General features: G+C 40.2%; 1 protein-coding gene and 1 pseudogene across 1 annotated transcript in view; both read right to left on the bottom strand.

Annotated features, from left to right (window-relative positions):
* Positions 1 to 2,418, bottom strand: part of LOC136377542 (putative N-acetyltransferase 8B) — a 7,065-nt gene extending 4,647 nt beyond the window's left edge. The window contains 1 exon segment of the mRNA XM_066344458.1: positions 2,008 to 2,418. Within this exon segment, the coding sequence (XP_066200555.1) occupies positions 2,008 to 2,078 (71 nt within the window). The 5' untranslated portion in view covers positions 2,079 to 2,418.
* Positions 2,419 to 11,696: 9,278 nt separating this feature from the next.
* Positions 11,697 to 63,430, bottom strand: LOC136377184 (RNA/RNP complex-1-interacting phosphatase-like; annotated as a pseudogene).
* Between the last annotated feature and the right edge of the window lie 8,659 nt (positions 63,431 to 72,089).

The following is a 72,089-nucleotide window of genomic DNA, read 5'->3' as shown; positions in this document are numbered from 1 at the left end:
TAGAAAATCACTAAGGCAAAAACCTAGCACCTTCTAGACATCCAAGCAATGTTGATAATTACTATCCAAATTATATAAAACCAAAAATTTTTGAATGGAAACAGAAGACAAGAACAAAATAAATGCTATTAACAGTGATAATCTTTTAAAATATTAACAGGTAGCCAACACAATAAATTAAAATTAAAAAAATAAAAATAGAATATTAACAGGTAGGATTGAAGGTTTTTTCACTTTTACACCGTTCTGAGTTTCAAAATTTTCTATGATAAAAATACATACATTTTTTATAACCAGAAAAGGAAAATAAACATTTTTTATAAATGCTAAGAATTTTTTTGTGCGTGTGTGTGTGACAGAGACAGAGACAGACAGAGGGCCAGACAGGCAGGAAAGGAGAAGTGAGAAGCATCAATTCTTCGTTGTGGCACCTTAGTTGTTCATTGATTGCTTTCTCATATGTGCCTGGACAGGGGTGGGGGTGGGGCTACAGCAGAGCTAGTAACTGCTTGCTCAAGCCAGCAACCTTATGCTCAAGCCAGAGACTTCAGGGTTTTGAACCTGGGTCCTCCACATTCCAGTCTGATGCTCTATCCACTGTGCCACTTCCTGGTCAGGTTAAATGCTAAACTTTTTTTTTATTTTTTTTTAAATGCTAAACTTTTTAATACTTATGTCATTTCATAAAATATCTTTTGTTGACATTCTACAAATGACAATATCCAATAATGTCCCAATACTTTCTTCTTGTGAAGATAGTTTATATATCTATAAATTAAAACACAAATTATAACATGATAATTATTCATGTAGTACTACTAACTTACACAAACACATATAAGTGAAATTTATTATCATTCAATTACTGGGAAATGGTATGAAATTACAAATGTGATTAAAATAATGCACAGTAGATGGCAATTTGTCACTTATGTTAAAAGTGTCCTTTAAATTTCAGTTATGATAGTAATTCTCTAAACACAGAAACCCAGTCTCTACCTGTTTTAAAAGCATGTCTAGACATTAACGTCATACTTCATTTATTTGTATTATATTACAAATGTACTATGCAAGCTTGATATTTAGTTATCGACTCTTTCTTAATTAGAGAATGCTTTTGTCAACTAAGTTTTTAATATTTTGCATTTAATTACACTTTAATTATATTTTGCATAAAAAGCATCTTCCAAGTTGTTGGAAAATAATGTTCCAAGATAATGTTGAGTTGTACACTTCAAGCCTGTATGGTTTTGTGAGCTAATGTCACCCCAATGAACTAAAAAATAAAAAGAAGGCAAAACACAACCACCTAAAGGGCTCAAGGATAGAGGCCATCGGGCCACCAGGAGAGATGGTAAAAGCCTGCGGGCAGGTGGAGACTGCAGGCAGCTCTGCTCAGGTATGTGTATCTTTTCCTTCTTTTTGGGGGGGGGGGGAAGGGGGAGAGATGAGACGCATCAACTCATAGGCACTTTTAGTTGTTCATTGATTGCTTCCCAGTGCCTTCCTTGATGGGGGTGGAGGGAGGGTGTTCCTGCCAAGCTAGCGATTCCTTGATCAAGCCAGCCATCTTGGGTTCAAGCCAGAGACCGTGGGATTACGGCCATGATCCCATGCTCAAATCTGCAAACCCGTCGTTCAAGCAGGTGACCCTGGGGTTTCAAACCTGGGATATCAGCGTCCCAGGTGGATGTTCTATCCACTGTGCCACCATAGGTCAGGCTCCTCTTTTTCTCTCTTTTTATCTTCTTCTCTAAACATGTACAGGGCGGAATCTCCCATCTGTTCTCCTCCCCAGCCAAAAAACAAAAAACAACATGGAACACATGTTGCAATGAAGCCTTGAGAATACTGGGTCCCTAAGTCACAGCAACGAGTCTTCCCACTGATTCACACCGGCACTGTAGAGCGAGCAAGACAAACTTTTGTCATGTGAACCCAGTAAGCATTAGAGACTGGAATTGTAGCCTAATCTACCCCAGAACTCCACAAATCGGATTCTATGACCTGGGCCTTCCTCCTCTTCTGCTCCCAAGCACACCTCTGCCTGACCCTGCTCTTCCGGCTGTGGCCGCCATGGGCTTCTCAGCTTCAAGTCACCGAATTTCTCCCACACTCTGCCCTCTCGGGCAGGTAGTTGTCCTGACTCGATTCTTGCCTCCCTCCAACTCGCTGCTATGAGTCCATTTACCAGAGCGCCCAGGGCCCCGGGGGCGGTCCCTATTACACGGGCTCCTTAGCCCCTGTCACAACGTGACATGAGCGTACAGTCCTAGGGGAGGCTTCCGTGCCGCCCTCCCAGGGCCTGGCCTCCGGAGGCGCTGGATAAACAAGAGCGGAGGGAACACCAGGCGTCATCCCTAACACCTCAATTACAGAAGCGCTACATTGCTCCTCCGCTCACCCACCTCCAGCACTCCTCCTTCAGGCCTGGCTCTACTGCGGCTCTGCTGCTCTGGCACTGGTAGGAGTCACCTTTTTCCACTCTCGCCAACCCAGATGACCTTCACCTAGGAAACAAAGAACTGAATTTCCGGAAGCCCTTGTTCCGTAGTGCGCACCTGCTTTCAGGATCACCGCAAAGGAAGGTTCCGGGCCTCAGTCCCACCGGCCCATCTTCCGCAGATCCCTCTTTCCCTGGTGGAGGCCTGTTAGCGGGCGCGAAGGAGAACCGAGGTTACCTCCGTCACTTCCGGCGAGCGAGGTTGAAAGATTCGTGGATTGGAAGCTGAGGTCTGGGTGCGAGTGTCAGCCTTGCCCCTAACCCTTGTTGGGATCAGACGAGACGTCCTCACTTTATTCCTTAGCAAATATTGGCCAAGATTACCTCTACACGTGTCTCTAGGTTGAAATTCAACAGTTCTTTTTTGGGGCAGGCGGAACTCAGTGTCCTTGCTCTCAGTGCTGTCATTTTAGGAGGATCTGCTAGAGGGGACCACACTCGGAGATTTGCTCTGGGTAAGAAGAGACTCGTGACTACATTAATGAAATCATCCTCTTCGTCTGCCAGGCTCAGAAATTTGGTTTGTCATCCTGAGTGTGTCAGCTCCAGGAGAAGAGTAATCCCCTAAATTTCCATGGTCTTTATGGTTGGGGCCATCTTGTTCAAGACTATTTTTTACATAGGAAGACAGGTAAACAGTAAAAATAGCTGTCCTATGGATATGTGCCATGGAGGGGGAGAGGGGGGAAATTCCTCTTTTAAATAGGATGTTTAAGAAATATCTCACCAAAAAGAGCAATTTGAACACTGACTGGAGGAAGCCTGGACACAAACTGTGTATCTGAGAGAGTGGCATTCCAGGCAACAAAGAGAATTCAGAGGCACTAAAGACACATAAGGCCTTAGCTTGTTAAGGAATAGCAAAGCGAAATGTGTGGCTTGAACACAATGGGAATATATATATTTAGAAAAAATATTCTGACAATAATCTGGTATGCAGATTATATAAAGAACTCCTACAACTCAAAAATAATAAGAAACAGCCTAATTAAGAATGAGTGACATTTGAACACACATGTCACAAAAGATATATGAAAGGTCAATAAGCACATGAAAAGACTCTCAGCATCATTAGCCATTAGGAAATGCAAATTAAAGACACAGTTGGATACTACTATACACCCATATTATGACTAAAATTTAAAAGACAAAGATCAACTTTTGTGTAACATGCAGAACAATTAGAACTCTCATATATTGCTGGTCTGAATATAGGCACTTTAGAAGAGTTTGGCAGTTACTTTAAAAATCACTTTTAATTGAATAATTAAAAGTTATTTATGAAATATACTTACCATACTCAGAAATTTTACTACTGTTATATAGCCAGAGGTGAATATGTGTTCACACAAAGGCTTACACATAAATGTTTATAACAAATTTACTCATGATAGCCATAAACAAAGCAACCCAACACCCAACAACACTTTAATGGATAAACAGATTGTCGTAAATTCATATAATGATGCTCAGTAATAAAAAAGAATAAACTACTGATACTTACATCATGGATAAATCTAAAAACCATGCTCAGCAAAAACATTTTTTTAAAAAGCAAGAATCTAAAATTATGTTACTGTATGATTTCATTTCTACAAAACACTATAAATTACAATTCGTTCTAGAATGACTAAAAGCAAAGTAATGGTTGCTAGGAATGGGGGAATGCGATACATTGACTGAAAAGGAGCCCAAGGCAACCTCTGCAGTGACATGGATGAATCTCAAAAGCATTATGCTAAACAAAAGACACAATCAAAAGGCTATGTGTACTGTCTGATTTCACTTACATGACATTCTAGAAAAGGCAAACACACTTGGGCTGAAAGCAGATCACTTGTTGCCAGGGTCTGAGGTTGGTGGGAGCAGTTGGTTACAAAGTGACGTGACGGAGTGATGAAACTGTTCTTAATTGTAGCTACAGAACTGAAAGCCTTTGACAAAACTAATAGAACTGTACACTAAAAAAGGATGAATTTTACTGTTTTTCAAAAAGTCATTCCAGAGGTAAATTTTTTTTTTTTACCTATAGCTGCAGAGGAATAGAGATCATTATGCATCATAAAATTAATTCAAAAACTGACCTGATGAAGGGTTAACAGAGATCTTTCATAAGAATATCAACCCTGTTTTTTCTTGGCTATACATAGACTGGCATAAATGTGTGCAGCGGCCTGTGCAGGGAAGCAAAGACCTGAGAGGGGCGACAGCGGCCTGTGCAGGGAAGCAAAGACCTGAGAGGGGCGACAGAGGATTAATGAAAACACAGAGACATAGAGAGTTTGGGCAGGTGGTACACTGTGCTTGGATAGAGACACAATGGACCTGAGCCTGGAAAACCCATTTTTTTATGCTTAAACAAAAGGGCATTGTGCTGGGGTGGAGGTAGTAATCTGAAATCTAAAACAACGTAACACTATCCTACAAGCCTATCAGAACACTCTGAGCCTGTGGCGCACTATGTACACCCCCCCTCCTGTTTCTGGCGTCAATACTATATGCAGCTTCCAAGTTGTTTTCATGACCCTGCCCTGCCAGGTCACCCTTGGACGAGCAGGGCCTGTCCTCTGCTCTCAGCTGCACGTAGGCCGGACACATTCAGACGCAGTGGCTCTCTATAAATGTGCATAACTGTTAAAGTGAATCTACCCTTGGGAGTGTTAAAAGAAATGGGCCATGAAAGACATCCAGACTCCAGAACCTACTGCTCTCATGTAAAAATAACTTGTAGTTCTTGAAAAACTATTACTTTGGATATAACTAACATTTCTGTATTCAAAAGGTATAAATATTTGTAGGATCTCAATGTCTAATCAGTGGAAGAGCTCTGGTACTTCCCACTCTCATAAACATGGTCGAATGATTAAAACTATGATGGCCATATTCAATAAGAAATGGGGGGCAGAGCCTGAAGCAGTTACTAAATTGCTGGGTTTTTATATGGGTGGTGAGGATGAGGAAAAAAGGGAAGGAAAGCAAGGGATGTAAAACATTATGGCATAATGGGTTATCTCATGGCAGACTTCACACAGCCAGAGCCAAGACACATGGCTTGTATGGTGTGTGTTCACTCAGCAGGTGGACTCACTCTGGAAAGAAAAACCATCCTGAGTGGTCCACAGAAGAGTGAAAAGGGTTAGGTGTGTGTGTGTGTGGTAGGGGAGAGAATTAGCCTGCTAGGCTCCTCCCATAGGCTTCTCCCATTATTGTATTCCATTAATAAAGTCTCCCCATCATGGGAACTGACTCCTCCACACTACTGATCATCTCTCTCTTCAGTAGCCGCTCAGAAAACCAGATTCTGTGGCCTGTAGTGTGACATTTACCTCTAAAGTGAAGGTGTGACTGAGAAGAGAGGGTTTGATGTGGGATTTCAAGGCAATGCAGGTCCAGTTTAACCTAGGCTCTAGTCAGCTCAGGGAGTGCTATATGCTCTGCTGCTAAGGCAAAAAAAAGAGTGTCATCCAGGTGGCAGAAGACACATTCAGGGAGGAGGAGGGGGTTGAAGGAATCTGAAACCACACTAAGAACCTGTTTCATGTAACAGGAGATAAATATGAGATAAATGCTAAGCAATGACACAGGTACTTTTTAGAAAAAGAAAGAAATATGTGGGGGAGTATTCCTGGGGAGTAATCTTAACTGGAAAGGTAGGGCTTCAAAAGCAAGCATGATTTGCTCAGAGACAGCACGGGGAGCCATTTCAGCAAAGCAAGCAACCTGAATGGTGAAGACACAGCAGCATAAATGCGCACAATACAATGGACTCAGGAAATGGCTGGCAGACTGAAGAATGTAGTGGAATATAGCAGAGGCTTAAAAAAATCAGCTGGAAAGCGTTCACAGAAGGCCTCGATGATTAGTTAGGGATAGATTCTTAAGGCCCTTAGCTATTCAAGATTTCCAAAAGGGAAATAACATGAAAGCTCGTTACTAGGACCTAATTCTGGGGCAGTTATTGGAAGTATATGAGAAAGGTGGTTCAACAGAATCCTGGATGGGTTTCGCCTCCACAGTAGGAGTGTGTGTGGTCGACATTGAAGGACCAAATCATGGCTCAGGGTATTCAATGGCTACATCCAGGAAACAACACATAAAAATTAAGCTTACCAGACTGAGGATAAACCTAAAACTCAATTTCATTTGGCTTATTTGCAGTCTCAAGACACTGACTGGATTGAACTCATGCCTATATCTCTACTCCCTACCCAAAATGATGGTAAAAGAATTTTTACAGATTAAAAATGCACAAGAGTGCACTGACCAGCTGGTGGCAAAGTGGATAGAGCGTTGGCCTGGGATGCTGAGGACCCAAGTTTGAAACCCTGAGGTTGCTGTCTTGAGTGCAGGCTCACCTGCTTGAATGTGGGGTCACTGACTTGAGCCCAAAGGTCGCTTCCTTGAAGCCCAAGGTTGCTGGCTTGAGTCCAAGGTTGCTGACTTGAACAAGGGGTCACTCACTCTGCTGGAGCCTCCCAGTCAAGGCACATATGAGAAAGTATCAAACAACAACTAAGGGCCCTGGCTGGTTGGCTCAGTGGTAGAGTGTCAGCCCAGCGTGTAGAAGTCCCAAGTTTGATTCCTGGCCAGGGCACACAGGAGAAGCACCCATCTGCATCTGCACCATTCCCCCTCTCCTTCCTCTCTGTCTCTCTTCTCCCCTCCCACAGCCAAGGCTCCATTGGAGCAAAGTTGGCCCAGGCGCTGAGGATGGCTCACGGCCTCCACCTCAGGCACTAGAATGGCTCCAGTTGCAACGGAATAACATCCCAGGTGGGCAAAGCATTGCACCCTAGTGGGCTTGCTGGGTGGATCTCGGTTGCGCATGCAGGAATCTGTCTCTCTGCCTCCCTGTTTCTCACTTCAGAAAAATACAAAACAAAAAATAAATAAACAAAGGAACCTCAATAAAGAATTGATGCTTCTCATCCTTCTCCCTTCCTGTCTGTCCCACTCTCTCTCTCACAAAAAACAAACAAAAAAACTCAAGAGAATGAGAGAACTGATAAATGGTAGATGAGACAACAATATAATTTATCAAAGATGGTAACAGATTAAAGAAAAATGAAACCTAAATGTGTAGAGCAAGGGGAAAGTAAACAACAAGCAAGCCGACCACTTTATTACAAATCTACCATGACACAAACAGGGCTCTCATCAGCTTTGAGTGGCTCACTCCTAAGTACAGAATGGTGAGCAGAGGTTACCAGATATTTCAATGACATCTCCCGCATGAGAGACAGGCATCAACAAACAAGACAGCCTGACAGGTGGTGGTGCATTGGATAGAGCATCGGACTGGGATGCGGAAGGACCCAGGTTCGAGACCCTGAGGTCGCCAGCTTGAGTGCGGGCTCATCTGGCTTGAGCAAAAGCTCACCAGCTTGGACCCAAGGTCATTGGCTCCAGCAAGGGGTTACTTGGTCTGCTGAAGGCCCACGGTCAAGGCACATATGAGAAAGCAATCAATGAACAACTAAGGTGTTGCAACGTGCAATGAAAAACTGATGATTAATGCTTCTCATCTCTCTCCATTCCTGTCTGTCTGTCCTTGTCTATCCCTCTCTCTGTCTCTGTAAAACAACGACGACAACAACAAAAAAAAACCAAACAGACATAAAAAGGGAAATAGCTGATGTAGGGAATGGAAGAAACCTGGAAATTGGTATCTTTAGAGAAAGAAAATACATTCATTAAATAAAGAGAATCAATTTACAGGTATGTGTTCCAATAGTATGTACACCATTAGCCTTATATATCTTTCCTCAAAAAAGAATTAGTCAGTTGAACTTCAAAGAATTTCTTAGAATACAGAAAAACTGGGATGAGGACTATGATAGGAATTAGGGGTATCAATGGGTACTTGTTACAGTTAGTGGTAATAATCACACCATGGGGTCATATCTATGATCCTAAGCTCAAGCCAGATGAGCCTGTGCTCAAGCTGGTAACTTAGGAGTTTTGAACCTGGGTCCTCAGTATCCCAGGCCAATGCTCTATCCACTGTGCTACCACCTGGTCAGGCTGAAAAAATAAATTTCTATTGTTTTAGCCTCCAGTCTGTTATGGCAGCCCTAGCAAACTAATATAGCCCCCAACCTGGAAAGCATCAAGAGGGTTCCAGGAAAGCTTTCAAACAAAAAAGAATCTAATGTGTTTCTCCTATCTACATAGGAGAAATGTTACAGTGGTGTTAGAGACTTGGGGATGAATTAGTGATTGGTCCCATAGGAAAAGTGGCAAACAAATGAGGCAAGAACGAGGGGAAAAAGTGATACAAGAAACAATCATGGTATACTATGGCTCAGAGGTAAGTGGTATTTACCTAGTAAATAACTTGCAATTAGCATATGGATTTAACCAAAAGGTGGAAATTAACTGTACTGAAAAATGGAGGTAACAGAAAGTGTATGTGGGTAGATGATGAAAAAAGGCTAAATCCTAATCTTCCACAGTAAGAAGTCAATAACATAATGTCATATTGAAAAATTAAGAAGTAGCAATATAAGCATAGTATTTAAGTAAGGAAGCAAATACTAGAAGATAATGCAAAAATACTTAGTGACTGCCTTTGGGGAGTGAGAATCGGGTATGGCAGAGGTGGTGGCTGAACTGTTTTATTTATTTTTTTAATAAATAGAAATTGTAAAAGCTGAAATAGAACACTGAAGACCTTTTTTAAAAAAGGTCCCTTTAGCACAAAACACAATGGTGTGGTGTGAGAAGACAGAAGTATAGTAGTGTGTTGAAGAATAAACAAGACACAAGATGGTAATGGAGCCTAGTGTTTAACAGGCTATGCTGGTAAGTGAAATAGAAGAGGAAGGGGACAGAGGGAACAATAGGGTAAAGAAAGGTTTTCTGAGGATGGCAGTGTTGATACAATAGCACTTCTACTGGCAATGTCCTCCTTAGAAACTGCTTACCTAAGAACTCTTTAGAACTACAAGAGGCCCTAGCCAGTGGGTCAGTGGGTAACTGGACTTCCCGGGTTTGATTCCTGGTCAGAGTACACAGGAGAAACAACTGTCTTCTCCTCCCTCCTATCCTCTCGCCCTTTTCTCCATCTCTCTCTTTTCCCCTCTCATGGCCAGTGGCTCGATTGGTTCTAGCATTGGCCCCGGGTGCTGAGGATAGCTCAGTTGATTCGAGCACTGGCCCCCCAATAGGGGTTGCTGGGTGGATCCTGGTCAGGGAGCATGAAAGAGTATGCCTGAATATCTCCCCTCCTCTCACCTAAAAAAAACACCACCACTATTAGAGTAGTTGGATTTCCATACCTACCCCTGCTTGTCCTTTTTTGCCTCATCAGTTGTCTTACTTCCATTTCTTTTTCTTCTTCTTTTCTTTAACCAATGAAAAGCAGGGAGGTAGAGAGACAGACTCCCGCATGCACCCCATCCGTGATACACCCAGCAACTCCTGTCTGGGGTTGATTCTCTGCCCATCTGGAGCCACTACTCTGTTGCTTGGCAACTGAGCTATTTTAGTACCAGAGGTGAGACCATGGAGCCAACCTCAGCACCCTGGGCCAACTTACTCATTTGAGCCATGGCTGCAGTAGGGGATGAGAGAGAGAGAGAGAGAGAGAGAGAGAGAGAGAGAGAGAGAGAAAATGGGAGGGGTGGAGAAGCAGATGGTCTCCTCTCCTGTATGTCCTGACCCAGGACTTCCTCACGGGTGGCCAACACTCTCCTGCTTAGTCAACTGGCCAGAGCCTCTCCTATTTCTTCCCAGGTGAGACAGCCTTTTAGCAACAACTCTTACATCTCTGTTAAATGTGGCAGGCAGAGAAAAACTTTACGAGGCATCACCTAGATGACTGAGCTAATCACACACAGCCCAGGGAGTAGCTGAGTTACAGTATTTCCTTAAGGTCAAGTTCAACATGTTGTTCATATAAAAAAAGAATGGAAAAAACAACTGTTACAGGTAGTGTAAGACATTCTGATACAAATTTTCAAAATAAGAGGCTTTAGAAAATGAAGCCAAGTTGCTTTAAGTATTCAGCAAATATCTACCGACACTTTTGATGTCATGGTGGTGACATTTTCTGTAGCAAAAGTTTCTGGCTTCCTCCGCAACTAAAAATAATTAACAGCTCCCAAGAGATCCATGTGTGTTCTAGAGGTAGAGGAGCAGAAGAGACAACTCAGAAAAAGTAAAGGTGAAGGGACAGCTCCACTGTGAGAGGCATGTGGAGAATGACCCCAGCAAGTTATGTTCATCAGAGAATCAAAAACACAAGGAGCCATGCAGGTCTTCCCAGAAAACCCAGACTTTAGATGTCATCTCCTATTCTGATCAACTTTTATAAACATTTTCAAGTTTTCTGAATAGTTCCACACAGTTGACAGCAATTAATTTTTCAGGTAAATTACCCAGCATTCTGATATATCATCCTCTTTCCCAACTGACAATAAATCCCTAAAAGCTCATCCACTCCTGTGTTAGATTGCATATCTGACAATTCAGAGAGAAAGCTGATCGAATCCCATAATAGAATGCCAAAGAAAAAAATGTCTAATCATGAAAATGCCACAACTAATAACAAATAATGATTAGGCTCTAAAGAGGCTGTAAACTAGGCAGATTTTAACAGAAATCTTAAACAGAGGTGAAACAAAAAATATCCTCAATGATTGGGTCAATAACAGGACATAGAAAATTAGAACATGACTAACATTTTTTCAACACACACCTTCATATCACAAATGTAGTCAGAAAAAAAATACATAGGTAAGATAAAATTTCCTTTTATATAAATTTAAAAAAATATTGAATTTACAGAGTGACAAAGGGGGGTGAAGCAAGAAGCATCAGCTCATAGTTGCTTCACTTGTGTTGTTCATGGATTACTTCTCATATGTGTCTGGACCAGGGTAAGCCCAGGGTTTTGAATTGGCGGCCTCAGCATTCCAGGTCGATGCTTTCTCCACTGCGCTACCATAGGCCAGGCAAAAAGATAAAAATTTTAAATTTCACATACAAGGGTATTCTTTATTACTCTATCAGTTCTAAAAATAACATCTTCCTTTAAAAATTTTAAGACTGGAACAAAGGATTATTTCCTTCACTACTGCACATACTGCAAATTTATCAGCAAAGAGTTTAATGTCTATGTAATTTTTCCTTAAGTTTGAACTTTAGGGAGAAAAAGAATAGATTATCAACTTCATTTGACCTGATCTTATAAAAAGTCATGCCAGCTGTCTTCAGTTCTGCTTTCTCCAGACAGATTTCCAGGGTGGTATGTGTCACTCGGTACATCCGTAATAGGTTGGATATGGCAGTCCACAGTAACTGCCAGGACTCCAGCTTGTGTTCTGGACTGCTTGACTGGCATTTGGCTGCACATTCCAAGAGTACCTCCTTTGTGAATAGTCCTCTCCAGGGGGACCCGGAGGTGGGTTATGGCTTCTCTGGTAAACGTTCTGATTCTTTGAAAATTTTCTTAAAACAAAAAGTAATAAACTACTATTAGTTTTACAAAATATATAAGATTTGTAAAATAAGACATAGATACTCTGGTTCTACCATTTTCTCCCTGTGTGCCCTTAGCAGATATATTGCTTAATCTTTGCATTTCTTAGTTCTTTATAATATGGACCTAATAACACCTTCCCTCTTCATCAGTGTTCTGGAGGTAAATTTAGACAATGCAGTTAAATTACGTACCATAATGTCTCAGCACACAGTAGATTCCCAGGAGCCTTTCCACCTTTCACTACGAAGGGAAATGCCTGCACTGTTCTAATCAGTAACTTTCTTTCCTGGTCTGGCAAATTGACATGAGGCAGAATAAGCTACTTATTTCTGAATAAATAACACTACTATCACTTTATAAATATATACACATATAAATAATTATAAATAATATAAATTAAAACCATGGTATGTGCAACAAATTTGGAAAATTTAAATTTGTCTCAAAAGCAAGATTTGTAAATCTAATATAATCATACAAAAAACCCCTGAAATCTGAGAAAATATACCCACCACCACTCCTATACCTCTCAATCTTACCTAATCTAATTTCCCTGGTTAATACATCCTTTTTTTTTATCTTTTCCCCCTAGCATCTTTTCTATTTTTTTTTTACTGTTAAATCATAACCAATTATTTTACTTACCATGAGTTATCACTTTTCATGGCTTTATAAAATGTCATAGTATGGACATAATTTGCATAGCTATTCTTCACTGTTAGAAATGTAAGCTATTTTTCAAGTGCTCATGGTACATTCTCTAGGATAGACCACATGTTAGGACACAAAACGAGTCTCAGTAAATTTAAGAAGATTGAAATCATATCAAGCATCTTCTCTGGTCACAATGGCATAAAACTATAAATCAACCAAAATAGAAAAACTGAATCATATTCAAACACGTGGACGCTAAATAACATGTTATTAAGTAACGAATGGGTTAACAACGAGATCAAGGAAGAAATAAAAAATTTCCTTGAAACAAATGAAAATGAACATACAACAATGTAAAATCTATGGGAAACAGCAAAAGCAGTCCTGAGAGAGAAGTTCATAGCATTACAGGCATACCTTAAGAAGCAAGAAAAGCTGAAATAAACAACTTAACCCTGCATCTAAAAGAACTAGAAACAGAACAAAAAATAAAGCCCAAAGGAAGTAGAAAGAAGGAAATGATAAAGATCAGAGCAGAAATAAATGACATAGAGGCTAAAAAAAATACAAAAGATCAATGAAACCAAGAGCTGGTTCTTTGAAAAGGTTAACAAGATTGATGAACCTTTAACCAGACTCATCAAAAAAATGAGAGAGGAGTCAATAAATAAAATTAGAAATAGAAGTGGAGAAGTAACAACGAACACCAAAGAAATACAAAGGATTGTAAGATCTGTATGCCAAAAAATTGGACCACCTAGGTGAAATGGATAAATTCCTAGAAACATACAATCTTCCAAAACCCAATCTGGAAGAATCAGAAAAAATAAACCAATTACAACAAATAAAATTAAAAGTTATCAAAAAACTCCCAGCAAACAAAAGTCCTAACCAGATGGCTTCACAGGAGAATTTTACCAAATATTCAAAGAAGAACTAACAATTATCCTTCTCAAGCAATTTCAAAAAATTTAAGAGGAAGACTTCCAAGCTCCTTTTATGAGGCAAGCATGATCCTCATTCCAAAACCAGGTAAAGACATTACAAAGAAAGAAAACTATAGGCCAATATCCCTGATGAACTCAAGATGCTAAAATTCTCAACAAAATATTAGCAAACCGGATCCAGCAATACATGAAAAAATCATACATCATGGTCAAGTGGAATTTATACTGGGGAGGCAAGGCTGGTACATTATTCTCAAATCAATAAATGTGATTCATTACATAAACAAAAGAAAGGATAAAAATCACATGGTAATTTTAATATCAATAGATTCAGAAAAAGCATTTGATAAAATCCAGCACCCATTTATGATCAAAACTCTCAGCAGAGTGAGAATACAGGGAACATACCTCAACATGATAAAGGCCATCTATGACAAACCCACAACCAACATCATACTCAATGGGAAAAAATTAAAATCAATCCCCTTCACCCCCCACTCCTCACTCCCTTTTAATCCCCCCTTTACTCAACCCCTTGCCCCTGCATGCTCCTTACGCCCCTCGCCCCTGCTGTGCTCCCTGCGTAGCCACTGCCCCTCACCCCCATGTGCTTCCCAAGACTTTTGCAACAGCACGAATAAACCTGGAGATTATTATGCTAAGTGAAATAAACCAGGCAGAGAAAGAAAAATATCATACAATCTCACTTATATGTAGAATCTAATGAACAAAGTGAACTGAGGATCAGAATAGAACACAGGCAGGGTCACAGGGACCAGAGGTACAGCTGTCAGAGAGAAGGGGGATGAGAGGATGGGATCAGAGAAGGTGAACGGATTACTGAAATTATATATACATAACACAGAGATACAGATAACAGGACAGCAAATCCGAGAGGGAAGGAGGGACAGAGTTTGGAGGAGGGAGGCATAGGGGATATATATACATAGAAATGTGTGTGTGTGTGTGTGTGTGTGTGTGTGTGTGTGTGTGTGTTATATTCAGTGAGACACTTGAATCCATGTAAACACAATACATTAAAATTAATAAAGCCTGACCAGGCGGTGGTGCAGTGAATAGAGCGTAGGACTGGGATGTGGAGGACCCAGGTTAAAGATCCCAAGGTCGCCAGCTTGAGCACGGGCTCATCTGGTTTGAGCAAAGCTCACCAGCTTGGATCCAAGGTCGCTGGCTTGAGCAAGGGATTACTTGGTCTGCTGAAGGCCCATGGTTAAGGCACATATGAGAAAGCAATCAATGAACAACTAAGGTGTCACAATGAAAAACTGATGATTGATGCTTCTCATCTCTCTCCATTCCTGTCTGTCCATCCCTATCTATGACTCTCTGTCTCTGTTAAAAAAATAATAATAAAGATTAAAAAAATAAAAGAAATGTAAGCTACTGCCTGAGCAGGTGGTGGCACAGTGGATTGGGCATTGGCCTGAGACATGGAAGACCCAGGTTTGAACCTCCAAGGTTGCCAGCTTGAGGGTGGGCTCATGGGGCTTGAGCATGGGTTCACCAGCTACAGTGAGGGGCTGCTGCTTCAGCATGGGATCATAGACATGACCTCATGGTCACTGGCTTGAAGAAGGGTTCACTGGCTTGGCTCTAGTCCCCAGGGTCAAGGCACATATGAGAAAGCAATCAATGAACTAAGGTGCCACTGTAAGGACTAAGAGAAGATCAGAAAATAAGCAGGGCACTAATGGAACAGGGAACTTAAGGGTTACAGGCAGGTCCTGCTCCTGTTCTGTTAGGAGTAACATGCCCAAGGTCGTTCAAGAAGCAGAGACAGATAGGGACTCTGGGAAGCTGAGAGAGAAGAAAAAAAAAAAGAAAAAGAGACAAACGTTTGCATTCTATTGGTTAAAAGACCCTTATCAGAAGTTTAGGTTTGGAATTCGCCAATGAGCTAGACCCCAGCCCCTGTTGCTATGCTATGTGCAGCCCCCTTAGCAAATAGGTTACCACCACATCTGCTTCTGTATTAGGCTTGCTTGCTTAGCTTATAAAAAGATTTAGCTGTGAGTGCTAGGTGCGATTCCCATCTGTAGCTCCTTGTGAGCACGGTGTCTCTGGACACCTCGGGAATTTGCCCCTGCGCAGGTAAAACTGGCCAATAAAGTTACATCTATACTCCTGAAAGTCTCTGACGTTTGTTCTTGTGCCCGGTGGATGCTACATCTCTGGGGGCTCACCCGGGATTTCCCTTGGTGGAGTTTTTGGTTGGAGACCAGAGGGACAGCTCGACTTGAGTAAGTACTCTTTGAGGATCCTCATTTGGTTTTGTTTTTGAGCTCCGGAGCATAACCTGAGGTAGTAGGTGGGATGCCGCTGGTAATCCACCCAGGGCTTTCAGAACGGGATGCCGTTTTCTGAAAGGAATTGTTAACTCTAGGAGTTAACTCTAGAATTGACCGGTCACATTAGGAATTTCTGCGCCGCGCTGTGCTGCATTTTGTCTGTGTGTGAATGCCTGAATTGAGTGTGAGACAATCTTTTACTCTAGCCTTTTTTTGCTTATTGGTTGGGGTATTTTGATAATTGTTTTGTTAATTCTTGAAAGTTTAATAGCAGACAAAGCGGCATACAGAAGAATGGGACAACAAGAGTCTGTACCCGGTTCTCCACTTGAGTGCCTGCTAAACAACTTTTCTGATTTTCAGAAAAGAGCCCAGGGGTATGGAGGGCCACCTCCAGACCGAGAGACCCTCCAGACCTTGAGTCAGTTAGAATGGCCCACTTTCAACGTAGGGTGGCCCACTGAGGGAACTTTTGATCTTCCTATTGTGTTTGCTGTCCGAGCTATTATCTACCAGGTGCCCCATCCAGACCAATATTTGTATATAGATGTGTGGGTTGATATTGCCACAGATAAGCCAGGGTATATAAGAAAGTACATAAAGAATGGCAAGAGAGAGAGAAGGGCAATATGTGTTACTGCAAGTAACAAGAGGGCAAGGAAAGGCAGTAGGAAGGAAAAGGAGAAGACCAATTCCCCAGTACAGTCCACTGTACCGTCATCTAGAATTTACCCTGTCTTGCCTGAACCACTGGAGGATCCCTTAGACCCAGTAAATTTCCCTCCTCCCTATCAGTGGCAGGGAGGACCTGATTCCACGCAGCAGGACGTAAGTAGATTTTTGAGTCCACCACACACCCGAGGAGGGGTGATATATTCGCCTTCTCCTTCGGTAGGAGATGCCGCCATCTTGCCTTTGTCTCCTGCAGGAGGCACAGCCATTTTGCCTCCTTCTGCAGGAGGCACCGCCATCTTGCTTTTGTCTTCTGCAGGAGGCACCGCCATCTTGCCTTTGTCTTCTGCAGGAGGCACCGCCATTTTGCCTCCTTCTGCAGGAGGTGCCAAGGGGAGCGCAGCCATTTTACCGCTCCGGGAAGCGCCGCCGGCACCAGATGCTGGTCCACGAGTGCCCCCTCACTTCATCTATGTGCCTTTTTCCACCAGTGATTTGTACAATTGGAAGTGGGAAAATCCTCCTTTTTATGAGAAACCGCAGGGACTAATATCCTTGCTTGAGACAGTTTTTAGGACCCACCAGCCAACGTGGGATGACTGCCAACAGGTCTTACAAACTCTTTTTACTACAGAAGAAAGAAATAGAATAATGAGAGAAGCAGCAAAAGCTGTTTTAGAGGACGGGGGAACGGATGGGGAAGCCAAGAATGTCCTTCCCAAGCAGCCCCCGGCCTGGGACCCAAATACCTCAGGGGGAAGGGAAGCACTCTTCCAGTATCGCCGGGCTCTGTTGCGGGGTTTAAAAGCAGCAGCCAGGAGACCCACTAATTTCAGTAAGGTAAGTGAGGTTATCCAGGGAAGGGAGCTGCAGGAACAGAGAGCTGCAGCATTAGAAGACAACGCCCAGAGGTTGTCGCCACCAGACCCTGGACAGTGGGTTTGGGTTCTCAACCACCATCGAGGGAACCTAGAGTCGCGGTGGCAAGGACCATTCCAGGTGTTGCTCAGTACCCCTTCTGCAGTCCGGATAGCAGAAAAGCCCTATTGGATCCATCTCTCCCACATGAAATCATCCCAACCACCTGACGAAGGATCCCGGAGATGGCAAGTCAAACAGACCCCTGGAGAGCCTCTAAAGCTCACCTTCTCCTCCACTTAGGACTGATGACTTTTTATTATTTACCCAGCAAGGGACTAGAGTTGCAGGAATGGGTTTTAATCAGGACAGCAGATGGCGCAGTTATAGCACAGAATAACACCTGGGATAGTAACACCTCCATAACACTCCAAGCTGATTTATCAAAGTTTTTTGAAGAAAAATTCTGTGATTCACCAGCAGCTTGGAGACATTCTGATTCAGCCAGGAGCTCGCTCTTAGATAACTGGCCTAGCTCATACACTGCAGGTAGTAAGTGTGCACCTCATGTTAAAAATAGGGCTTTATAGTATACTCCACACTATGCCTGCCCTGAACCCCCTTCCGGACAGCTCCGAATTTGCAGGTCTCACTCAGATTATTTTTGTAAAGCATGGGGTTGTGAAATACTTGTCAGTGAATTTCAATAGAGTCCACCGAAACCAGACCCAGACATAAGTCTCTTTTAATTAGGAACTAGATTAGGGGGAAGAAGGCCCAATGATGGTTGGGATGAGGACTGTGCTAAAGATAATTGTAACCTTACTATCATTACTATTAAGAAGCCTAAAGACCCAAGTTGGAATTCAGGAAAAACCTGGGGGCTAAGATTATATGTAACTGGACATGATCCTGGTACCTTTTTCACCATTAGAAAGCTTCCTACAAAGAACAGACCTTTCCTAATAGGAGTAGGGAATGGGCTGCCACCTAGGCCCCCTGTCAGCCTCCCAGCAGCACACACTCCAGCAGCACCAAAACTCCTGGACAGTAAGACAGGCCTAGACCAGAGCGGAGCTACCAAGACTCCAACTATAGACTCTTTCCCAATAGAGCCAGAGGAGCAGGACCATAAATTGCCTTTTTACACTCCCAGCCCGTTACTGGGAAGACCACACCACCAAGAGACATATGCCCTAGATTTATTGGATAAGGTATTCCCCTTCTTTAACAAGACACAACCTGAAATTACAGAATCTTGTTGGCTTTGCCTTAGTCCCAGACCCCCTTTCTATGTAGGGCTTGGAGCCAACACCTTGAGGGAAGGGGAACTGGCTCCTACTACAGTAACCTTTATGAGGAACTGGAACCAGGATCAGATGAAAAATTGTGTCTTAGAAGGATCTCTCGCCTGACCTGTGGTGGTGCAGTGGATAAAGCGTCGACCTGGAAATGCTGAGGTCGCCGGTTCGAAACCCTAGGCTTGCCTGGTCAAGGCACATATGGGAGTTGATGCTTCCAGCTCCTCCCCCCTTCTCTCTCTCTCTCTGTCTCTCCTCTCTCTCTCTCTCTCTCTCTCTCGCTCTCTCCCTCTCCTCTCTAAAATGAATAAATAAATAAAAAAATTAAAAAAAAAAAAAAAAGCCTGACCTGTGGTGGCGCAGTGGGATAAAGCGTCAACCTGGAACACTGAGGTTGCCAGTTCGAAACCTTGGGCTTGCCTGGTCAAGGCACATATGGGAGTTGATGCTTCCTGCTCCTCCTCTGTCTCTCTCTCCCCTCTCTCTAAAAATTAATAAATAAAATATAAAAAAAAAAAAAAAGAAGGATCTCTCACTTTAGCAGAGTTCCATAGGAAAGGAACCTGCTACCTCTTAGCAAATTTCACCTTAGGTAATTCCAATTACAGTGACTATTGCCTTAACCAAGAAACCCTACTCGCCACCCTAGAGGACCCAAAAGTGACGAAGGCACCTGAAGGACTATGGTTTATATGTACTCAAGGCATCTTCAAGTGTATAGTCCCCACTCATCCTGAACTTTGTGTAAGTGCTTACATTATTCCACAGGTATATCTGTATGGGGGAAATCCTGAATTCCTTGTGGCTCCCCCAAGGCAGGAAAAACAAGCTCCACTTCTTATCCCTATCATAGCTACCATAGGAATTGTAGGGTCAGCAGCAGTAGGGACAGCATCCCTCATTCAAGGGGAACTTACCCTCAGACAGTTATCCAAGACATTCTCCAAAGATATTGCACTTCTCCAAAACCAGGTAATATACCTCGAGAAGCAAATAGAATCCCTAGCCGAGGTAGCCCTTCAGAATAGGAGAGGACTAGACCTCCTCCTTCTCGAGCAAGGAGGACTGTGTGCTGCTCTAAGAGAAGAATGCTGTTTTTATGCTAACCACTCTAGAGTAATTAGAGAGAATATCAAGGTACTTGCAAACAGATTAAAAAATAGAAACTTAGAAGAAGATGACCCAGGATGGTATGCCTCTATGTTCAGAACCTCCCCTTGGCTAACCACTCTTATATCTACAATTACTGGGCCATTACTGATACTTTTGTTAACTCTCACTATTGGGCCTGTAGTTATTAATAAACTCCTTACATTTATTAAGGAAAAATCGAGACTGTAAAAGTGATAGTTCTGTCTCAACCTACCTACACCATCCTTCCTTCTGATGAAGAATCAAGGGTTTGATTTATGCCCTAATAGGAGTAGGGAATGTAAGGACCAAGAGAAGATCAGAAAATAAGCAGGGCACTAATGGAACAGGGAACTTAAGGGTTACAGGCAGGTCCTGCTCCTGTTCTGTTAAGAGTAACATGCCCAAGGTCGTTCAAGAAGCAGAGACAGATAGGGACTCTGGGAAGCTGAGAGAGAAGAAAAAAAAAAGAAAAAGAGACAAACGTTTGCATTCTATTGGTTAAAAGACCCTTATCAGAAGTTTAGGTTTGGAATTCGCCAATGAGCTAGACCCCAGCCCCTGTTGCTATGCTATGTGCAGCCCCCTTAGCAAATAGGTTACCGCCACATCTGCTTCTGTATTAGGCTTGCTTGCTTAGCTTATAAAAAGATTTAGCTGTGAGCGCTAGGTGCGATTCCCATCTGTATTTCCTTGTAAGCATGGTGTCTCTGGACACCTCGGGAATTTGCCCCTGCGCAGGTAAAACTGGCCAATAAAGTTACATCTATACTCCTGAAAGTCTCTGACGTTTGTTCTTGTACCCGGTGGATTCTACACCGCAATGAAGAACTGATGCTTTTTGTGGTGGTGGTGGGGGGGAGCAGCTGGGGAGGCACGGGGGAGCAAAGGGCCAGCCACTGCGGGAGGAGCAAGCTGGGGTGAGGGGCGGGAGAAGGAGGGCGAGGATGCTTTTCATCTCTCTCCCTTCCTGTCTGTCCCTATCTGTCTGGCTCTGTCTCTCACACTAAAAAAGAAAAAAAGATAAGAAAGAAATGTAAGTTACTACATGCTTTTTCACTATAACATCTCAGAACATATACTACTGTATCCGGTGCACCTAGTAAAGTGTCTGCTATGTAGTAGGGATGTTTGAGAAATGTGCTGAAATGATTACATGAATATAACTTTTCCATATTTTAAAATATCTTTAGTCTCAATGTGGAATTATAAGGTAGGAGCATTTTTTATGGCTTTAAAGTACTGTTTCAAAAGGACCATACCAATTTTCAGTGCCATTGTCAACATAAGCAGCATTTACAAAAAAAGGTTAACATCTTCTAAAAATGATGACATCTATTTGAACGGTTGATCTGGAGGTAAAGTATTTTTTTTACTTCACATAATAGTCAAAAACAATCTCTACAAGGTAGGTATTATTAAAATTTCCATCTGACTAATAAGAAAAGAGAAATTTAGAAATCTTACCCCAGATCACACAGGGAGTGATGGCAGGAATGCTGTGCAAATCCAGGTCCAGCCTGCCAACCATTATGCTGACTGCTTTATCAAAAACTTGCTAAATTAATAGGCAAAAAACAGAACCTTGCTATTTTAACTGTACTGAGATTTTTTTTCTATTTCCCAAGTGAAAATACTTTTGTGATTTAACTGTTCAAATCCCTTTCAAGTTTCTCGACTGGAATTCTTACTACTTTCCCTATAAGTTGTATTTACTCTTTAAATAACTTCTTTATTCTGAAAACTATACCACTCTTACCACAGCCAAAGAATGCAAAAAATCTCTCTGGTAGTGACATCAAATTGTTGGCTTAACCTGAGTTTAGAAGCAATAACAATTTCTAAGTCCCCTTCCCAACTGCCTCTGAAGTCACATATTTTCCATTCCACACTTGATTTTCCAGCCAGAAATGCAAAATACGAAGAAACAATATCTTCTGGTTAACAATGAGTAGCAAGAAAATGTCAGTTCCTCACCATTATCATAATGTGTTTGCACTAACTTTTAATGCTATTGACTTCTCTTTCAATTCTAGAAACAGGGAAAGCAGAGATACCTTACTGACTGCTGCAGACCTTGGGTCTGGGTGTGGAAATGCCAAGATGGTGTTGCGTAACCTTGGCTCTGACACATGCTATTCCTAGGTCCTCACTGAACAGCCTTATTAGCAGTGTGGACTGGTTCCATCAAATACGTTGAGTATTCAAAACCACTTGATCTGGAGGCCCTGGAATCTCGATCCCTCAAAGAGAATGGCTTTTACACATAATATTAACTGGTTTCCAAAGTCAGTAGCCAATCTAATATATATATTTTGGCCCATAAAAATAACAATCCCACCCTCTCCCCATTCCTATCTGTATAGGTTTCCCTGAGAAAGTAAACAAGCTACAAGAAGAATGGGTATGTGCAACTTAAATGACATAAAAACGGATCTCCCTAACCACAAACGTCACATGAAAAATGCAACTTACTTTCTTTTTTATTTTTTTTTATTTTTCTGAAGCTGGAAACGGGGAGAGACAGTCAGACAGACTCCCGCATGCGCCTGACCGGGATCCACCCGGCACGCCCACCAGAGGCAACGCATTGCCCACCAGGGGGCGATGCTCTGCCCCTCCAGGGCGTCGACCAGAGCCACTCTAGCGCCTGGGGCAGAGGCCAAGGAGCCATCTCCAGCGCCTGGGCCATCTTTGCTCCAATGGAGCCTTGGCTGCGGGAGGGGAAGAGACAGACAGAGAGGAAGGAGGGGGGGGGGTGGAGAAGCAAATGGGCGCTTCTCCTATGTGCCCTGGCTGGGAATTGAACCCGGGTCCCCCGCATGCCAGGCTGACGCTCTACCACTGAGCCAACTGGCCAGGGCGCAACTTACTTTCTGAAGGGACCATTCTGCAGATCTTCAATGTAGTAGTTCTATCTTTCTATGCAATGTCCCCAGCATCTATTGAATACTGAGGAGTGGAAGAACTGTTAGACATAACTATAAAAAGCACTTCTCTCCCAGAGAATGCAGATCAGAGCTAAAATCCACTGACTATTCAGGTTGTTATATCTCAATTATTTACAGATACATCCTGACATGTTTTGCTAAAGATAATTTCATGTCAGAAGAAATAAATTACACACTTTTATTTTCTTCCAGAAATTGAGAATTTCATCTACATTTCTACCTCAACTTCTATAAAAAGGGAAGAACATTAATAACCCTCATACTTACATTCAATTGCAACATTCTGGCCTCATGCCTTCTACATCAATCAAATATAACAAAACAACATAAATTTGAGTCATTTATATACAGCTAGTGCTCGACTTACAACCACGATTTGTTCCGACAGACCGGTCGTAACATGATTTGGTAGTAAGTTGAGTAGGCTATATGTACAGTACTGTGAAATGATGTTATAAAAATCTTTAAGTCATATTTTATAATTTTCTTTCATTATTCTTATATATCATAATTTTCTTTGTTCATTTTATGCCATTTGTATCATCTCTACACCATTTTGTTTATTTTACATTTGTCAGGTTTAAGTAAAACACTGCATTACCAGTACAACTGGTTTAATATTTGCAAAACATACAAAATTACAAAATACAGGTGAATACAAAAATACAAAATACAGGTGTAAAAAATACCATAGGAAACATTTTCCCAATTGCAAAACATATCAAAATATATAAACATGTACAAAACATTTTATTGGCCGCTGGTGCTTGGCTGCGGATCGTTGATGTCGTCATCTGAGGCAGCAGTTGGGGTTACTGGAGTTGGTTTTTTCATAAACACGGTGAGCTTTGTCTGAATTGTATGTTTCTTTTTTTCTTCATAAATCTGACGATACGGATGAAACACATCGTGTGCCATCCTTTCAATCCTTGCAAATCATTCTATGTTTGGGTCCATTGCTTCAAAATGTATAAGAAGTTTATTCAGTAAAGATAAACCTTCTGATAATCCCTTAGTGGTGAACTTTCTTTTGGCTTCTCCTCTTCTTTCTCTGCTAGATATCCCTCATCTGTAATTAATTCATCCAGACTTGTATCAACAAACTTACGTGCTCCTTCCTCATCTACACTTGCTGCGTCGCCAGTCACTCAAACACTATGCATTTGGAATCTTTTCTTGAATCTCTGGAACCAGCCAGTGCTTGCACAAATTCTTGACTGTAATCTTCTCCAGCACGCTTCTTCAGAGTCTGAAATAGACTTCTCGCCTTCATCTGCACAGTAAAAAGACTTAATCATGTCCATTTTTGAATCTGATCTTCCATCCAAATATACAGCAATTTCTCCATTTCGTGGATGGGTCCACTTCATTGCTTTGTTATAACTGTTGATCTCATGGGTGCAGAACCTTTCACAGCTTCACGAATTCTTTATCTTTCAAAATCGTCAACACAGTCGAGTGTGATAACTTCGTATCCCGTGTGATCACATTCACTTTCTTTCCTCCTTCGTACTGCTTAATTACCTTCATTTTTGTGTTGAGATCGATGGCCTTTCTTTCCTTCTTGGCAGGCTGAGGCATAGACAAAGACAATTTCCTTTTGGTAGACATCTTGGGAGGGGTTTGATGAAAAAAATCCAAGACACAAAACACAAATTGCTGTACCAAGTCTGGGATAACAGTTGAAATGGTGCACATGAAGATGGTAGTGCTGCCGGAAGCTGGTCCGCACTGTCGTACGCCCAGCTGGGCAACGCTTGTGCTGGCAGAAGTGGAGCTGTCGTGGCTAGCAAATGTGGTCGTAAAGTCGAACGGTTGTAAGTTGCATGGGTTGTAAGTCAATCAATACCTGTATTTAAAAAGCAACTTTTTCAGAAAATGTCTAATTTCACTTACCAATATGGTATAAAAAATCTTAAGAAAATATTAGCACATCTGATCCAATAATTATTAAAGATAATTAAGAATGATATACCACAATCACAAAAAGTCTTTACTCCAAGGATGAGACAAATTTTAAAATCTATTAATAAAATTTCTTACTTTAATGTAAAAACTTAATAAATAAAAGAGTAGAAAATACCAAACAAAATTGGCAGATGTTAAAAACGTACTTGATAAAATCCAAGTAATTTTTAAAATCAAAATATGACCATATTTACCAGGAAATGAACATATAGCAAAAGAGAAATTAAGGGAAAATATTAATAGCATACCTAAAAAATATTATTTAACCAAGTGATGGGTCAGAAGATTATGAGTCACCATTACTTCATTTTTTCCTTACAATCATTTTCAACCCACCATGAATCCTAACAATGACATCACCTAAATAGCTCTAGAATGTCCACATCTTTCCCCCAAAATGAACACCACACCCAGGACCAAGCCACCACTAAGCCTCGATGTCCACAAAAGCCTCCAAACTTGTCTATGTGCTTTCTCTCTGTGCCTCTGAGGTGTATTCTCCACTCAATACCAAACAGAGAGGTTGAAAATGCAAATGATCATGTTCTACACTAATTCACCCTCAATGAAAAAAGATCAATGGTTTTCTATTACTTTTAAGTGTAGCAGAATAACCCATTGCATGGCCTTGGATGGGAACACAGCCAACAAGAAATGAATGTTTTGCCAAGAAAATTGTTTTGTGACTTGAAGGCTGGTCACTGAAACAAGTCTATGTGACTGAAGGCAGTTGCTGGGCTTTTCTCAGCAAAACATTCTCATAAGATTTCTGTACTTTCCAAGGTTATCCCTTAAGATAAGGAGAGGAATGTTATGGGATCCATAGAAGCAATAGCAATTAATGCCTTCTGATATTATGTTGTTACTAAGCTATCTTGCAGGTGCACTCTATGTATCTTTAAGTAAAAGTTACTCTTGATGTTATGCCAATTTCTCAGTAAACAAGCTTTTTGAAATCTCGTGAATAAAATTAGAACACAGCGTGAACTCCGGGCCATTTGCCTGAGTGAGTGGTGGTCCTTTGCTAGTCCTTGATGATTTCATCTGCTGATCTCTCTCTCTGCACCCCCGACTCACAACAACATTTGGCACCCAACGTGGGGCCTTAAGAAGAGGTTGGGAACAGATGGAACCCCGAAAGCGTAAGTTGGACGCGCTGTGTACGTGAAACTTTCGGATAACTAGCAAAGTCATGGGAAATTCCCATTCATACGTGACAATTATTATGTACAAGTTTTGAAATCCCTTTTAAAAGGGTCTGGGATTCAGATAAAAGACAAGGTTTTGTTACGTCTTTTAAATGCTATTCAGAAACATTGTTATTGGTATACTCTTGAGCATCGTAATCAATTGAATTTGAATGTTTGGCAACAAGTAGGAAAATCTTTACGCCGTGCTCATCAGCACAGAGATCCACTTGATGCTGAAATGTGGGCTACTTATAATCTTATTGCTACAGCCCTTAGCCCTTTGCAATCAGATGGAGATTCTGTTAAAGACTTGAGTGAGGTTATTTATAATGAGCCTGAAGGACTTGATTCAGCACAGAATGAACAGAATAATGATTTGGACAATACTGTCTATGCTTCTGAAGTTACTGATAATGTTAATGAAATTCAGCCATCCACAGGCTTTCATCCCTCTTCCTTAAAAAATGAGGGAGCCCCTATGGATGATGTTGCCTGTCTAAAACATTTATTAAATAAATTACAACTTACACTGGAACAACAGGAGATTAGAAATCAGTATACTGCTTATCCTGTTCAAAAGCAAAATACATGTCAGCCTACAGCTCTTCCAATTCAAGGTCAAGAATTAATTGGTACTGGCAAGGGAAGGACTTTTCAATTCCCTAAAATTTCTGAAATGCAACAGGCGCTTATGCATCATGAGGATTTAGAATCTAATTCTAATTATTTTTCTGCATCTATCTTTCCAATTATATGACAGCCTTTCCCTCCTAATGATCAACATCCTGGGGGAGGGTATAATGTTCAGTTCGACCAAATTGAATTTGCTTTCTTAAAGTTAGTCAAACAATCTGTTGCTACATATGGACCTCAGTCCCCATATGTTCAAGGTCTTATCTCTTCCTATTATAATGATCATTTGATGATTCCTTTGGATTGGGATTTACTTGCTAGTACAGTTTTGGAACCCGGACAATATTTACAATTCAAATCTTGGTGGAGAGAGGAGGCTCTTTGAATATCTCACAATGCCAGAAATAATCCTCCGGGAGTTACTTTTGAAATACTCATAGGCGCTGGCACTTATGCAGCTGTGGAACAGCAAGCTGGTTATACTGATACCATTATAGCTCAGGTTAGATCTGCTTGTCTTAAAGCCTGGATGCAGATCACTGGAGTTGGAGAAGTGGGAGAAAAGTCATTTATAAAAATTAGACAGAGGAATGATGAACAGTATATTGACTCCTATCAAGATTACAGGCAGCTATTCGCTGTGCTATTTCTAATGAACAAGCTCAGGATGTTCTTATGCAGACTTTGGCTTTTGAAAATGCAAATGTTGATTGTCAAAAGATTTTATTACCCCTAAAACAAAGTGGAAAGGCACTAGAGGAGTACATTAAGGCATGCAGGGATATTGGCTCACAGACTTTTCAAGCTAATATTCTAGATTCTGCGCTAAAGGCTGGTCTTCCTAATAATCGTCCTAAATGTTATAACTGTGGTAAGTAAGTTAGGTCACAAAAAAGGATTGTAGAAAAGAACAACAGCAATTTAATAATTCATCCAAAAGACCATTTCCAGGATTATGTCTTAGATGCAAAAAGGGCAAACATTGGGTCAGTGAATGTAAATCTTTTAAAGACAAAGATGGCAATATTTTGCCGGGAAACTACCCAGAGGGCCAGGTTCAGGGCCCAGAACAAATACCAAATCAGCAGCACTTACAGTTTCCAGTCAGCAATGGAGTCGAGCACAAACAGCTGGAACAACAAAACGGCTTTCAGTCACGGATTTAATGCATGCCACTAAAGGCAGTGCTGTCTTAGATATTCCCAGCTCAGGCAATTTTGAAATTAATGTACCCAATACTATCATTAAAGTTCCTACAGGAATATATGGACCATTGCCTAAGGGTACGGTAGGACCTTTGTTAGGAAGAAGTAGCTTAACTAGTAAAGGAATAATTGTTCATACAGGTGTTATAGATGCTGATTATACTGGAGAAATCCAGATTATGATGTCTTCTCCCACACCTGTTACTCTTACTAAGGATCAGCGTATAGCTCACATTCTACTTCTACCTTATATGTCTCAGAAAGCTTCTCCAAATAATCGAACTGGAGGATTTGGCAGTACTAATCATCATGTCTTTTGGTATACTTTAATTAATGATTCCCGTCCCCAATTAACTGTGATGTTTGAAAATGGGATATCCATAACAGGACTTGCTGACACTGGTGCTGATGTTTCAATAATAGCTGCCAAACAATAGCCTCACTCATGGCCTTATGATACTGTGCAGGCTACTTTTATTGGTCTTGGCACATTAAATCAAATAGCTCAGAGTACAAATCAATTACAATGCAGGGGACTGGGAGGTCAACCTGCTACTCTGAAACCTTATATGGCTGATGTTGCTATGACTTTATGGGGACGAGATTTACTACAATAGTGGGGAGCTACACTGTCTATTCCCACCATATCTCAAAATGCCCAAAATATTATGTTCTCTATAGGCTATAATACTTTAACAGATACATCCAGTGATATGATTCAAGAAGTTAGGCAGCATTCTGACAAAAGAGGGATAGGATTTCCTGATATAGAATCAAATTTTTAGCAGGGGCTACTGTTGAGCGCTTCGCTTCCAAACTCTCTTGGAAATCAGAAAAATCTATTTGGATAGAACAGTGGCCCCGTACTATGGAAAAATTAGAAGCGCTAAAATATTTAGTAGAAGAACAATTACAAGCAGGCCACATAGAACCTAGAAATAGCCCTTGGAATTCTCCAGTATTTGTTATTAAAAAGAAATCTGGTAAATGGAGAATGCTTACAGACTTAAGAAAAATAAATGACAATATTGTACCTATGGGAGCTTTACAACCAGGAGTCCCAAATCCTGCCCTGATCCCCTACCACTGGCATATTGTCATTATTGATTTGAAAGACTGTTTCTTTACAATTAAATTGAATCCTGATGATTGTGCTAAATTTGCTTTTACTATTCCATCTCTTAATGATCAAAGGCCTACAAAAAGTTATCAATGGAAAGTTTTACCACAGGGCATGCTAAACAGTCCAACTATGTGTCAAGAATTTGTTGCTCAACCTTTAGACATTATTAGACAAAAATATCCAGCACTGTTATGTTACCATTATATGGATAATATTTTGTTTGCTCATGAGGATATGCAACAGTTACAAGAGATTTTTACATTTAGTAAAAAACTTTGTAATGATTATGGCTTACAAATAGCTGAGAAAAAAGTGCAAAAGACCTCACCTTGGAAATATTTGGGACAAAAATTACAGGATACTTTTATTGTTCCTCATAAAGTATAAATTAGAAGAGATTCTCTTAAAACACTTAATGATTTTCAGAAATTGTTGGGAGACATTAATTGGCTTTGACCTTCATTAGGTATTCCTACATATCAATTGACTAATTTGTTTAAGACCCTAGAGGGAGATTCCAATCTCAGCAGTCCTCGGACTTTATCACCTGAAGCCGAAGCTGAATTAAATTGGATTGAGCAACAAGTGCATAAGGCACAGTTGTCTCGTATCACATTAGGACAACCTATTTCATTACTGATTATTAATACTACGCATTCCCCTACAGGCATCATAGCACAACAAGAGGGAATAATTGAATGGGTTTTTCTGCCACATAAATCTGTCAAAAAATTAGAGACTTATATACAAAAAGTCGCACATCTTATCATTAAGGCCCGTATTCGTTTAAGGCAATTCTGTGCACAGGATCCCTCTGAAATTGTAGTTCCTTTCACATAAAAATAAATCCAAGAATTACAGATGCTTAATGAAGATTGGCAATGTGCCTTCTCTGATGATCTAGGAAAAAATTCAAATCATTATCCTACTATTAAACTTTTTCAGTTTTTGAAATGGACTCAATGGATATTGCCAAAAACTATTGTTAATCAACCTATTTTTTTTTTCTTTTTTTTTCTTTTTTCATTTTTCTGAAGTTTGGAAACAGGGAGAGACAGTCAGACAGACTCCCGCATGCGCCCGACCGGGATCCACCCGGCACGCCCACCAGGGGCGACGCTCTGCCCACCAGGGGGCGATGCTCTGCCCATCCTGGGCGTCGCCATGTTGCGACCAGAGCCACTCTAGCGCCTGAGGCAGAGGCCACAGAGCCATCCCCAGCGCCGGGGCCATCTTTGCTCCAATGGAGCCTTGGCTGCGGGAGGGGAAGAGAGAGACAGAGAGGAAAGCGCGGCAGAGGGGTGGAGAAGCAAATGGGCGCTTCTCCTGTGTGCCCTGGCCGGGAATCGAACCTGGGTCCTCCGCACGCTAGGCCGACGCTCTACCACTGAGCCAACCGGCCAGGGCCTATTTTTTTTTTTTTTTTGTATTTTTCTGAAGCTAGAAACCGGGAGAGACAGTCAGACAGACTCCCACATGTGCCCGACCGGGATCCACCTGGCACGCCCACCAAGGGGCGACGCTCTGCCCACCAGGGGGCGATGCTCTGCCCTTCCGGGGCATCGCTCTGCGGCGACCAGAGCCATTCTAGCGCCTGGGGCAGAGGCCAAGGAGCCATCCCCAGCGCCCTGGCCATCTTTGCTCCAATGGAGCCTCGGCTGCAGGAGGGGAAGAGAGAGACAGAGAGGAAGGAGAGGGGGAGAGGTGGAGAAGCAAATGGGCGCTTCTCCTGTGTGCCCTGGCCGGGAATCGAACCTGGGACCTTTACACGCCAGGCCGACGCTCTACCACTGAGCCAACCGGCCAGGGCCTGTTAATCAACCTATTTTTTAATGCTACTACTGTTTTTTACTAATGCTAATGGAGCTGGAATGGCTGGTTTTACTGATTCTGTAACATCTAAAGTAGTACAAAGTCCTTATCACTCTGTCCAAAAGGCTGAATTATATGCAATTTATTTAGCAGTTGAACATTTTCACTCAGTACCACTCAATGTTGTTACAGACTCTCAGTATGCTGAATTTACAGTAAAAAACATAGAAACTGCCACCATTCCTTATTCTCAAGATGAATTATATCAACTATTTCTAAAATTACAAATGTCCATCAGACACAGAAAACATCCTTTATTTATTACACATATTAGGGCTCATACACTATTACCTGGTCCATTGGTCAACGCTAATTCCACTATTGATGCACTAGTAGGAAGTATACAAGCTGCTACACAAGAATATGCATTACATCATTCTAATGTCAAAGCTTTATGGCCCTGGCCAGTTGGCTCAGTGGTAGAGTGTCGGCCTGGCGTGCAGGAGTCCCAGGTTCGATTCCCGGCTAGGGCACAAAGGAGAAGCACCCATCTACTTCTCCACCCCTCCCCCTCTCCTTCCTCTCTGTCTCTCTCTTCCTCTCCTGCAGCTGAGGCTCCACTGGAGCAAAGTTGGCCCGGGCGATGAGGATGGCTCTGTGGCCTCTGCCTCAGGCGCTAGAATGGCTCTGTTGCAACAGAGCGACGCCCCAGATGGGCAGAGCATCGCCCCTGGTGGGCATACCGGGTGGATCCCAGTGGGGCACATGCGGGAGTCTGTCTGACTGCCTCCCTGTTTCCAACTTCAGAAAAAAAATAAATAAATAAAAGTTTAGCCCTGGCCGGTTGGCTCAGCGGTAGAGCGTTGGCCTGGCGTGCAGAAGTCCCGGGTTCGATTCCCGGCCATGGCACATAGGAGAAGCGCCTATTTGCTTCTCCACCCCCCCCTCCTTCCTCTCTGTCTCTCTCTTCCCCTCCCGCAGCCAAGGCTCCATTGGAGCAAAGATGGCCCGGGCGCTGGGGATGGCTCCTTGGCCTCTGCCCCAGACGCTAGAGTGGCTCTGGTCGCGGCAGAGCAATGCCCCAGAGGGGCAGAGCATCGCCCCCTGGTGGGCAGAGCATTGCTCCCTGGTGGGCGTGCCAGGTGGATCCCGGTCGGGCGCATGCGGGAGTCTGTCTGACTGTCTCTCCCCGTTTCCAGCTTCAGAAAAATACAACAACAAAAAAAATTTAAAACACTTGCCAAATGATCTTTTTTTAAAGTTTAAAAATTATTTATTTAATGTCAAAGCTTTAAAAGCTACACATAATATAACTTGGGCTGAAGCAGGTAATATTGTAAAAACTTGTCCTACATGCCAATTAATCAATGTTTCAATGTTCTCTCCTGGAGTTAATCCTAGAGGAACTCAAAGTAATGAATTATGGCAAATGGATGTTACTCATAGCACAGCATTTGGAAAATTAAAATATGTTCATCATTCTGTAGATACATTTTCTGGCTTTGTTTGGGGCACTCCTCACAGCTCGGAAAAGGCTGATGCAGTAATTTCTCATCTCTTACATTGTTTTTCTGTTATAGGAATACCGAAAACAATCAAAACTGATAATGCTACTGCTTATTTATCACACAAGTGTCAATGATTTTTCTGTAGATATAACATAAAACACCTAACAGGCATACCTGGTAATAGTATGGGCCAGGCCATCATTGAGAGAAAAAATTGTACTCTGAAAGACAGGTTGTTTAAACAAAAAGAGAAAATACTGTGTAGCCCTCGAGACAGATTAATGAAAGCCTTGTTTACTCTTAATTTTTTGAATTTGGATGATGATAATTTAACAGCTGCTCAAAAACATTGGAGCTTCAATAAAACAGATGATTATTATCAACAACCTATATATTATAAAAATGAAATTACTAATGCTTGGTCACCAGCTACCATAGTGCGCTGGGGTCGAGGTTATGCTTATATTTCTACAGGTGCAGAGAAATTGTGGGTTCCTGCAAAAAACATCAAAGCCCGAGAATTAAGATGAAACACACCTTTACAATGGCCAATCTGGAGGACAAGATGCAGGAGATGCCATTAAGTGGAATAGGACAACAGTGCACTGTTCCTTTGGACTCCACATTGGCTAGAAAACCTCCAACTTGGGGGCAAATTAAAAAGTTAACTAATGAAGGAAAAGCCCCTGTTAATCGCTAAGGGGCTCCACTGCATGCATCATTATTTCTAGCTATGCTTGCTATTGTAACCACACAGGTAAATGCTGATAAATATGTATATAATGGGCTTACATTCCTAACCCACCATACTAAGAGGGGTCTCTTGGACTGATGGACCAGTTCCTATTGTTACTAATGATTCCTGTTTGATGCCTGGACCTTATGATTCTAGAGGGCCAATAGTTCCAAGCGAAGAAGGGACTAAAATGAATTTTTATGAAACTGGAGTCACTGGTCTTCCTATCTGTATAGGTGCCAGTAATCACTGTTTAAAATTACAATTGGAGGCATGGTTGGCTATATATACCAATGTTACTAAAACACCAAATCATGAAATATTAATGATCTTATCTACCAATGGTTTTAAAGGAAATATTTCTGATAAAATAGTAGAGGGAGGTTATGATTATCCTATGTGCCATACTCTTGTTTTAACTCATTTGGTTGAAAGGCCGTTGTGGATTAACTGCAATGGAGAAAAGGCACGTGTATTGCTTAATACTTCCTATGGAAGTGTCATAGATTGGAGTCCTATGGGCTCTGCACACACAGCACATAGTGGGAAAAATCTTAGGTGGCATAAAGCAAAGAATAGTATATCTACATCAGCGAATGAAACTATTCAGTAGCATGGAGGTGGTTCTTCTCCCCCCAGTCCTTTCATACTAGGATACTTTAAACATTAACACATATGGAAGATAGGAGCTGCTTTGAAACCTTTAAGAACTTGGTATGGGCATATGGTTAATCATAGTGGGATTTTTAACCTTTCTTTTACTGTTTTTTTTTTTTTAATTTACTTGTTCTTTATTTTAAATGTTATATTTGTTCCCGTTTTGTTTTTTTACTTATTTTTTTATTTTTTATTTATTTATTTTAATAATTTTATTTTTTTAATGGGGTGACATCAATAAATCAGGATACATATATTCAAAGATAACAAGTCCAGGTTATCTTGTCGTTCAATTATGTTGCATACCCATCACCCAAAGTCAGATTGTCCTCTGTCACCTTCTATCTAGTTTTCTTTGTGCCCCTCCCCCTCCACCTTTCCCTCTCCCTTTCCCCCCTCCCCTCCCCCCCCGCCGTAACCACCACACTCTTATCAATGTCTCTTAGTTTCACTTTTATGTCCCACCTACGTATGGAATAATGCAGTTCTTGTTTTTTTCTGATTTACTGATTTCGCTTCGTATCATGTTATCAAGATCCCACCATTTTGCTGTAAATGATCCGATGTCATCATTTCTTATGGCTGAGTAGTATTCCATAGTGTATATGTGCCACATCTTCTTTATCCAGTCATCTATTGATGGGCTTTTTGGTTGTTTCCATGTCCTGGCCACTGTGAACAATGCTGCAATAAACATGGGGCTGCATGTGTCTTTACGTATCAATGTTTCTGAGTTTTTGGGGTATATACCCAGTAGAGGGATTGCTGGGTCATAAGGTAGTTCTATTTGCAGTTTTTTGAGGAACCACCATACTTTCTTCCATAATGGTTGTACTACTTTACATTCCCACCAACAGTGGATGAAGGTTCCTTTTTCTCCACAGCCTCTCCAACATTTGCTAATACCTGTCTTGCTAATAATAGCTAATGTAACAGGTGTGAGGTGGTATCTCATTGCCGTTTTGATTTGCATTTCTCTAATAGCTAAAGAAGATGAGCATCTTTTCATATATCTGTTGGCCATTTGTATTTTTCCTGGGAGAAGTGTATGTTCATATCCTCTTCCCATTTTTTTATTTGATTGTTTGTTTGTTTGTTGTTGAGTTTTATGAGTTCTTTGTATATTTTGGATATTAGGCCCTTATCTGAGCTGTTGTTTGAAAATATCATTTCCCATTTAGTTGACTTTCTGTTTATTTTGTTATCAGTTTCTCTTGCTGAGCAAAAACTTCTTAGTCTGATGTAGTCCCATTCATTAATTTTTGCCTTCACTTTTCTTGCCTGTGGAGTCAAATTCATAAAATGCTCTTTAAAACCCAGGTCCATGAGTTGAGTACCTATGTCTTCTTCTATGTACTTAATTGTTTCAGGTCTTATGTTGAGATCTTTGATCCATTTTGAGTTAATTTTAGTACAGGGGTACAAACTGTAGTCCAGTTTCATTCTTTTGCATGTGGCTTTCCAGTTTTCCCAGCACCATTTATTGAAGAGGCTTTCTTTTCTCCATTGTGTGTTCTTGGCCCCTTTATCAAAAATTATTTGACTATATATATGTGGTTTTATTTCTGGACTTTCTATTCTGTTCCATTGGTCTGAGTGTCTATTTTTCTGTCAATACCATGCTGTTTTAGAGTGATTTTTTTTATTCATTTTTAGAGAGGAGAGAAAGAGACAGAGAGGGAAAGAGAGGAGAGAGAGACAGAGAGAGAGAAGGGGGGGAGGAGCTGGAAGCGTCAACTCCCATACATGCCTTGACCAGGCAAGCCCAGGGTTTCAAACCGGCGACCTCAACATTTCCAGGTCGACGCTTTATCCACTGCACCACCACAAGTCAGGCAATACCATGCTGTTTTGATTGTCGTGGCCCTATAATAGAGTTTGAAGTCAGGTATTGTAATGCCCCCAGCTTCATTCTTTTTCTTTAGGATTGCTTTGGCTATTCGGGGTTTTTTATAGTTCCATATAAATCTGATGATTTTTTGCTCTATTTCTTTAAAAAATGTCATTGGAAGTTTGATGGGAATTGCGCTAAATTTGTATATTGCTTTCGGTAATATAGCCATCTTGATTATATTTATTCTTCCTAACCAAGAACAAGGTATATTCTTCCATCTCATTATATCTTTTTCGATTTCCCTTAACAATGGTTTATAGTTTTCATTATAGAAGTCCTTTACATTCTTTGTTATGTTTATTCCTAAGTATTTTATTTTTTTTGTTGCAATCGTGAAGGGGATTATTCTTTTGAGTTCGTTCTCAGTTGTTTCATTGTTGGCATATAGAAAGGCTATTGACTTCTGTATGTTAATTTTGTATCCTGCGACCTTACTGTATTGGCTTATTGTTTCTAGTAGTCTTTTTGTGGATTCTTTGGGGTTTTTGGTGTACAGGATCATATCATCTGCAAAAAGTGATACCTTTACTTCTTCTTTTCCTATATGGATGCCTTTTATTTCTTTGTCTTGTCTGTTTGCTCTGGCTAGAACCTCTAGTACCACATTAAATAAGAGTGGAGAGAGTGGACAACCCTGTCTTGTTCCTGATTTAAGGGGGAAAGCCTTCAGTTTTGTACCATTTAATATGATGTTAGCTGATGGTTTATCATATATGGCCTTTATCATGTTGAGATATTTTCTTCTGTACCCATTTTGTTGAGAGTCTTAAACATAAAATTGTGTTGTATTTTATCAAAAGCCTTTTCTGCATCTATTGATAAGATCATGTGGTTTTTGTTCTTTGTTTTGTTGATATGGTGTATTATGTTAACTGTTTTACGTATGTTGAACCATCCTTGAGATTCTGGGATGAATCCCACTTGATCATGATGTATTATTTTTTTAATATGTTGTTGTATTCGATTTGCTAGTATTTTGTTTAGTATTTTAGCATCTGTATTCATTAGAGATATTGGTCTGTAGTTTTCTTTTTTTGTGCCATCCTTGCCTGGTTTTGGTATGAGGGTTATGTTGGCCTCATAAAATGTGTTTGGAAGTATTGCTTCTTCTTCAATTTTTTGGAAGACTTTGAGTAGAATAGGAACCAAGTCTTCTTTGAATGTTTGATAAAATTCGCTTGTATAGCCGTCAGGGCCTGGACTTTTATTTTTGGGGAGGTTTTTAATGGTTTTTTCTATTTCTTCTCTACTGATAGGTCTGTTTAGGCTTTCTGCTTCTTCTTGACTCAGTCTAGGAAGGTTGTATTGTTCTAGGAATTTATCCATTTCTTCTAGGTTGTTGAATTTAGTGGCATAAAGTTTTTCATAGTATTCTACAATAATTCTTTGTATATCTACGGTGTCCTTGGTGATTTCTCCTCTTTCATTTTGGATTTTGTTTATATGAGTTCTTTCTCTTTTTTTTTTGGTAAGTCTTGCCAAGGGTTTGTCAATTTTGTTGATCTTTTCAAAGAACCAGCTCCTTGTTCTACTAATTTTTTCTATAGTTTTTCTGTTCTCTATTTCATTTATTTCTGCTCTGATTTTTATTATGTCCTTTCTTCGGCTGGTTTTGGGTTGTCTTTTTTCTTCTCTCTCCAGTTTGTTAAGGTGTGAAGTTAAGTGGTTCACTTGTTCTCTCTCTTGTTTGTTCATATAGGCCTGAAGTGATATGAACTTCCCTCTTATCACTGATTTTGCTGCATCCCATAGATTCTGATATGTCGTATTGTCATTTTCATTAGTCTGTATATATCTTTTGATCTCTGCACTTATTTGTTCTTTGACCCATTCATTTTTTAAAAGTATGTTGTTTAGTTTCCACATTTTGGGGGGATTTTTTCCCTCTTTTTTGCAGTTGAATTCTAGTTTCAAGGCTTTATGATCAGCAAATATGCTTGGTACAACTTTGATTTTTCTGAATTTGCTAATGTTGTTTTTGTGGCCCAACATATGGTCAATTCTTGAGAATGATCCATGTACACTGGAGAAAAATGTATACTCAGTCACTTTGGGGTGAAATGTCCTGTAGATGTCTATCATATCCAGGTGCTCTAGTGTTTTGTTTAAGGCTACTATGTCTTTATTGATTCTCTGTTTGGATGACCGATCTAGAGCCGTCAGCGGTGTATTGAGTTCTCCAAGTATGATTTTTTTTTCCAGTTTTTGTTTTAAGGTCAATAAGTAGCTGTCTTATATATTTTGGTGCTCCTTGGTTTGGTGCATATATATTAAGAATTGTTGTCTTCTTGATTCAGTGTCCCTTAGCCATTATGAAATGGCCATTTTTGTCTCTGAGTACTTTTACTGTCTTGTAGTCAGCATTATCAGATATGAGTATTGCTACTCCTGCTTTTTTTGGATGTTATTTGCTTGGAGTATTGTTTTCCAGCCTTTCACTTTGAATTTGTTTTTGTCCTTGTTACTTAGATGAGTTTCCTGTAGGCAGCATACAGTTGGATTTTGTTTTTTAATCCATTCTGCTACTCTGTGCCTTTTTATTGGTGAGTTTAATCCGTTTACATTTAGTGTAATTATTGACACTTGTGAGTTCCCTATTGCCATTTTATATCTTGTTTTCTGTTAGTTTTGTGTCTTGTTTGATCCTTCTCTTTCATTTTTCTATCTTTGGTTTTTATTTGGTCGTATTCTATACATCTTTCCTCTGTTGCTATCTTTTTTATCTCATGTGCTTCTGTGGTGGTTTTTTCAATGGTGGTTACCTTTAAGTAATGAAAAGGGTTCCTACCCTGTTCATTGTAGCGAACTGTTTTGTGAGTACTTTTGCACTCCATCATCTTTTGCTACTGTTAATCTTTATCCTCTTCCCTCCTTTCTTTTTGTTGTTGTCATAGTTTAAATTTGGTTTTATTGTGTTCTTCTTGGAGCTTTTACTTGTGGCTCTGTTTTTTTTTTCTTTGTATCTGATTGGAGAACCCCCTTTAGTAATTCCTGGAGTGGGGGTTTTCTGATGATAAATTCCCTCATCTTTTCTGTATCTGTGAATGTTTTTATTTCTCCTTCATATTTGAAGGATAGCTTTGATGGGTATAGTATTCGTGGCTGAAAGTGCCTCTCTTTCAGCCCTTTAAATATTGGGGTCCACTCTCTTCTAGCTTGTAGAGTTTCTGCTGAGAAATCTGATGATAATCTAATGGGCCTTCCTTTATATGTTTTATTCTTCTTTTCCCTGGCTGCCTTGATTATTTTTTCTTTGCTGTTGGTTTGTGCCAATTTCATTATGATATGCCTTGGAGTAGGTTTGTTGGGGTTAAGAAAACTCAAAGTTCTGTTTGCTTCTTGAATTTGAGGCTTTAGTTCTTTCCACAGGCTTGGGAATTTCTCATCTATTATTTGTTTGAGTATATTCTCCATTCCATTTTCTCTCTCTTCTCCCTCTGATATACCTATTATTCTTATGTTATTCTTTTTGATGGAGTCAGATAATTCTTGTAGGGCTATCTCATTTTTTTTTAATTTTTGAGTCTCTTTCTTCTTCTCTCTGTTGTGCCTCAAGTTGCTTGTCTTCTATTTCACTAATCCTCTCTTCTATCTGACCTGTTCTATTAGCTAAGCTTGTTACTTCGTTTTTCAGCTCGTGAATTGAGTTTTTCATCTCTGTTTGATTTGTTTTTATAGTTTCAATTTCCTTGGACATATATTCTTTGTGTTCATTGAGTTGTTTTCTGAGCTCCCTAAATTGCCTTTCTGTGTTTTCTTGTATATCTCGGAGGATTTTTAGGATTTCTATCTTGAATTCTCTGTCATTTAGCTCCAAAGTTTCCAATATATTAAATTTTTTATCCATAGATTTTTCCTCATCTAGCTGTGTTACCTCTCTTTCTTTTGTATTCATGATATTCGATTTTCTCTTCCTTAGTGGCATCTGAGGGTGGTTTTGTTGATAGTATTAATGAGATTTAATAAAGAATAAAAATTTAAAAAAATAAAAAATCGAAAGAGTTGTTTTTTTTTAAAAAAAATTAATAATGAAATAAAGAAAAATAAAATAAAATAAAAAATTTAAAAAAGTAAATTATTCCCCTCCTCCTTTTTTCGTCTCCTCTCCTCTCCCCTCTTTCTTGAGAAAATCTTGTGGTGAACTGTGAATTATAACAAACAATGCCTGTAATGGAGGGCCTGAATTGGGGGAAAGTAATAAAAGGGCAAAAAAAAAAAAAAAAAAAAAAAAAAGAAAAAAGAAAAAAGAAGGGGGTATGGACCCACAAAAAGCAAATAAGGAAAAAATTTGGGTCAAGAACAAAATGATTTGCTTTTAGGTGTTGGTTGACTAAGAGTTATGATGAGAGGAATAAGAGGGAAACAGAAAAATGAGGGGACAAATTAAAAAATTACTATTGTATTTAGTGGAACAAGAACTAGATAAAATGGAGAGCCAGGGATGGGAGCACTGCTAGTGAGTTAAAAAGGTGAAGTAAAAACCCCCCAAAATGCAACAAACATAAGTTTGAGTCCAAGATAAGATAATTTGTTTGTTATTGAGGTTTGAATGAGAGGAGATGTAAAGGAGAAAGGAAAAAACTAATATAGAGGGAGAAAAGAAAGAGAGAGAGAGAAAAAGAGAGGGAACCACTAATAGAAGAAAAAAGAAAAAAGAGGAGAGAGAGAAAGAGAGAGAGAGTTAAGGGTTTTGGAGTGCAACCCTCATAGAGAGAAAGGAAGAGGAAAGAAATGATAATGGGAGATGTAACACTTATGGGTAGTGTAGTTCAAGGAGAGGAGAGAGTAAGACCGGCAGAGAGTTAATCGGCCAAATTGGAGGAGGAAAAAAAATATCAAGAATGAAGATAAGAGAAACAAACGAACAAATATAATAAGATGGGATAGGTTATAAAGTCTGCAGATTATTCTTGATTTTGAGAGGTTATCTTCTTGCTTTTTCTTTTCTCTCCCTCTTCCTGGTCGGTGACTCTGTACCCCAGGTTCTGCCCCTTTGGCACGCTCAGGTAGAGGTTTGCAGTTGATAAGTCTCTATGGCGATGTAATGTATTGTGCTTTAGTCTCGTTGGCAGTCGAGGCTATTAGCATTTATAGGCTCCGACAGTGAGAGAGTCCGTGTTCCTGGAGCCTTTCTCCTAGTCCTTCCTTCCTCAATTAGTAGCCTGATAATCCAGCTATGGGGTTGCTGCTGCCTCTGCCTGGATAGTAAGAGGATCAAAGAGCTGGCAACTCCCCACTCTATTTCCACTCAGCACAGGGCTCTGGGTAAGGCTCAGTCAGTCAGAGCTGCTAGCATAATCAGGCAGGGTTTCCGCCCACTCAAAGACCTCTGGCTCTGCCACTCTGTCCGGTAACACAGGCGGGCACCCACTCCCAGGGTGCTTGGAGGAAACTCTCGCTCACTATCTGTGCGCGCAGACCAGGATATTCGGCCGGCAGTCTCACGCTCTGAGTGAAACCCCCAACCGCATGGAAAAGTTCCAGCGTTGGAATTGGCTCTCGCTCCATCCCCGTGTGCGGCTTTTGCAAGGCGCTGGGGTGCCCCGAGATTCTGCTTTGGCCCACACAAAGGCCCCTGACTCTGCCCCTCTGTGCGATAACACGGGCGTACACTGCCGAGGCACTCGGAGGAATCTCTCACTATCTGCGCGTGCAGACCAGGATATCAGCCCGGCCGCCGCGTTTCCCTTTGAGTGAAACCCCCACCAGCATGGAAAAGTTCCACCATTGGAATTAGTTCTCGCTCCCTCCCGTGCACGGCTTTCCCAGGGCGTTGGGGCTGCCCAGAGATTCTGCTTTCGGCCCACACAAAGGCCTATGACTCTGCCTCTCTGTGGGGTAACACGGGCACCCACTCCCGGGGCTTTGGAAGAAATCTCTTGTCCACTATCTGTGCGCACCAACCAGGTGCGCCGCTTGTCTTTCTTTGTCTGGGTTTGGCGTGAGTGTTAGCTGTATTGCCCGGGTTGCCACAGGTACAGTTTTTCCTCGGCTTGGATCTTCGTGCCACAGCCTGATTTGGCCGTTTGTGCCACGGCCTGGATCTATTCACCCCCTTTGCCTGCCTCAGTTTCTATATTCACAGTTTCCAGAGAAAGCCGCCCTGTTTAGGTTAGTGAGGAAGGCGGAGCATTTCTTACTCCCTATTTCCTTCGGGGTTTGGTTATATATTTAGCCAATTTTTCGCTCGACCATACCTTCGGGTGTATTGCAAAACATCTGGAGGCTCCAAGGATAGGTTTTTCTGTTTCTGGTTGAAGATCTTGTTGAGTTTTGGGGGAGATTTATCGGTATCGCTTCCTACCCCGCCATTACTCTGACGTCCTCTTTTACTGTTAATAGAACTTTTTATATACAAGCTTGTGTTCCTTTGCCTTACGCCATGTTAGTTGGGGAAATAGTCTGGAATAATAGTAATGGAACTATTTTTGTCATAATTGTTCTTTGTACACATGTATTAATAAACCTTTCTCATTAAACTTTAGCAGAGACAGTATCTACCTTCTAAGAGCCAGGACTGGTTTATGGATTCCTATACAAATGAATCAATTCTGGCAAGATAGTCCTGCTACACCAGTATTGGATTTGGTAGCTAAACAATTATTAAAAAGAGGCAAAAGGCTAGTAGGATTAATAATAGCCATTGTTATGGGATTGATTGCTATCATGCCACTGCTGCAGCAGCTGGGACAGTGTTACAACAGTGTGTTCAGACAGCTGAATTTGTAAATACCTGGCATGAAAATTCTGAAAAGTTATGGTCTTCTCAACGTCAAATTGATACTGAAATACAAAATGAACTCACTGATTTGAGAGAAACTGTGATCATGCTAGGAGATCAATTATCTAGCTTAAAAAATCAAATTAAATTAAAGTGTGATTGGAATCAAAGTAGTTTTTGTAAAACACCCGTAGAATATAATCAAACAGCTTTTCCATAGGAACGTGTTAAGAGACATTTGTTAAACCATGATAACATGACTAAAGAAATCACTGAATTACAAAAACTTATTCATGAAGCTTTTCAAAGAAAATTAGAAATTTGGACAGGTCAACCTATATTGAAGGGGTTAATGGATAATTTATCTCAATTAAATCCTATTGAATATATTAAAGGATTTTTGGGATTCACTGTAGGACTTTCTATAATAGTATTAATTCTATGTTTCTTTTATATGTAGTCTGTCAATGAATCAAAGCAAGAGAAATAAGGGATGAACGACAGAAGGCTGTGTTTTCTGTGATTCTTCATAACATTCAGCATAAATAAAAAGGGGGAAATGTAGCAGAATAACCCATTGCATGGCCTTGGATGGGAACACAGCCAACAAGAAATGAATGTTTTGCCAAAAAAATTATTTTGTGACTTGAAGGCGGGTCACTGAAACAGGTCTATGTGACAGAAGGCAGTTGCTGGGCTTTTCTCAGTAAAACATTCTCATAAGATTTCTGTACTTTCCAAGGTTATCCCTTAAGATAAGGAGAGGAATGTTATGGGATCCATAGAAGCAATAGCAATTAATGCTTTCTGATATTATGTTGTTACTAAGCTATCTTGCAGGTGCACTCTATGTATCTTTAAGTAAAAGTTACTCTTGATGTTATGCCAATTTCTCAGTAAACAAGCTTTTTGAAGTCTTGTGAATAAAATTAGAACACAACGTGAACTCCAGGCCATTTGCCTGAGCAAGTGGTGGTCCTTTGCTAGTCCTTGATAATTTCGCCTGCTGATCTCTCTCTCTGTGCCCCCGACTCACAATACTTAAGATAAAGTAAAAAACCTTAAGTATAAGCCTGCATGATCTAGATCCTACTGATATTTCCAGTTCTTTTTTAATGCCATATTTCCACCACAGCCTAGCCTTCCTGGCCAGTCCCCGTTATTGGGTCTTTACTTTTCCTTATACCCATAATTCTCTCCCTGATGCCCCTGTCTTCTTAATACCTACTATTCCTTCAGATAGCAGATCAAACCTCCCTACAAAAAGCTTCTCTAATATCCACAGAGAAGTCAAATCTTCCCCATTAATATGCATCTTAATACCATGTCCCTCTCTTCCTTGGCACTTGTCAAAGTTTAATTCTATATGCATTTCTGTGATTCGTGAATAGCTATTCTCTCTCTAGACTGCTGGGTTCCCAAAGGGCCGGTCAAGTGTATTTGCTCACAAACTCACAAGTCTTTTTGCTAGCACCCTGCACTGTGCTTACAAAAACAAATGCTCAATAAATATTTTCTGAATAAACAAACACAAATCAGGATACTGAAGCAACAACCACAGAAAAGAATATAAGCATCAAGTTTTTCATTAAGAAATTCTCTCTTGCCTGACCAGGTGGTAACACAGTGGCTAGAGCAATGGCCTGGGATGCTGAGGACCCAAGTTCAAAACCTCGAGGTTGCTGGCTTATGCACAGGCTCATCCAGCTTGAGCGCAGGATCACCTGCCTGAGCTTGCGGTGGCCGGCTTGAGTATAAAATCACAGACAGTATGCCATGATCGCTGGCTTGAGCAAGGGGTCACTGGCTTGACTGTAACCCCCTGGTCAAGGCACATATGAGAAAGCCATCAATGACCAACTAAAGTGCTGCAACTATAAGTTGATGCTTCTCATCTCTCTCCCTTCCTGTCTGTCTGTCCTTGACTGTGTGTGTCTCTCTCTCTCTCAAAAAAAAAAAAAAATTCCCTCTCAGTGAAAAATTAGCTGAGACAATAGCATACATATATAGTTAAAGATGTTCATAGAAGAATGTTCATTATTTCAATGTTTTATAATATCAAAATCTTCTGATTTTATCTTCATCAGTAAACAAAGGAACAATGCAGCCTTTAAAAAGAATGAGGTCACCAGATCTTCCATAGGAAGATGTTTGCCATACATTAAATTATAAAACTAAATACCTATATTTTCATACCATTAAATTACATGCATATGTTAATATCTGTATTTTCCAAGTGTGAAAAAAATATGCACTAATATATATACATTTTTAAAGTCTGAAAAAATATGCTCTAAATTACTACTGGTGATAATCTCTGGGTGGTGGGCAATATTGCTTTCTACTCCATACATTTCTATAATGATTGCATTTTTTGCAAATAATTGATATCAGCATTGAAACAAAACTTAGATGTGACCTGCCTGTAGTGGTTACCACTCACCTGCAGATGAGGTAGCCAGTCCTGTTTAAACCATGGGTGCAGTGGACACCAATAAGTCTGTCTATAAAACAGAGAATGTAGAGTTAAATAATTGAAGCACATACCCTAGAAAAAGTTATACAATTTTCAGAGTAACATTTCTGAGTTACCAAAACACGACTGCAACCTGAGAATAAATAAGTCTGAAGAGAAGTGTGTTTTCTTAGGAACACACTATAAAGAATCATCTAATATAAAATCAAAATTCATTGTCTCTGTGAAATTGTGCATAGTCTCCAATTAGATGCAATAGTGGAACCTAGGGAAGGCCTGCTCAGGTACTTACATTAAAATAAATCTTTACTGAAAAAAATCATTTGTCTCATCAGTAACTGATTACATCTAGAAAAAGGGAATTAAAAAAAAAAAAACAAGCTGTAAGAAAAATGAAATTCTTTCTCCCTTCCTGTCTGTCTGTCCCTATCTATCTCTCCCCGTAAAAAAAAAAAGAAAAAAAAAAAAAAGACAGTTTCTGTAGTATTCCTGAGTTCCCAAGACACAACCATAACTTCCCTCATTTTCTGCCCATCACCTGCCATGGCTTCATGATCCCTGTGAGGTACGCCCTACCGTAAAGAGCCCTGGTGGTAGTTTACAATGAAAAAGCAAGACTTGGAGATGTAAGTGCAGGCTACGCAGCAGGCAAACAGAACAAACACAAGAATCACTTCTAAGACTTTTCTCCCACTATGTCATAAGATTTATTAGCCTGTCATTTTTAAAATTATGTGAGAAATTACAAACAATAGCAAGCGACTGATTTCTGCAAAACATGTTCCTGTGAGTAGGTACTATCTGGTAGAAAGATACTCAGCATCTCCAGTCTGGATTACTACTTCCCCACTGATAATCTCTTCTGATTCATGATCCTCCATATGGAAGATGTCATCTTTCTAACATAGACACTTGGATGGGTTTTTACCTTGTTGAAAGAATAAAACCCAAATGCAGAGCATAGTATTTAGACTCTTAATAAACAGATATCAATTTGCCTTTCCAACTGAACTGTAAGTCCACAATGATTTGAACTATGAATTACAAGGACCTACATGAGCCACCTCCCTCATGTAGGCCATTGCCATCATCTCTGATCCCATTTTGTATTGCTCTGATCTCATTCACTCTCCCCATTCCAATGACACTGGCCTCCTTGCTATTCCTCAAACGTGCCAAGGAGAGTTGAGCCTCAGGGACTTTGCACTCACTATTCCCTCTGCTTTAGAACACTACCTACCCTGCTTTCCCCAGATATCCAATGGCTTGGTTCCTTCCTTCCATTAAGGTGCTGCTAAATTGACATCATAATAGATCAATTTCTGGTCATCTGCCACATTGTCTCACCTCTTTATTCTGTTCTGTTATTCTCCAGAACACTTAACACCATCTGACATTCCACACATTCACTCATTTATTTGTCTCTCTGCCACTATTATATGAAATATAGAAGGACAAGAAGAACTTTTTTCTGTTCCTATCTCCTAGAACAGTGATGTCACTCACCTTTGAGGGCATTATATAAATATTTGTTGAAAATGAATACATGAATTCTATGCCCTTTCACACTACCCTCTGGTGACACCAGAGACTGACCCTCCACGACACATGTTCAAGCCCTTCTTTTGTACCTGTTCCCAATATCTGAGCTGTCCTTTCCTCAATTTGGTCAAATCCTGTTCCTTGCAGCGCAGCCCAAACACTGACTCCTCAGTAAGGCCTTCCTCAATCTCTCTAAATTCCCAGTGCACTTAATTTATTCTTTTATTATAATTAACTCACTGACTTATATTTACTGCTTATTTATGTTCCTAGATAAGTGTCAATTTCTAATGAACAAAGACTGTTATTCACCTTTAAATCCACATACCCTAATAATAAGCCCGAAAAGCTCTCAAGTGTTTATTCAAACAATTTATTATCTTACTCTACCAGTTCTAGGGAGTGGATTGTGTAGGGTTGTCTTCTTCTTCAGTGAGCCTGGCACCTGAAGGAGGAACTTACAGCACAGGGAGCAAGTGCATCATAAGAGGTGTTTACAACCTTCCTTACTTGTACCCAAAGTAGACAGAGAAAAAATTTTAAGTACATATAATGACAGTGCAACTTCACTAATCCACTCTGTTTTGTTCTGCTATTAGGGATCTGTTTCACTCCAATCCTGTCTTTTGTTTTCTCTTTTATATACTCTAAAACACTAAGATTCTAAACTTTCCTTCTACATACTTACCTCACCTCTTAATAAATTTAAAAAACCCTTATTTGAGTTTATTATATATTTCCTATCCAAATATTTTTAAAATGATATGAGCAAGTTCAGTTCATGTTATTCACTAAATTCTCTTTCCAAACTAAATTATTTAATTGTAGCTATAAAAAGACAAACATTTTATTACTACCACCTGATATGTACACATCATCAAATACAACAAGCCTAATGTAGGAAGTATTAAAAATCCATAGCCCCACTAAAAATGCATACCAAAGTGCAGGTAAGAAAGATAACGAACTCACTATTATCTTCATTTTCCTTCAAGAAGCCCTTAACAGCACATATGAATTTAGAAATAGTGTCACCATCAGGCACCTGATGACTGATTGTATAAATCTTTAAGTAAGGAATAGTTTCTGGTAAGTCCTATGAAGCAAAACCATAAAAATGAATATTATTAATTTGCAGGGAAAGAATTAAAAAATTAATTAAATTGGCCAGAATGTAAACCAAGAGAGTATAAGAAATTTCATATGTCAGTAATTCTGATAAAAGAGCCATTTTTTCCCCAAAGCTGCTTCAACCAGGAAGTGTCACTTAATTTCTATTAAATTGACAGAATGGATAGTAAATAGATATATAAAACTGAAAGCAAAATTCATGTGAATGAATGCATATGTAACTAAAAATTGTATAAATAATTCTACCCAGTATTTTACATTTCAAGATCCATAAGGCAGCTGTGATATAAGTATAATAGAGTTGGAAGAACTATGGTTTCCCATTGTGAGATACAGCAAACTTCAGGCACTGGTGAGAACTGCTATTCTTATCAGGGGAGGGAGGGGAAAAAGCAGATATTGATAAAAGCCAGAAGAATTAAATGAAAATCCTTAGTTTTGAATTTAATGGAAAAGTATCAGTAGGAATTATGATGTATTGTGTATTAAAAACAAATGTACAAAAACATCTGCTAACTGTTACCACTGAAAAAGCATAGAAACAACTGATATTATGACATAAGGATTCAGGAGCCAAATTGAGAAGCTCCAATTGGCCAAACATAGGACCTCGATTGGTGCCTCAATAAGAGTAATAACTGCAATCAAGTCCCTAAAGCTACAAAAAATAAATAAAATTAAATGTAACTGGTTATCCCTGGAGGGTATTAGTGAATCAGTTCACTATTTTGAAAAATGTTAAACTAAAGAATCATGCCTCTCTAACTTGGCAATCAAATAGGTAATGAGGGGAAGCTTCTTTGAGTAGAAATATACCCAGCTAATCAATAAATAAAGAGTGATAGAATTCATCATTTTTGAAGCTCAAACTGAATTAATGATGTAGATATCAATAATCAGTGACAGCTAATATTTCAGAAAGAGGCAACCAGTTATATCTCCATGGAAGAACACATCATCACCTACAAAACTGTCCTGCAAAAAGGAAAAAAATCAAGACTGATTCTAATCAAGCCTAGAGGTTGAACTATCTATGTACAATAAAAGGAGTAAAAATAGGTTACAACATGTGGGGATGCAATCATCAAAATCATATGGAAAGAAAAACCACGTAATAATATCAATAAATGCAGAAAAAGCATTTGAAAAAATCCAGCACCCATTTAAGATAAAAATTCTCAGCAAAGGAATACAGGAAACATACCTCAACATGATAAATGCCATCTATGACAAACCCACAGCCAATATCACACTCAATGGGCAAAAATTAAAAGCAATCCCCTTAAGATCAGGAACAAGACAGGGGTGCTCCCTTTCACCACTCTTATTCAACATAGTTCTGGAAGTCCTAGCCACAGCAATCAGACAAGAAGAAGAAATAAAAGGCATCCAAATTGGAAAAGAAGAATTAAGACTATCATTATTTGCTGATGATATGATATTGTACATAGAAAACCCTAAAGTCTCAGTCAAAAAGCTACTGGACCTGATAAAGGAATTCAGCAAGGTGACAGAATATAAAATTAATATTCAGAAATCAGAGGCATTTTTATACACCAACAATGAACAGTCAGAAAGAGAAATTAAAAAAACAATCCCCTTCACTATTGCAACAACAACAAAAGTACCTAGGAATAAATTTAACCAAGGAGGTTAAAGACTTGTACCCCCAAAATTATAAAACATTGATAAAAGAAATCAAGGAAGATACAAACAAGTGGAAGCACAGACTGTGTTCATGGATAGGAAGAATAAACATCATTAAAATGTCTATATTACCCAAAGCAATTTATAAATTCAATGCAATTCCCATTAAAATACCAATGACATACTTCAAAGATATAGAACAAATATTCCAAAAATGCCAATGGAACCAAATAAGAACATGAATAGCTTCAGCAATCCTGAAAAAGAAGAATAAACTGGGTGGTATCACACTTCCTGGTATCAAGTTACACTACAAGGCCATTGTACTCAAAACAGCCTGGTACTGGCGTAAGAACAAGCAGATAGATCAATGGAACAGAATAGAGAATGCAGAAATAAACCCACAATTTTGTGGACAATTGATATTTGGCAAAGGAGGTAAGAGCATACAATGGAGTAAAGACAATTTCTTTAACAAATGGTGTTGGGAAAATTGGACAGCTACCTGCAAAAAAATGAAACTAGAACACCAACTTACACCATTCACAAAAATAAACTCAAAATAGATAAAAGACTTAACTGTAAGTTGTGAAACCATAAGCATCTTAGAAGAAAACATAGGCAGTAAGCTCTCTGATATTTCTCGCAGCAATATATTTGCTGATTTATCTCCACAGGCAAGTGAAATAAAGGACAGGACAAACAAATGGGACTATATCAAACTAAAAACCTTTTACACAGCTGAAGACAATATGAACAAAATAAAAAGACAAACTACACAATGGGAGAACATATTCAACAAAACGTCTGATAAGGGGTTAATATCCAAAATTTATAAAGAACTTATAAAACTCAACACCAGGAAGATAAACAATCCAATCAAAACATGGGCAAAAGAAATGAATAGACACTTTTCCAAAGAGGACATACAGATGGCCACTAGGCAGATGAAAAAATGTTCAATGTCACTAATCATTAGAGAAATGCAAATTAAAACCATAATGAGATATCACCTCACACCAGTCAGAATGGTGTTCATTAACAAAACAACACATAATAAGTGCTGGCGAGGATGTGGAGAAAAGGAAACCTTCCTGCACTGCTGGTGGGAATGCAGACTAGTGCAGCCTCTGTGGAAAACAGTATGGAGATTCCTCAAAAAATTAAAAACAAAACTGCCTTTGACCCAGCCATCCAACTTTTAAGCATATATCCCAAAAACTACATTACTGATTCAAAAAAAGAAATGCACCCCCATGTTTATGGCAGCATTGTTCACAATAGCGAAGATCTGGAAACAGCCCAAGTGTCCATCAGTGGCCGAGTAGATTAAAAAGCAGTGGTATATCGGCCTGACCTGTGGTGGCGCAGTGGATAAAGCGTTGACCTGGAAATGCTGAGGTCGCCGGTTTGAAACCCTGGGCTTGCCTGGTCAAGGCGCATATGGGAGTTGATGCTTCCAGATCCTCCCCCTGTCTCTCTCTCCTCTCTCTCTGTCTCTCTCTCTCTCCTCTCTAAAAATGAATAAATAAAAATAAAAATTAAAAAAATTAAAAAAATAAAGCAGTGGTATATATACCCAATGGAGTACTATGGGGCCATGAAAAAGAAGGAAATCTTACCTTTTGCGACAACATGGATGGACTTGGAAACTATTATGTTAAGTGAAATAAGCCAGGCAGAGAAAGAAAAATATCATATGACCTCACTCATTTGAGGAATCCAATGAACAATGTGAACTGAGGAACGGAATAGAGACAGAGGAGGAATCAAAGGGACCAGAGGGAACACAGACAGAGGGAAAGGGGATGATAGGATGGGATCAGAGAAGGAAAAGAGATTGGTGAAATTATATACACATAACACAGCGTTATAGAGAGCAGAAAAGCAAATTCTGAAGGGAAGGGGGGAGGGCACTGCAGGGGGGGCAAGGAGGATGTTGAGGGGAACACGAGGTTAGGGCGTTGCATTCAGGGGGACACCAGAATCCATGTAAACAATAAATTTAAATAAAATTTTTAAAAAATCATATGGAACAAACTACCTTATTTCTTCAAAAAATAAAACTGAAGAAGAGAAATTAGAGAGACATGGAGGGAAAACCTATAGATTAAGTAAGACTTCAGAGACATGACAATCAAATGCAAAGTGTGGACCTTATTTGGACCTAATTCAAACTCTTAAAAACAATTTTTAAATAAGATTTAGAGACAACTGTAAATCTGCATGCTGACTGGATATTTAATATTAAAGAATGATATTAAGGAATAAAGTTCTATGTTTTAAGAATACACCCTAAAAATATACAGGTAAAATGATATAACTGATATCTGGGGTCCATTTCAAAATAATATGAAATGGGTGATACAGGGAGAAGTACAGTGCATAGATGAAAGAAGGTATCAGCTGATAAATATTAAAGCTGGATGAGTTTATGGCTGTTCAACAAAACCCAGGGTATTATGTCAACTTTTATTTTTATCTGAGTGTAAATAAGGTAAATTTAATACTGTCTATTAATTGAATTTATTGGGATGACACTGCTACACAAACCATACAGGTTCCAAGTGAAACCTCAGTAAAACTCCCTTTTCCTCTGCCCAAGCAGTCTCTTTTGGTCCCCTTCGCCCCCGCCCTTTGCCCAACTCCACTAAGCCCACACCACCTTCCTCTGGCTAACACCCACTGTTGTCACATAGACAACAGTATGGATATAGGTTTTTTGGCTAATTCCTTCACTTTCTTCTACTTCTATGCATGTTTAAAACTTACAATGATTGTTTAAAAACAAGAAGACACTGTGGAAAACAGTCTGGCAGTTTCTCAAAGGTTAAACATAGAACTACCATATGGTCTAACAACTCCACTCCTACCTGTACATCCAGAAGAACTGAAAGCAGGGATCTGAACAAAGATTTCTACACCCATGTTCATAGCAGCATGCTTCAGAACAGCCAGAGGTAGAAACAATCCAGTGTCCATCAACAGATAAATAAGCAACATGTGGTATATACACACAGATTATTCAACCAGAAAAAAGGAATGCCATTTTGTTACATGCTGTGACATGGATGAACCTTAAAAACATTATGTTTGGTGAAATAATCCAAACACAGAAGGACAAATGTATGAACACTTACAAGAAATTTTTGGATATAGACAGTGCTGATAGTTACACACATTGTTAATGTATTTAATGCTACTGAATTATATACACTTGTGAATGATTAAAATATTTTTATGTATATTTCACAATAAAAAAAGAGGAATAACTGACTTCAAGTTTTAATTCTTCCTTTTCTGAGCCTGTTTCATCATCTGTAAGATGCGTAATTGTAATAATTTGTCCTCTGAGCTTACAGTAAGCACTCCACAGGAGACATCACTAGTGCTACTACTTCATCAGCTAAGGGAGGTCCATTCACTAAGGTAAGGTAAGTACTTTTTAAGTGGCAAACTGCTACACAAGCATGAACACAGGGGAGGTGTTATTGTTTCCCAAGGCCATGGAGCTGGTCAGGAGGATAATTTCTTCCCACTGATATGCCACATGGGCCAACAGAATACATGGGTTACTGTGTCACATCAAAAGATGGTAGGAAAAGAAAGCATACACCTCTGAGAACAACTTGTTACTGTGATGCTTACACACATGCTCAGGAAACTGCTTAAAACAAATGCTAAACACATAATGAGTATTCCTTCCTTCCTTTTCAGCAACTACTACTCTAAAAGCTGATTTTTTCAAAATATAGAACAAGGAAGCTTATAGACTTTCTTAAGCACATACAGACCTTTTGCCAAATATTGTACTTTAATTCATGACTTTAATCTCATTTTGAGATAGCAATTAAGAATGTTTAATTAAAGAAACCACTTGGTTCCCTCTTTCAGTTGTCACATGGGACAGAAGGCCTGGATTCACCTTAGCATAAGGTATTAATTAATTACTATGAATTATTATAGTATCAGAAAGAAGGTTCTTTTCAATTAAGATTTTCATTTACCTCTGGTTTGTAATAGCAGTGTATATATACTATGTTAAATCAATAATCAGTCCAAGCTCTTCATTCTGTTTGTAGATTCTGTTAAAAAGTTCCAAGGGGGGCCCTGTTCGGTTGGCTCAGTGGTAGAGCATTGGCCTGGCATGCAGGAGTCCCCGGTTCGATTCCCGGCCAGGGCACACAGGAGAAGTGCCCATCTGCTTATCCACCCCTCCCCCTCTCCTTCCTCTCTGTCTCTCTCTTCCCCTCTCGCAGCCAAGGCTCCATTGGAGCAAAGTTGGCCCGGGCATTGGGGATGGCTCCATGGCCTCTGCCCCAGGCGCTAGAATGGCTCTGGTTGCAACAGAGCGATGCCCCAGATGGGCAGAGCATCAACCCCTGATGGGTATGCTTCATGGTGGATCCCGGTCGGGCACATGCGGGAGTCTGTCTGACTGCCTCCCAGTTTCCAACTTCAGAAAAATCCAAAAAAAAAAAAAAAGTTCCAAGGGGGAAAAGCATTCTTTTGGGGCAAATTTCCCATCAGAACTCTGTCAGAAAGAATGAAATATGAAACCGCAAAGCTGTGCTTAAAATCCTGTATTATGTAATCACTTAGTCAAGCCCTGTGATGCTGACATAGAATAAGTTTCAAGGGAAAGTTTTCACTTTCCTGGAACTTACAAGCTATATTTCAATCCTTTCATCCAAAGAGACTAAAGCGAAGAAAATAAGCTCCTGTTATACTGATTTCTGTGTTTGTTTCATGTTGGTCTCCCAATGAGACTATAAACTCCCAGAAGGCAGGGACCTCCAACTGAAGTGCCTATAAACAGGCACACATAAATACTGATTAAATATGTGTACACACATACACACACACACACAAAGAATGGCTTTTATTGCTAAATTTTCTTTAGGTATTTGGCTTATTTGTGTACTCTGTTATATTGATCTTATTAGTTATTTCAGAGCCAACAACATATATATTTTTTAATGAATACAGTCGTTTTCAGAGCGATTTTAGGTTCACAATAAAATCTTTAAAAAAAAAAAAAAAAAAAAGGAAAGTTATGTCCCACGCCCCAGTTCCTGTGTGGTCCTTCCAGAGAATTTCCAAGTGCTTACATTCACATTCATTGTATAGTGCATATAAATATTTATTTGTACAACTACAGATATTCTCTCTTTTATATAAAACCCCATACTGCACATAGTCTACAGTATGTGCCCCAAAGCAGCACAGCTCATAATTCCAAGTCTTGAGGGAGAACGGTGCGGAATTAAAAAAAAATTGACTTATCGAGAAAACAGAATGGGATTGGGAGGCCTCTTCAATGCTGATGGCAATATCCCAGTGCCCCATAGCCTCAGTTTGTTTTATTAGATAGCCATATGCAAATAAGGAAGTCTTGGATACAAAGTTAAACATCTGAGGCAAAAACAGGAACTCTCCAAGGCATAAACAGGAATCCTCCTACCATGCATAAGCAAAATTAACCAACATTAGAATAAAGAGTGAGAGGAAAGGCATGTAAATTGTTTCCAGTAACTTAAGCAAGCAAGTGAAATGGGTGCAAATACTCAGCATCATAGCCAATATGGAGGTGGAGGGGGGAGTACTTAGCCTTTTGCTAAGCTTCAAATTTACAAACGCTTTTATTTAGCCACTTGTAGTCTACAACAGTATGGCTATAAAAATTTTATAAGTTTCCCAGTCAATTTAAGTGTACATCCATTCTATTGTTTTTAATGGTAACATAGTATCCCATTGGTAAGCACCAAAATTTATAGAACCAGTCCATTATTGATGGACTTTTGTTTTTAGTTTTTTTGTTTTGGTCCTCTGTTACAGATAGGCTGCAATGTAACATCCTTAAACATGTATAAAAGTATATCTAAAGTCCTAGAAGTAGAATTTCTAAAATGAAGGATACACAAACTCAACATTTTGAAAAATACAGTATTACCCTCCGAAAATATTGTGTTAATGTATACTTCCACTCACAATGAACTTTTTATTTGGTTCCTATCATGTGTCAGGTAGTATGCATTTAGATTTTAGAAATACCAAAAAGTAACTGAGGCAAAGGTGGATGTCAGGTCTAAGATTTCCACAAAGTATCCGGTATAGGGAAAATCTATTAATTTTGCTATGACTGAAACAGCAAAGGACTGCAAGTCCTACATTGGTCCAAAGGCAGAATAGAATACCAAATTTCAGGTTAAAATGTAGATAATTATAATAATAAATGCGTTTAGTTTTTTTATTTTTAGTTTCAAATTTCTGAATGTATCCTATCCACACTATTAATAATAATCTCCACAAACATTTCAGATCTGGGTAAACTGAGGGCCATAAAGGTCAATTATTGAATAAATGAATGAATAAATGGGTCAAATGATCATTAGTTTTAACATTCCTGCACAAATCATATTCTAACCAAGTTTATATCCATAAGCATTTGCAATTCTGAAAACTTCCATGTAATTAAAAATGAGTTACTATTAGTAAATTGCTATTTAGAAAAAAATATCTAAGTTAGTACAGCACAATTTGAAAACTTACAACTAGGCATATTCAAATTTGGTCCTAAATCATAAAATAGTCATTTGGAATTTAGGTGTGTAATGGTGAAAAAATTCTATTGGTACAAATATCTGTAGACATGAAAAAATACAAAATGTAACATAAAATTATCTGAAACTAGAAAAACAGCATTGGTCTTATGCTTCTAATTTGCTAAAAGACACAAGCTTGAGATGGGAAGAAACTAAGTTATAGTTGACACAAGAAAAATCTCTTCTAGGCACCATAGGGTTTCCAAAAAGAATGAGAATTAGCAAAGAGTGGGCCTTTGGATGGGAGTAAATCCAACATGAGGTAATATAATGCCTTAATAGATAGATAGTACACTGGACCAAAAAAATAAGAGCAAGGGATTTTTGGAGCTCCAAACAGCTAAGTAGTTGCCACTCTAAAATCTAGCAAAATCTGGTAGAGCCCATGTACCAACCATATAGGGGGGTTGAGTGTTTCCAGTCTTTAATGATTCAAAAGTGAGAATAACAAATAGTCAAGAGGTGGATGAACTGGGTATGATTCATCAAGACAAATCCTAGTTATTATCCCATTGGATAAAAAATGCAGGTAGTTAGTCCATGGGACAAGACAAAACCCTAAATGTAAAAAGAAGGCTGTCTTTAGGTCAGGGTAGAGCTTGATTCTAAGTTTCAGTGTGTTGGACTAAACTTCTTTAGTTTCCTCCTCTGGCATTTAATATTTTTGTAGAGCTTAAGATGATGGTGATCCAGGAAGTAAAGTTAAATGGCTGGAACTATAGAAAGAAAATAGCTATGGAGGCGGTGGGCCAGAAAATCCTAATTAAGTGTTTGTTAATAGAATTGAATGTTGGAACTGAGTATTTTAACATGTATACATTTTATTATTGCTACCAGACTTTATGTTACCACAATTTACGCCAATCTTACACCACCCATCCTAAGTTACAGTGACTATGCATCCCCTTGATTTCTCAGGGAACACATTAAAGAGGACAGTGGCATGGCTTGCAGATATTAAGCACAGATTATTAACTTCATGTTACAAACTGGTATCTTGGAACCTGACATAAAGCTAAGAAGAAAAACTTTTTAAAAAAACTTGTAAGTTTAAGCTATATCTCTATGCTGCAACACCCCTCACAATTTCTCATATAAGCATCATACATCATCTTTGAAAGGACTCATAGAAAAGTAGGTCTATAGATGAAATATGTTTCTCTGAAGATCCTATCAATGAGTTCTGTGGGGTCTTGGCACTTATATCATAATCTTCCCAATCACTGGTACTAAAAAAGACCCCAAGTAGATTGATCTAGGTTTCCCTGAAAGCTTACTGTAAAGAAAAATTACAAGTGCCCTAGCCAATGGCAAAGTGGAAATAGCACTGTCCTAGAGTGTTGTTTGTGGTCACGGGATCAAGCCCTTTAGGGTGCTAGTTCTGAAAAAAATGATTTGATGCTTTTCTCTCACTCTGTCTTAAAAACAAACAAAAACAAAGAAAAATGACCTAGATCCATAGATTTCTTCCCCAAAACCAACTTACTCTATATATGGGGGTGAGGGGGACTACAAAAGTAGGTTTACAGCTGTTAGTACTCAAAATAGAGTTTATTCTTCTATTATTAATTACTGTACTTTTTTCTATGCAACTACCATACACCTACTTTTGCTCCACCCTGTATAAGTCATTAGCCCTCACTCACAGTCACAACAGTGGTTAGTAAAAAAAGGATTGAACAGGGGAAAGAAAAACAGAGGCAATCCAGGCCACGCCAGGCTAACTGCACACATCTGTTCTTGTGCTTGGGTGCACAATGTAACACTACAACGGCTGATTCTCCACAACATCCATCAGGTCAAGTTAGACCATGATACTTCTAAGTAAAGTCATCAAGAAAAAACATGCAGATCTCATCAGTTGGCACAGAGTTTAGAGCACTGACCTGGGACACTAAGGACTTACGTTTGAAATCCCGAGGTCACCAGTTTGAGCTTGGGGTAACTGGCTTGAGCATGGGATCATAGACTTGATGCCATGGTCACTGGCTTGAGTCCAAAAGTTGTTGGTTTGAATGCCAATGGTGCTGGCTTGAGCCAAAGGACACTGGTTTGAGCAAGGGGTCACTGACTTGGCTGGAGCCTCAGAGTAAAGGCACATGTGAGAAAGCAATCAATTACCAACTAAGGTGCAACAACTACGAGTTGAGGCTTCTGTTCTATCTCCCTTCCTGTCTGTCTCTGTCTCTCTTATAAAAAACAAACAAACCAAGAAAACCTTTTTTAAATTTAAAAAATAAATCCACATGTATCTTTTTTTCCTGTCCACCTTCACCTTCCCTGTTCCTATTCCTCACGAATGTCCTTGTCTTTGTCTAAGTATTCTCTTCTTTCTACCAGGCCAGGCACCAGCATGGCTGACAGAGAACCCTAGAGGCATAAATTCTACAGCGCCTGTTGGCTAGAGGGCAGGAGACTACAGTAGCTGCCACACAGGATAGAGTTTAGGTGAGAATGAGAAAGGCAAATCTTGTGACTGCCTCACATGTGAGAGAGCAAAATGGCAGGGTGACTACATAACCCAAGGAACCAGATGTAGAAAATTACAGGCAGAGGAACTGCAACCAAAGGCTGCAGGAGGAAAGGCTTGCCATCAGCTGACCTCTAGCTTTTTGGTACTGTGTTTGCTTTTTTGTGTGTGTAACAGAGACAGAGAGAGACAGAGAGAGGGACAATAGGGACAGACAGAAAGAAAGAAGCATCAACTTGTAATTGTGACACTTTAGTTGTTCATTGATTGCTTTCTCATATGTGCCTTTACTCTGGGGCTCCAGCCAAGCCAGTGACCCCTTGCTGAAGCCAGCGACCTTGGGCTCAAGTTGGTGAGCCTTGCTCAAACCAGATGAGCCTGTGCTCAAGCCGGTGACCTCTGGGTTTCAAACCTGTGTCCTCTGAGTCCCAGTTTAATGCTGTATTCACTGCTCCACCACCTGGTCAGGCTTTTATTTGCTTTTAACGGGCAGAGTCCATTTGGGGAAGCACTGGACACTGAAAAGAAGACGCCTGCTGCTGGAAGCTGACAGAAAGCAACATCCATGAGTGTAAGAATGCACGATCAAAGCTGCTCTCAGAAACAATGCCTAAATGAAGAAGAAGAAAACAGTGAGCAGAAGGCCGATGCAAGCCCAGCCCAGCCCAAGAAAGGGAGCAGTCAAGAACAAACTAAAAGAGCCTTGGACCACATCATTCTCCACAAAACACACTCATCAAACTTCAGTTGACTCTAACAAATTGACAAAAATAATTCCTGAATGCAATTCCTTTGCTCCTCAAATGTTGCTGCAAATTCACTAAAAGTGGACTGATGTCATTTCAGGACAAATGTAATTGTGCAACCTAGATGTCCCATTTCTTTCTAAAGATATTAATAATATAATATATATAATGATAAATATATATTTTAGACACTATATTACAGAGATTATAATTATTTACTAATTAATTATGTTAATGAATGCCATTAAGGAATAATGAGACTATTTCCCTAACATAAGAGCCTGGGGAACTTGAGATAATTACACGTCTCATTGACGATCACGTCAAACTCCAGAGCTCAGTCATAAAGGTGTTGGTTTAGTTCCCCTACCGCTCTTTCCATCCATTCCTGTTTTCTTGTTGGCAATCTGACCAACCTATTGGCTCTCTCAGCCCTTTAAACTTTACTGACTGCTTTGTGACATCATTCTCCACCAAACCAACCACCACCTGTGAGAATCATGGGGTTTCCATGGATGTGTAAATACATTTGGATCATCGCAACTGGCCAGTACCATTAACCAGTGACCAGTGACTAGTGACAGTGGCCAGTGTCACCAGTAACCTTTATACTGGACACATGTGCTCTTTGGCTCTAGCTAGTCAGACATCTAGTATTGTCTTCTCATCCAATGAATTTATTACTGATATATTGACCTCTTCTTTAATCATGTCAGGTAAGGAAAAAGACTTTCTAACGTTTTATTAGATATTTTCCCCCTAAATTTAGCAGTAGAGCCAAAAATAGCATAGAATAATGGTGGAAAGTACTGATCTAGAAATTGGAAGAACTGATTTGTTTTGATTTTGATATTTACTGGCTATGTGACCATGGACAAGTCAGTGACTCTCACAAAATATGTTTTTCCCTCATCTATTAAATCACCATTTTGATTGGTTATTCTTGCTAATCCCTAACTTTTCTAACACAGTGTCTTAAAAGAGCACCTATGTAGAAAATGAAATAAACACTTCTTGAGATGTTTTAAGAGAAGCAGAGAGAAAACTGGGGTGGTGGAGAAAACTAGCACTATATATACCAGATGTCTCGTGTAATCGTCTATCATGAGTAATGGTTCAACGTCAGTATTTTCAGTGTAGTGCTGTTTACACTATAATATTCACCTGATTTTGGAGTTTTCTATCCAAACTAGGTGAGAAGAGAAAACAGAGAGAGAAGATGGAGAGTAATGGGCTATAGGGAGGCAAGCATTTAAGTGTAAGAAACTTGAGGATTGTGTTCATCAGCACAGGTCAACGGGCACCAGGAGGAAGGGGAAGCAGAAGAATGAAGGAGCAGAAGCTGAACGGATGAAGAAGAGAGCTTGGAGGAACTCTCAAGAGCCAAAAAGGTGGTTGGAATAGAATGTTGAGGGGAACCAAAGATTTTCAATTGTAGCAGAAGAAGAGTGTAGGGTCTAGTCTGCTCAGCAGATGGGACAATTAAGTTGATTTTAGCAAATGCTTATGTGACTAGACTAGAAGGGAAAGTAAGACCAAAATAAGGTATCACTAGGAAAAGCAATTTACAAAAAAAAAATACTCAGCTGTTCTTGTCTATAACTCTTTGAACACACATGGCACATGATAGTTTTGAACATAAACATTTAAAAAATATTTTTAGAAATAATGTTTCCTATAAAGAGGAAACTCACAAAGGTGGCTATCCAGGGGTTGGAGGAAACAGAAGATTGTGTTTCATTTCATGCCTATTTTTAATCGATGTCAATGCTTTGTCTATTAAACATAAAATTGAGATTTTTTTTTAACAATGACATGTCCTAACTTGAATAAGAAAGAGTAATTCCTGTGTCTGATAAGGATGTTTCCATGTCAAAGTTGCTGTTTATCCTCACAGTTATTGTCTTCCTAACACACACAGCACACTGATAAACAGCCATCACCTCTTTGTAGATCTTAGCTCCCTAAGAAGAAAATGAAAATATCAAGTTTCACATCTCTGAGTTTATTTATCTAAATCAGTTCTGTGGAGACTCTTGGGGATTCAATAATTAAATTTTCTTAAAATTGGATTCTCGCAATACTTGTTTTTTTAGGTTTTCAGTATGACAGTTTCCAGGATGTTGAAGATGATTAAAGTCTATATTTTAAGATAACCACAAAAACCTTCCTTATACTTTTCAATAATTATTTTCTGTTTGTTCTGTGTTTATATTAATTAAAATACATATTTCTATTAGACTTTTTTTATTAGTTGCCAGATAATATTTAGAAAAGCATGAATGATTGCAATAATGGAATTCCTATACACTTAATTTACTTACTCTCTGTTTTATACCAGTTTTTATTGAAATATTTGTCTACACCGGGAATAGTCAACCTTTTTACACTTATCGCCCACTTTTGTATCTCTGTTTAGTAGTAAAATAGAACCGCCCACTGGTTCCACAGTAATGGTGATTTATAAAGTAGGGAACTAACTTTACTTTATAAAATTTATAAAGCAGAGTTACAGCAAGTTAAATCATATAATAATAATTACTTACCAAGTACTTTATGTCATATTTTCGCTACGTTTGGTAGAATAAATCTTTATAAAACAACTTACTATAGTTAAATCTATCTTTTTATTTATACTTTGGTTGCTCCGCTACCACCCACCATGAAAGCTGAAATGCCCACTAGTGGGCGGTAGTGACCAGATTGACTACCATTGGTCTACAACATTGGGGCTGCCTACACACCCACATTTACTGCATTTTGCTGCTTGTTGGGCATATTTTACTGAATATCTTCTCTGTTCATATGTACTGCCTAGGAATTCATTCAGTGTTACCTGCCATTGTCGGCTGATTTTTGGTTTCACTAAAATAAAATAACCAATATTCAATTTTAAAATGTTATATGTATAAAACAGAACTTCATTTATTAGTGAATTATTGTTTTTTGGTGCTTGCTGCATGCCTGTGCTCTCATTGATATCTATATTTTTGTTTCCAATTCTGTGATTTTTTTCATGATTTTTCTCTTTGTCTTTCCAGTTCTTATAATATCTCCACCTGTATAAAATTAGATGTAATTCATCACTTATTGATGTCTGAATTATTACTGCTATTATAACCATTTGATAGTTGAGTGAGCCACAGCTCAGAGAGTTTATATAACACTTTCTTTCTAAATTCACTTCTTGGGCCTAACCAAGGAGTGGCACAGTGCATATAGCATCAGCCTGGTATACTGAGGAACCAGGTTAAACATTCTGAGATCTCTAGCTTGAGCGTGGGCTTAGCACCTTGAGTGTGTGGTAGCCAGATAGCGTGTGGGGTCATAGATATGACCTTATGGTTGCTGGCTTGAGCTCAAAGGTCACTGGCTTAAAGCCTGGGGTCACTGGCTTGAAGCCAAAGATGCTGGCTTGACCAAGAGGTCACTGGCTCGGCTGGAACACCTACGGTCAAGGCACATATGAGAAAGCAGTCAATGAACAAATAAGGAGCTGCAACAAAGAATTGATATTTCTCATCTCCCTTCCTGTTTGTCTGTCCCTCTCTCATTCTTTCTCTTATTACAAAAATGAATAAATAAAATTGAATTAAATTTAAAAATAAAACAGATGCACTTCTGGAGAACCTGAGTCTTAGATAGTCATTTTGAAGTAGGGACAGAAACTAGACTCTAAGAGAGGAAGAATAACTCTTTAAATTTACAAATTAAACTCAGCTATATGTGAATTCTAGCAAATAGCATTTGTACTGTTCAGGCAAAACAAAAAAGCTGAAGATTACATGGGTTAAAGCTGCATTTTTCTAAGGGACAAAAAAGCACCTGTATTAGAAGTTCTATTGCACTCACATTTTGTCTCAGAGCAGAGTCCTGGCAGGAAAGTCGGATCCTTAGGTTATGGAACCTGGTGATAATACTAACATAATGAAAGAATATGAACAAGTCTATTTGACCTATCTGATCCTAACTCATAGGATGAAAATGTTAGAACAGAGACTCTCTGCAACTGCTGGTTCTAAAATTCTTTGATTTTAGGAAAGAACAGACACATCAATACAAGTGCAGGATCAAGGGAAAGACAGAACAGGCAGTGAGTGCTTGCATCTGGTCTATGGGACACTGTGGAAACCAAAACACTTGGGTATTTTGCACATTTCTGCACATTTCAGGCAGTTAATACAGAAGAGCAGCAATGTGTGTCATCACTCAGAGCCATCATAAACTTTTTGAGCTTTGCTACCTCAGGGAGGATTGTGATTAGAGGTTTTCTGATAGCACCAACCTTAGGATAATGCCGTCCTTCAAACATAGTGAGAATTTATGCATCTCACTTATCTTTTTTCCCCCATTACCCTCTTCTTTCCTATACAGAATGACCAATATCCACCGTTACCTGAAACTTAAAATTCTCTGACGCTCTCTCTTCCTGTAGTGAGCAATGGAGCCTCCCTGACAGCTAGTGTCTGCAATTTCTCCAAGGTCTCCATTCCAACTGGCAGTTCAGCATGGCTGCTGCCATCAGCTTCAGGCACCTCTTTCCAGACACTCATGGGTAGTGCCTAACTTTACCAGCATTCTAGCACAACTATTGGGTTGGGGAATAAGTTCGTAGCATTTTTACTGAAGACTTTTATTTAAACAAAAAACAATAATTATATCAATAAGTTAATCAATTATATATTCGCCGTTGCTGTTTACAACCTCTTCCCACCTCTCAACCAATTTGTTGATGCCGTTCTGCCAAAAATTGCCTGGTCTGGTGTCAAAGAAGTTGTTGAGCCAGTTTTTAAGGACCTCTTTGTTATCGAAGGTAACGCCCTTCATATGGTTTGACAGGGAGCGGAAAAGATGGTAATCGGTCGGTGCAAGGTCCGGAGAATACGGCAGATGCTGAAGGACCTCCCATTCGAGCAATTGGAGTGCGGCTTTGACGACTTGTGCAACATGGGGTCTGGTGTTGTCGTGAAGGAGTATGGTTTGACCATGTCGATCAGGTCTTTTCAGTCGAATAGCCTCATTCACGCGGTGTAGCGGGGCAAAGTAGAGCTCCTTGTTGACCATGGCATTCTTTTTTTTTTTCTTTTTTTTTTGGTATTTTTCTGAAGCTGGAAACGGGGAGAGACAGTCAGACAGACTCCCGCATGCGCCCGACTGGGATCCACCCAGCACGCCCACCAGGGGCGATGCTCTGCCCACCAGGGGGGCGATGCTCTGCCCCTCCGGGGCATCGTTCTGCTGTGACAAGAGCCACTCTAGCGCCTGGGGCAGAGGCCAAGGAGCCACCCCCAGCGCCTGGGCCATCTTTGCTCCAATGGAGCCTTGGCTGTGGGAGGGGAGGAGAGAGACAGAGAGGAAGGAGGGGAGGGGGGTGGAGAAGCAAATGGGCGCTTCTCCTATGTGCCCTGGCCGGGAATCGAACCCGGATCCCCCGCACGCCAGGCCGACGCTCTACCGCTAAGCCAACTGGCCAGGACCAACCGTGGCATTCTTTTCGAGCATTTCCCAGTTCTTTTTTTATTTTTTTATTTTTTTTTATTTTTCCGAAGCTGGAAACGGGGAGAGACAGTCAAACAGACTCCCGCATGCGCCCGACCAGGTGCGGCACGCCCACCAGGGGGCGACGCTCCGCCCACCAGGGGGTGATGCTCTGCCCCTCCGGGGCGTCACTCTGTTGTGACCAGAGCCACTCTAGCGCCTGGGGCAGAGGCCAAGGAGCCATCCCCAGTGCCCGGGCCATCTGCAATGGAGCCTCGCTGCGGGAGGGGAAGAGAGAGACAGAGAGGAAGGAGAGGGGGAGGGGTGGAGAAGCAGATGGGCGCTTCTCCTGTGTGCCCTGGCCGGGAATCGAACCAGGGACCCCTTGCACGCCAGGCCGACGCTCTACCACTGAGCCAACCGGCCAGGGCGCATTTCCCAGTTCTTCATCGAATTCAGAAGGCCTTCCGCTGCGGCACGTGTCATCGACGTCAAAGTTGCCATTTTTGAACTTTGCAAACCATTTCCATGCTGTAGACTCGCCTATGACACCTTCTCCATACACGTCACAAATGTCCCGGGCTGCTTCAGCAGCTTTTTGACCTCGATGAAAAGCAAAGAAGAGCAGGTGTCGAAAATGTTGATTTTTGCCTCCTGGGTATTCCATTTCTAAGCCTCAAAACTAATAAAAAATTAAATAACTCAAAAATACAATTAACATAGTTTTGTAGAGCAGAAAGAGTTTTATCGAATGAATACTTACCCTTTGCCAAACAGCAAACAAATTGTTGTAAAATAAAAGAAAATATAAAAACGCTACAAACTTATTCCCCAACCCAATATTTTGTCTGAAGTTGCTGGCCAAGATATTGTCTGAGCCAGTATATTAAAAATAGGTCTAGTTTATGTACTTCATCAGGAAGAGCTCCCTTCCTTTCCTAGTCCACAGTGTCAAGTGTTCATCTTCACGTAGGAGAGTGAAGAATTAAAGGGATTCCACTTGAGAATGCTAGCCTTGTAAAATACTTTAAAAATCACCCTAACGTTTTATTTGACTTACAACAACCATGTGAAGTGAAAGAAAATAATAAAACAATGACATCAAATGCTGATCAGTAACAATGAGAATACTTGCCTCCTATCTCTTAGTGTAGGGCACTCTCCTGATCCTTAAGAGGAGCTAGTAGAAATGCCTTTCCCATTGTTGGAAGGTGCATGATTGCTGCATTGGTGGTATGGGCATTATTACATTACACAAACTGTCTGACTTCTCCTTGATTCCTTCATAGTGATGGAGATTTCCCTGAGATTGCAACCTCCAAGCCAAACATTTTGTCTACCACCAACTCCAGCATTCCCTATCTGCTGCAGTAGTAGAAATGTCCAGATGCTGGAGAGTAATCCATCATCTGAGCTAGGGGACATTTCAGTGTAAGCTCTAGTCCAGGGCTCTAGTGATCTCCTGCCACTACCTCCAGCTCAATGCCAGGAACAAAAGGAGAATAAGATTTGGGATTACATCAAAACCAAGCTTTCAATGCCTCTGGATGTGTACCAAATTTCAACAGAAAACCAAGATCCCCCACTGCTCCCTTTAGAAATCCCAGATATCCAGCAGCTCCTGGCCTGCATTGATCCCTTTGGCCAAGAGGAGCAGCCTGGCTGTGAAAACACTGATCTGAGAAAGGATACACTGAGTCTTAAAAACCAAGAAACACTTGAAAGTGAGATTGGATTTAAAGAAGGTTTGCAGACATCACTACACTGCTGGAGGACATTTGCCTTTCATAGGTTCTAAATTCCTTGCATGTCCTTGACCAATTCAGAGGTTCCAAGGTGATCAAAACCAAAGACATCAGAACCATCAAGTTGAATGAGGCAAAGAAAAAGTCACATATCACACAGGCTTCCTCTGATCAAGCCAGGAAGAAGAAACTTAGGCCTCTAAGCCTGACAGTGGTGCTCCCAAGGCCAAAATCCAACCCGAGCACCCAGATTGCGTGTTTATGGGAGAAGTGGGTGTATGTAAGGCGGCAGCCAGTGACGGGGCTCCTGCGAACATGGCCAAGGATTCTTACACCAAACCTCAGAAACCTCCATCCAGCAGGCTAAGCAGAACTAAGAGCCATGGGCAGGAAAGGACCAAGAGGATGACTGAAACAATTCCATGAAGTGAAGAGAGTAAGCAAGCAGGGAGCAAGTCCAAGCACAAGAGAAGCCAACCATTCCCAAATGAAGCAGAAGAAAAATCAACCTGTGCTGAGCTAAGAACCTTCAAAAAGCCTCGAAGCTCCCTAGGTATGCACATGCTGCAGTCTGTGCAGGTTTTTCATGCTCTGGGGAAGAAGAGCAATAAGAAAACTGAACTCTCTTCCTTCCAGGCCTTGGGAAATTCAGACAACCTCAAAGGCTCCCAGCCAGCCCCAACCATCAAACTATGGCTCAATACTTGGCGTGAAGCCAAAGACCCAACAAAAACTGAAATCAAACCCCAGAAGCCAGAGGGCAGTGTTGAGAAGAAGCTGCCACCTACTGGGAAGGTCAATTTGGTACCTTTGGCTCTTCCATCCTTGGATAGGCCTCCAGCTCCACCTGCTCCTTGCAGGCCACAGTCTCTGGCATCACATCAGGATGCTGTGGCTGACCCTGCCCGGGTTCTAACTCAGCTCAGGCTACTGCAGTCCATTCATCTCAGCCATGTCCTGCCAGGCCAGCTCAGTCAATTTCAACCAACACAGCTGGCCAGCTTTATCCAGTGCAGCCTGGTCTGGTCCTAACCCAGCTCAACGTACTGTAGCCACTTCGTTTTAGAAACTCCTGCATCTTTGGCAGCTCCTTCTAGACAAGCTTGGCCAATTTCAAACAACCAGGCCAGACGAGGTTTGACGAACGCTACCAGGCCTAGTGCCCTGCAGTCTGCTGCTTCTAGGCCTGTGCCCGACAAAACATCATCTTGCATGTTGTTCCAGTTGGAGCCCATTCACATGGCTGTGACCTTGTCCCGGACCCTAACTAAGCCTCAGAACCGGTATCTACTCCAGCATTTTGCCTTGTAACCAATTCCATGGAGAAAAGCCGGTGTCTTAGGACCAGTAATGTCAAAGCCCATCACGGTCTGGCAGAGGCCAGTGCAGGAGGCCATGAAGAAGAAGGCTCAACTAGAGCAAGAGAATGCTGCCAAAAATACCTTTTTGGGAAAACACTGGAGAAGGATAAAAAAATGGAAATTTTTCCACTTCAGCTATGCAATACAAGAGATGCTAAAATAATTGGTGCCACTTTGGATACCAGCTGTTATTGCATAAATTCCTCTACTTTGAGATATTTTAAAACTGAATAAAATTAATACGTAAATGGAATTAAATTAGATGAGTAATAAAGAAGCTTTTTGAGTTTTGAGATGTTAACTGTGGTTTTCCTTGGTGAAGGTGGGGATCAAAGCCTACATGTGAATAAATTATTGGCAGTAGGATAATTCAACAAGAGACAAGGGGTAAGAACAGAAATAAAAAGAAGGAACTTAGTCCATGGCCAGAAAGGCTAAAAGGGAGAGACATAATGGGTTTATAAATACAAGCAGGAGAGGGGAACATGGGAAAAGAAAGAAGCAGAGTATGAGGTTAATGTTAAAAGGATAAACTTTGGATAGAGTTTAGGATGGCAGGAGAAAAGTCCAGGTCAACCAGGAGAATTGTAAAATAGTGTCTCGTGGAGGTGGGCATTATGTCCCCTGAGCATCAGACAAGTATTTCAGAAAAGAGATTCAGGACACATACATTTCCATAAGATTTGGGTTGCCTTATCCTGTGATTATAGTTGCGGAAGAGGAATACAAAGCAGGGGAATCTACCTAGAGTTATCCAGGGGCAGCTGATATCAGGGGCCTAGGCAAGGGAACTGCTATAGCAGGAGGCCCACCCAGAACAGGGTTGGGATATAAATCACTATTTACTCAACATCAGTGCAGGAGGCCCTCTAATGCAGTCCTTCAGCTACCCTTCACAACACACAGGTGAGCATCACTGTGCCATTTTACTAGTGAGGATCAGCAACAGGCTGAGGTCACACTGCATGTGGTAAGGCAAGACCTCAATTTGAGGCCAGTCTCCAAAGTCTCCAGTATATGCAAGTGCCCGAGGTGGCCAACCTGGTTTTCAGAGCACAACATCCAGTGGTTACTGGTGGAGACATCCAAGTTCAGCAGCCTACATATTAACTTAAGGGCAGTCAGGGATCCCTCCAGGACCCAGCTGCAACTGCCGCCTTGTCTAAGTGCCGCCTTCAAGCAAAGCCCACCATAAAGTTCACGGGATATGTCCATTCCCATGGGGCCAAAACAGTAGGTGTGCATGTGCATTGGGTCTCTGCTTGAACAGCCATAGGTTGCAAGTATCAGATTAGATGTGCTCCTAGAGTGGCCTCCTAGGGCAGTGGGAGGAAGTGAGGGTGGCCGAGAACTGGGGGGGGGGGGGGTCATAAACGGAAAGTAATAAGGGCAGAGAGAGATGGAAAAGTTACCATAGGGAAATTGGTCATTTCCATTTTAAAAATTGTTTTATCGAAATGTAATTTACACAGTATAAAATTCATTATTTTAAAAAGTCAATTCAGTGACATTTAGTACACTCACAAACAAGCACGTGCAACCATCACCATTATATATTTTTTCATCATCGTTATCTAACCTATAACATTTTTGTTAAAGGTTTTAATGAGAGAGGAGGGGTGGGGGTGGCTGAGAGAGAAGTATAATTACTTCACTAAGTGGTACACTGCTTGTATATGTGCCATGACCTGGCAAGTGCAGGGTTTCAAACTGGCAACCTCAGCATTCCAGGTTAACATTCTATCCACTGTGCAACCACAGTTCAAGCTAATGCATAAAATATTCATCAGCTGAAAATGATCCTCACTTAACCGTTAGCTGTCACTCTTAGTTTCCTCCTCCCTCCAGCCCCTGGTAATCACTAGTCCGCTTTCTGTCTGGATGTATCTCTTCTGGTAATTTCATATATGTGAAGGAATACAGTGTGTGACCTTGGTGTCTGATTCTCTCACTTAGCATGTTGTCAAAGGTCATCCAAGTTGTAGTGTCTGTCACTACTTCATTCCTCTTTATGACTGAATACTATTCTGTTGAACAGATCTACCACTTTGTTTATTCGTAAATTGATGGACATCTAGCTGTTTCAACCAGTAATTTACATTTATTGAGAGTATTTTTGGTGCCAGGAAGCACCACGTAAATTTTTCACTGCATTTCACAGATAAGGAGATAAGCTTGGAGAGTGTCCAGTATTTGCCTAAGATTAAGAGCTAAGAATTGAAGGGCTAGGGATTGAACTAAAGCAGTCAGAATGTTACCCTTGACCAGTGGTTCTCAAACTTTTTGAAGTCGGGGTGCATTTAAAATCCTACAAATAAAATATCACACTATATACAAATTTCTGAGAAATATGTTATAATAAGTCAAACATTAAAGAAAAAAATATAAAGTCCAAGAGTGCTTTTATGGTAATTAAACGAAATAAATATGACAAAATTAAATTTATTCTGACATTAAAAAACATTTTTATGTAACATTTTTTGAGTTATGCTTTTTAGAATTCATATAAAAGAGGGGTTAAAAAATAAGAAAACGACAATAAAGTTATCTTTTATACACACACACACACACACACACACACACACACACACACACACACATTCTTAGTAAGATTTAGTAAATTTGGCAGGTCCCGGTGTGAATGTGTTAAGTTTTTCATTCTTGTGTTTATGAGAAACATGAGCCTGATGTGTTCTAGCGATTTTTTCAATGTTTGGGTATATACAGTGTGTCCATAAAGTCATGGTGCACTTTTGACTGGTCACAGGAAAGCAACAAAAGATGATAGAAATGTGAAATCTGCACCAAATAAAAGGAAAACCCTCCCAGTTTCTGTAGGATGATGTGATAGCATATGCGCATGTGCAGATGATGACATAACACCATTTATACAGCGGAGCAGCCCATGGCCATGCCAGTTGAGATTTGGTACAGAGGAACGTTCAGTGTGTTCTGTGGCTTGCTAAATTCAAATCCGTGACCAAAGTGCAACGTGAATATCAGCGTGTTTATAATGAAGCACCACCACAGAGGAATAACAGATGTTTCTTTAGTGAAAATTCACCCTTTCCCTGAACATCCCTAGACACTGATTTCCCTCCTCCCTTAGAGACACTACATTTTCCATGCTGTGTATCCTACCAGAAAACTCCTTATACTTCAAAATATATGCATCACACTATACTGGTGAACCTGTCCCACTAATTTGAAATGTCACTTTTAGAGTATACTAATGTTCATATGAATTATTCTGACATTCTTGCCTACTTTTATATTAGCATTTCTCTAGATTCTTCCATATTATTTTTTGTGATAGTGACAGAAAGACTAAGAGAGGGACAGGAACAGATAAAAAGGAAGAAAGAGAGATGAGAAGCATCAATTCTTCATTGGGGCACCTTAGTTGCTCATTGATTGTTTTCTTCCATGTACCTTGACAAGGGCCGGGGAGCTAAAGCACAGTGAGTGACCCATGCTTAGGCCAGCGACCTTGGTCTAAAGCCAGTGTCCATGGGGTCATGTCTATGATCCCATGCTCAAGCCAGTAACCCAGCACTCAAGCTGGTGAGACCGTGCTCAACCTGGATGAGCCTGCACTCAGGACGGCAACCTTGGGGTTCAAACCTGGATCCTTCGTGTCACAGTCCGACACTCCATCCACTGTGCCACATCTTGGTCAGGTGACCCTTTAAATTTATCAACTAACTTAAGATAATGCCTTTCTTCAAACATAGTGTGAGTTTATCAACCTCACTGATTTTTTTTACCACTCCATTGTTTATACATACACTTTCCAATATTCACTGTTACTTGGGACTTCAAATTCTCTGTAGCTCCCTTCCTGTAGTGAGCAATGCAGCCTCCCTAAAAAGAAGTATCTGCAATATCTTTGGGGTCTCTACTTCAGCTGGGAGCTCAGCATGGCTACAGCCATCAGCCTCCAGCACCTCTTTCCAGCCACTCATGGGAAGTGCCCACCTTTACCAGCATTGTACTAGCACAACTATTTTGTCTGGAGTTGCTGGCCAAGACATTGTCCAGCAAGCACACTAAAATAGGTTACTCTTTATGTATTTCATCAGGAAGAGCTCCCTTCTCTCTCTTAGTCTGTGGTATGAAGAGTTCATCTTCACTCAAGAAAGTGGAGAGAATTAAAGGAATTCCACTTGAGAATGCTACGCTTTTAAAACAAATTAAAAATCATCCTCACTTACCATGTGACTTAAAACAAGCCTGTGAAACACAAAGAAAACCATGAAATAATAACATCAAACGGTGATCAGTAAGAACTAGAACATTTTCCTCCTATCTATTAGTGCAGGGCACTCTCCTAATCCATAAGAGGAGTTAGTAGAAATGCCTTTCCCATTGTTGGAAGGTGCATGATTGCTGCATTGTTGGTAGGCACAGCATTATACTTACACAAACTGACTGACTTCTCCTCGATTCCTTTGTAGTGATGGAGACTTCCCTGGGATTGCAACTTCCAAGTCAAACATTCTGTCTACCACCAACTCCAGAATTCCCCAAGTGTTGCAGTAGTAGAAATGTCCACATACTTGAGAGTAACCCATCACCTGAGCTAGAGGACATTTCAGTGATAGCTCCAGTCCAGAGCTCTAGTGATC

The sequence above is a fragment of the Saccopteryx leptura genome, chromosome 6, assembly GCF_036850995.1.
Source record: "Saccopteryx leptura isolate mSacLep1 chromosome 6, mSacLep1_pri_phased_curated, whole genome shotgun sequence".
Classification (NCBI taxonomy): Eukaryota; Metazoa; Chordata; class Mammalia; order Chiroptera; family Emballonuridae; genus Saccopteryx; species Saccopteryx leptura.
The sequence above is the reverse complement of the archived record's forward strand: the minus strand, read 5'-3'. Positions and strand labels throughout refer to the sequence as shown.